This window comes from Arachis hypogaea, chromosome 6 (genome assembly GCF_003086295.3).
Source record: "Arachis hypogaea cultivar Tifrunner chromosome 6, arahy.Tifrunner.gnm2.J5K5, whole genome shotgun sequence".
Taxonomy (NCBI): domain Eukaryota; kingdom Viridiplantae; phylum Streptophyta; class Magnoliopsida; order Fabales; family Fabaceae; genus Arachis; species Arachis hypogaea.
The window spans coordinates 10,950,555-11,022,643 of record NC_092041.1 but is presented as its reverse complement, the minus strand read 5'-3'; the positions used below and the strand labels follow the sequence as shown (position 1 = coordinate 11,022,643).

At 33.5% G+C, this 72,089-nt stretch overlaps 7 protein-coding genes, 1 non-coding gene and 1 pseudogene across 9 annotated transcripts in view; 6 read left to right on the top strand and 3 right to left on the bottom strand.

Annotated features, from left to right (window-relative positions):
• Window positions 1-924, top strand: part of LOC112695988 (glucan endo-1,3-beta-glucosidase) — a 2,722-nt gene extending 1,798 nt beyond the window's left edge. The window contains exon 3 of one of the 2 annotated variants that reach the window (XM_025748540.3): window positions 212-924. In XM_025748540.3, the coding sequence (XP_025604325.1) occupies window positions 212-632 (421 nt within the window). In that variant the 3' untranslated portion in view covers window positions 633-924. Of the gene's footprint in view, window positions 1-157 lie in introns of both variants that reach the window. The other variant, XM_025748539.3, reaches the window with a different exon arrangement.
• Window positions 925-4,753: 3,829 nt separating this feature from the next.
• On the bottom strand, window positions 4,754-5,774 carry LOC140173593 (uncharacterized). Its single transcript, XM_072198079.1, has 3 exons — window positions 5,535-5,774; window positions 5,028-5,401; window positions 4,754-4,943 (listed from the first exon to the last, which is right to left on the bottom strand). Exons 1-3 carry the CDS (start codon window positions 5,772-5,774, stop codon window positions 4,754-4,756), a joined length of 804 nt encoding a protein of 267 aa, XP_072054180.1.
• A 22,168-nt stretch (window positions 5,775-27,942) lies between these two features.
• LOC112695987 (uncharacterized) lies at window positions 27,943-31,304 on the top strand. Its single transcript, XM_025748538.2, has 2 exons — window positions 27,943-28,375; window positions 30,060-31,304. The coding sequence occupies exons 1-2, from the start codon at window positions 28,282-28,284 to the stop codon at window positions 30,860-30,862; spliced, it is 897 nt and encodes a 298-aa protein (XP_025604323.1). The 5' UTR covers window positions 27,943-28,281; the 3' UTR covers window positions 30,863-31,304.
• Window positions 31,305-32,475: 1,171 nt separating this feature from the next.
• Window positions 32,476-33,978, top strand: LOC140173592 (serine/threonine-protein phosphatase 7 long form homolog). The gene is made up of 4 exons (XM_072198078.1): window positions 32,476-33,161; window positions 33,236-33,326; window positions 33,445-33,581; window positions 33,732-33,978. Exons 1-4 carry the CDS (start codon window positions 32,476-32,478, stop codon window positions 33,976-33,978), a joined length of 1,161 nt encoding a protein of 386 aa, XP_072054179.1.
• On the top strand, window positions 33,436-34,864 carry LOC112698091 (uncharacterized). The gene is made up of 2 exons (XM_025751498.3): window positions 33,436-34,396; window positions 34,556-34,864. The coding sequence occupies exons 1-2, from the start codon at window positions 34,024-34,026 to the stop codon at window positions 34,711-34,713; spliced, it is 531 nt and encodes a 176-aa protein (XP_025607283.1). The 5' UTR covers window positions 33,436-34,023; the 3' UTR covers window positions 34,714-34,864.
• Window positions 34,865-39,071: 4,207 nt separating this feature from the next.
• Window positions 39,072-42,213, top strand: LOC112695984 (U4/U6 small nuclear ribonucleoprotein PRP4-like protein). Its single transcript, XM_025748536.2, has 6 exons — window positions 39,072-39,324; window positions 39,444-40,407; window positions 40,500-40,953; window positions 41,034-41,231; window positions 41,343-41,424; window positions 41,913-42,213. Exons 2-6 carry the CDS (start codon window positions 39,476-39,478, stop codon window positions 42,002-42,004), a joined length of 1,758 nt encoding a protein of 585 aa, XP_025604321.1. The 5' UTR covers window positions 39,072-39,324; window positions 39,444-39,475; the 3' UTR covers window positions 42,005-42,213.
• A 361-nt stretch (window positions 42,214-42,574) lies between these two features.
• Window positions 42,575-47,673, bottom strand: LOC112695985 (glycosyltransferase-like At2g41451). The gene is made up of 11 exons (XM_025748537.3): window positions 47,087-47,673; window positions 46,667-46,816; window positions 46,440-46,492; window positions 45,536-45,644; window positions 45,300-45,434; window positions 45,156-45,200; window positions 44,755-44,942; window positions 44,185-44,326; window positions 43,593-43,639; window positions 43,424-43,511; window positions 42,575-43,302 (listed from the first exon to the last, which is right to left on the bottom strand). The coding sequence occupies exons 1-11, from the start codon at window positions 47,459-47,461 to the stop codon at window positions 43,015-43,017; spliced, it is 1,620 nt and encodes a 539-aa protein (XP_025604322.1). The 5' UTR covers window positions 47,462-47,673; the 3' UTR covers window positions 42,575-43,014.
• A 74-nt stretch (window positions 47,674-47,747) lies between these two features.
• Window positions 47,748-47,821, top strand: TRNAN-GUU (transfer RNA asparagine (anticodon GUU)). The gene has a single exon. It is a non-coding gene; the product is annotated as a tRNA-Asn (tRNA).
• A 19,981-nt stretch (window positions 47,822-67,802) lies between these two features.
• Window positions 67,803-70,272, bottom strand: LOC112695983 (geranylgeranyl diphosphate reductase, chloroplastic-like; annotated as a pseudogene).
• Between the last annotated feature and the right edge of the window lie 1,817 nt (window positions 70,273-72,089).

The following is a 72,089-nucleotide window of genomic DNA, read 5'->3' as shown; positions in this document are numbered from 1 at the left end:
TAGTTTAATTTTATATAAAATTGATAGTTGAGTTGATATTAAATAATAATTTGTCAAATTTATCAAATTATTTAATATTTTTTAGCTATCAATTTTACATAGAGTAAGTTAAAATTAAGTGAATTTCGTTTAATAATTTTTTGTTATTAACGATTAGGTTCTTGGTGAATAACCGATCACCGTTGCTTGTGAATGTGTACCCTTACTTTAGCTACTTCTTCAACCAAAGAGACATTCGTCTAGACTACGCACTTTTCACCGCTCCTTCTGCTTTGGTCACCGATGGCTCCCTACATTACCAGAACCTCTTCGATGCAATCGTCGACGCCACGTATTCCGCGTTGGAGAAAGCCGGCGGAGGCTCCCTGGAGATAGTTGTGGCGGAAACTGGATGGCCCTCCGACGGCGGTGTGGCCACTTCACTGGACAACGCAAGGACTTATAACACCAAGTTGGTTGAGCATGTGAAGCTTGGGACTCCAAAGAGGCCTGGCAGACCCATTGAGACCTATGTTTTTGCCATGTTTGATGAGAATAATAAGAACCAGTCACCGCCGCCATATACTTATGAGAAATTTTGGGGGCTCTTCCTTCCAAATAAACAGCCCAAGTACCCTATTAATCTCAATTAGTAGTCGAACTTATATATACATTTAGTAATAAATAAGATCCAGAATAATAATAGTTAATCGAAAGTCATTAGACGATAATTTAATCAAACTTATCAACTTCACTTTAAGTTAACACTTGAGCTTCTGTAATAAGATTCATGATTCCAGAAAAAGTAATATCATATACTCCATGATAATAAAAATGTTTTGCATCTAAGCATTGTTTGTTGTTAATGATAATAATTATAAATATGTATTTATGTTTGGCATGGAATAAGAGAAGTGTATGTTGTTGTCTTATGCAACACTTAAATGGAATGTTTTCTTATGCATAATTAGTAACTTTTTGTTATATTATATAGGGCAATTCACCTAAATAAATTATTTCATCTTCAAAATTACGTAAATACATTGTTTCCAAATATCTATGAAACGCGGATTACGTTGAGTTGTGGCAGCATGAAAACCGCTGTTGTCTGTCGCGGTTTCTGCATGATTATGATTGGTCATAAACCGCTACTACCAGTAACTGTTTATGTGCATTGAGACATGTGTGTAAACCGCTAGAGGCAGCAGCGATTTACGTTGAGTATGAAAACAAATAGTAAAACTAATCTTTATCTTAAAAATAATTACAAAATAAATAATTAATGGTATATACTATTTAAATAATATCATAAATAAAAAAATTTAATTTATCATTTCACAATATAATTTAAAAAATTATAAATATGCATGTAATAAATTTTTTATTTATATTTATTATTAAAAGTGAGACTAAATTACAAATAAAAAAATACAATACTCAAAGTATTAAATTATATAAATTAAGACTAATTTTTTTTATTCTCATCTCTTTTAAAATTTATAAATAATAAAATAATTTATTTTTAGCCAAAAGTTCACTAAATCATATAATTTTCTCTTTAAAAATCATTTCATTCTCTTTTATTTATATCAATCATAGAAAGGAGATTCGGAGAGTTTGGAGAGTTTGGAACATGAGTTGTGTTCTTTGCTTCTGAATTGCATTTAAGGTTCTAGCTAAATGATTTTTTTTTTATTTGTGCAACTTTGTTGTTTTATACCAAAAAATAAAAATTATTTGTATTTTATAGTTGATTGATTGGATAAATAATAGTGATAACATCATAATTTTGATGAATAAAATAAAAAATATAAATATGCATGTAATAATTTTTTATTTGTATTTATTATTAAAATAAGACTAAATAGCAAATCAAAGAGTGAGTATTGACAGAGTACTAAAATGTATAAACTAAGACTAATTTTTTTTATATTCATCCATTCTAAAACTCACGAATGATAAAATAATTTATTTTTAGTAAAAAATAAGGTGGAGCAATAGAAAGGTGCTACAAAGATCATGAATATTGTAGATACCAATCAACCCCTAGTCATTTTTGGCAAGGCCATCAATAATCAAAGGATTCTCCACCAATCCATTCCTCAGCATACTCAAACGACTTGTTTATAATTGCCAGCACACTTGAAGCATAATTTCGGAACAGCTTGCCATTTCTTTCTAACTAGATTGTCCAGACAATAGCAAAGAACCCAATGAACCACCTCTTTCTATCAACCTTCCTTGCTAATAAGTTCGTCCAGCTTTTAAAGTGCTCCTTTAGAGTACTTGGTAAGGACCACCTCCTTCCAAAGGCAAGTAGTCAAGCACACCACACCTGCCATGTGATCTCACAATCAAGAAACAGATGAAAGGCAGTTTCCTCAGACTTACAACATAGCACACACAAAGTGTCATTCTGATCAATAACATGTAGTCTGCCCAGTCGGTCCTTAGTATTCACCCTTTCGATCAACACAAACCAGGACAAGAGCTCAATCCTCGGGGGACGAATCTTTTCCATACAGCACTCGTGAAGCTATAGCTTGTGACTTCCTCCGGTAGAACTTCCGCATGCAGCGCCTGGACAAAGGGCTTAGTTGAATAAACACCTGTTTTATCAAATTTTTACACCACGCTATCCTCTCTCTCAGTTGTGGGCTTGACTGGCTGTAAGGTCTCATGAAGTTGGTTTACTAAATCCAACTCCTATTAGAACAACTCCCTCCTCCACTGAAGCTCCAAATCTAGTCATAAAGACACATATTAATATAATTAATTAAAGAGTTTAAATAAAATTACTAAATTTAAGTTTTTGGATATATTTATTATAAGAGAGTCTCTTCTGAAATAAAGATAATTGTAAAATAACAAAATAAGAGGTTAATCATTGTTAGAGTAAACTATTAAAATAATATTAAAAAAGTTTTTATTCGGACAAAAAAAATTTTAAAAATATGAAAGACAAATTAACTCTTAAAAAATTATTAAATTTGATAAAACTAATTGAATATTAACTAAAATCGTTTCCGTTAACTAAAAGCATTGAGTGTTAACTGACGAAATAGCTGTGATGTGGCATTAAGACCCGTTTGAAAAGTTTCAAAAGTTATTTTTTTTTAATTTTTAACTTATGAAAAGTAATAGTATTAATATCTAGTGCAATTTTTAAAATTAAATTGTAACTTTCTAAGAAGTTATTTAAGTGCTTATAGAGAAATTAAAAAAAATAACTTCTCACGTGATAAAAAGTTTTTTTTATCACATTTCTTTTGAAATAAATACTTTTAGAACTAAAAAACCAAATACAAAATAATTTATTTATAAGCTACTTTTAATATAAATATTTATTGTTTAAGCTATATATCTTTTAAAAAGAACTTAATTAAACTGTTTACCCAAACTAGATCTTAGTACTTAATTACACAACATTATTAATTATTTTGAAAAATAAAAAACCCTAATTCAAAATTTTGAAAATCCTAATTTGGATATCTTTAGTGTTTTACCACCACCTCCTCCCACCACACCCACTAATGCCACCATTAATCCTATCTCTAAATCACTATCAACTCATTTTTCTTCTCACCTTATAAGATTGAAACCATCACTTCCTCAATTTAGAGGAATTTGATTTATTTATTTATTTATTTTTTGAAGTGCAGAGAGCTCAACACCGCAAGGTGGAGCGTTGAAAAACAAAATAAAACAACTAACAACAAACACCTTAAAGTACCTAGCAACCCTAGTCATCTTCAGTATTGCCATCAACAATTAAAGGGTTCATCCCCAATCCATTCATCAGAAAAACTAAAGGACCTGTTTATAATTGCCACCACATCTGAGGCTTGATTTTTAAAGATTTTGGCATTCCTTTCTTGCCAAACTGTCCAAATAACAGCAAAGAGTCCAATAAACGACCACTTCCTCTTAGCCTTTCTCGCTGAAACATTCGTCCAACTTTCAAATTGTTGCTTTAGTGAACTTGGCATTATCGAAATCCTCCCAAGAGCAAACAGCCAAGCACACCACACCTGCCAAGTGATCTCACAACTAATAAATGAAAGAGACTCTACAAACTTATAACATAGAGCACGCGTATTATTATTCTGGTCAAGGACCCCTAATCTACACAGTCGATCCTTAGTATTCGCCCTGCCAACCAACACAAACCAAGAAAATAACTCAATTCTTGGTGGGACAAAACCTCTTCAAATAGCACTAGTAAAGCTATAGCTATAGATTTCCTCCAGAAGAATTTCCGCTTGCAACACCTGCACAAAAGAGTTAGTCAAGAAAATACTTGACCTATTAAATTTTCATACCACTCTATCCTCCCTCTCATTTGTTGGCCTAACTGATTGTCAACTCTCATGAAGTTGGTTTACTAGCTCCAACTCCCATTGGAATAACTCTCTCCTCCATTGGAAAGTCCAAATCCACTCTAACCCATTTCAAACCCACAATCCCCTATAACATATCCTTTAAGGTTTGAGACCAAAAAAAGTCTTGGGAACACATCTTTTAATGCTCCACTAGGTAACCATCTCTCCTCCTAGAATCGGATTGTTCTCCCATTCCCCAGATCCATAGACAAGCCTCTGATCATCTTTTCTCTCACATGTGGCTCCCTGATTTGTAAAAGGTAGATATCCTTCCATGGACCCCTTCTCGTTGGTATAGGCTGGGCACTCAACATCTCAAACAGATTCATGTGATTGCAGGAGCAAACCACTTTTTTCCATAAGGGACAGTCCTCTTTCAAAAATCTCCACCACTACTTAAACAATAGAGCTGTATTCTGAGCCACTACATCCCCAACCCTCAAACCACTTGTTTTTTTCGTAGCCATCACGAGATCCCATTTCACTAGCGGCATCTCGTTCCTCCCATCCTCTTTACTCCACAAGAACCGTCTTTGTAGAGAAATCAACTTCTCCGCCACTGCCTTAGGCATCTTGTATAAACTAAGATAGTAAATAGGAAGACTATTAGGAACAGACTTAATGAGAACCAGCGTACTCACTTTATTGAGTGTCTTTACTTTTCACAGACTAAGCTTTTCTTCCACCTTGTCAATCACAGGTTTCCATATCCTCACAAGCCTCAGATTTGCTCCCAGAGAAATGCCCAGGTACTTGACTGGTAGAGACGCTTCCTTACAGCCCAACAAATTACACATCTTCCGTGTCCAACATCGCTCACAGTTAACTGGAATAAAGCCCGATTTCTCAAAATTAATACTCAACCCATACATCATCTCAAAACATCTCAATAACCATTTGTAGTGTCTGATAGAGTCCTCCTCAGTAGGACAAAACAGGATAATGTCATCCGCAAACTGCAAGTGTGATAGCTCAATATCATATTGACCAACCAAAAGCGGAGAGGTACGTCCATTCCTCACCGCCTCTCGCCGATCATTCTATGAAGAACATCAATAACTAGCACAAATAGAAAGGGAGACAGAGGATCACCTTGTCGAAGATCCCTTTCCATTTTGAAAGGCTTAGAAGAGGAACCGTTTATAAGAACCGACATTGATGTAGAGCATGCACACTCCTTGATCTAGTCCCTTCACCTGATGCCAAATCCCATTTTGTGTAACAAAATATCCACAAACTCCACTTAACCCTATCATAGGCCTTCTGAAAATCCATTTTAATAATTGCTGAGCTCTTTTTCCTTGACTTCAGCCAATGCACAGTTTCACAGGCAATTAGGGCCCCATCATGTATTTTTTTGCCCTTCATAAAAGCACTCTGAGAATCCCCTACTAAACCTGGAGCCTTCCGCATCCTCCGAACTAACACCTTAGATATGACCTTCTACACACTGCCCACTATACTAATCGGCCGGAGATCTTTTATTTCTTTGGCTCCAACAAACTTCGGTGCTACCACCCAGGTGACATTCGAATCCTGAGGTAGTGTAGCTGACTGAAAAAATCCCATCACAGCTTCAGTGAACTCCCTTCCTACTTCTTCCTAACACTTTTTAATGAAATGCATATTGTACCATCGCTATCTGGTGCCTTTATTGACTCACAATCCCAAACTGCATCCTTTATTTCTTCAACAGAGGGCATCAACTCTAACTCTGTTGCCTCTTCCTCACTTAACTGCTTTACCAGCCCATCTCGGAATCCTATGTTAGTCGATGTCTCTTGATGATACAAGCCCTTATAGAAACCACGAATAGTAACTTTGATCCTGGCTTGATTCCTTACTAACCTTCCATCCGTGTTTCCAAAATTCTCCCTATGCCATCTGCCCAGCAAAACCGTCAAAGCCTTCAACTTGTCTATGAATTGTATATCGCCTATGCTCCTCCATTCCTCCTTCACCATCCTCAAGAATCCCTCATGAGTAAACCAGGAGTCCAGGCTCTAAAATGGTCTCGGTCCCCCCTCTCACCCTTGTGGCATCCATAATCAGTGGACAATGGTCTGACAAACCTTTAAGTGCTCTTTTTAGCCTTATTTCAGGAAACTCTTCTATCCACTCCAGGCTAACCAGCGCCCTATCAATGCAACTGCATGACTGGCCTCTGAACCATGTGAACATACGATCAGATAGTGCTAGGTCCACTAGCTCTATATCCTAAACCCAGATAAGAAGCTCAAGTCTTCCGATACAACAAGCTTTTATTCCATTGTGTGCGCACCATATACTAAACAGAAAGCACAACAGAAATCGTATTTTACCAGCACTCCATCCATACACAGGCATCTATCTCCTTTATAACAGTTGTTTATCTTAAACACCATTTTATCCCACATCAATAGTAGGCCACCTTACGCACCTTCCGCTCCGAAAAACTCCCATTTAACTGTATCATTTTCCCAAAGTTGCACTACATCAAATTTAGTCAAAGCCGCTTTCTTAGTCTCTATGATGCCTAGCATATTCAGATTAAATTTTCTCCTAAAGTTCTTCACCATACTCAACTTTCCTAATGTAACACCCTATCATGCAGAGTCTTATGCTTAAGTCATAAAAACAGAGATGGCAAGATATTACGACCTCTAAAGTAAAAAAAATTAGTACGTATAGTAGTGTGAATAACGATTATAACTAGGAGCCTTTGAAGAAAAAGAGGTAAAACAAAACCGTTAAATTGAAAAGTGCAACACTCCAATCGATAACATAATGTAACGGACAAGGACAAGCTAAAACGAGAATATATATACAATAGAGTGCCAAAAACACAAATATCAAAACTCAAGATCCGGTTGCGAAGATAACCGGTCAGAGCATAGAAGTATATACATGTATATATAAAGTAAGGAACCCAAAGGAAATCCAAAGATGAAATACAAAACATATTCTCCAGCATAAAAAGTATCTAAGTGAAAACATAAAACCAAAGTAAAGTCTCGAGAACCAAGGATCTTCACTAATCCAGAAGTCTCCAGCATGCCTCAGCGAGAAGCCTCACGACCTGCATCTGAAAACCACAAAATCCGCATGGGTGAGAACTGGAGGTTCTCAGTATGGTAACAGTACCCACATATCTAACATGTAATGTCCTGGGAAAGCCGAAGGCAATCCTAGAACTTCCAACAGATAATTCAAAGCTTATAAACAGATTAAACCATAAATGGCAACTGACTAAAGATCTTCAATCTAACTAACATTCCCCTTTTTAATTCATGCAGACCTCCCAACCGCCAGCAGTAATATAATATGACAAACACAATTATATCAGACAAGGAGATATACAAATAGGAAACAGATATGACATTTAGACAATTAACAGGTAATATGCAGTCAATTAGGCAATTCCAAACATTTCACATAATATGCATATGATGAATGCCTATCCTAATGGCTGATGAGTCTCATCTGTCGGTTATAAAGCCAACCCGACAAGTCCTGGTAGCTAACCGTTGGACTGTCCCTCTGTCGTGCATTCCCAACTCAAGTTATTCACAACATAAATCATAATTCATATCCAACACCCTCACTGGTGTATATACACGGGGGCGAGCTCATCCGGAACTTTCACAATGTCTGGCCACACTTACGACATAGGGTCAGCAGAGTATCGAGTCTCCACCTGGAGCACGTGGTGGCTAGCCACTGCTTTCTCCCAGAGAAACTCATATCTCAGATAGTGGAAGTGCAACATTAATGCACATTTCATTCAATAAGCATATATGCAATCATACTCAGCCATAATTCAATAATGGCTCAACCATAATTCGGCAATAACTCAACCATCCGGCTCATAATTCAATCCATAACCAGCCAATTTATTAACAATTACAGCCCTTCGGCTCATGGCATATAAAGCACTTCCACCACCAACCTCCGTATCTCATACAATCATTTTTTATCATCATAGATTGTTAATTCTCCCCTTTCTTCATTCACAAGCTACCACATTTCCTAGCTTCTTCCCATTGCTAGGCTTATCATAATGATTTAAGACATAAGGGGTAAGATCGGAGGCTTAGAAGTATGAAATTTGGCTTTGAAAACTCAAAAATCAACATTGGGGTGAAAATAAGGTCACGCGTGCGCGTCGTCCACGCGCATGCGTGGAAAGCCACAAGTCATAATGAAGCGTATGTGTTGCCCACACGCACGCGTGGATAGGAGAAAAGCCAAGTGACGCGTGTGCGTTGGCCACGCGTACGCATGGGTGCGTTTTGTGCCCCACGCACAAAACCAGCGCAAATCCCGAATCAACTCTCAGGAATTTGGCTGGGCAATTGAATAAGCACATCGACGCGTACGTGTCGACCAGGCGCACGCGTGGGTAGTGAACATTTGAAAATGACGTGTGCGCATCGGCCACGCTTACGCGTTGAAGTGCGTTCTGCCAAAAAAATTTACTAAGTTAAAAGCTGCAGAATTCACAGTTTCAAACCCCCAATCTTCTGACGGGCATAACTTCTCCGTTTTAAATCTTTTTTCACCTGTTCTTCAAACGGCATAAGCATCCTAGATCCAATTTCATTTCTAAATAAATTTGGCACAAATCGGGGATTCGGAGTCTAAGTTATGTTCCGTCAAAGTATGCCCAAAAACCTCATTTTCATACAAAACCACAAGGTGCCATTTTCAGAACAAACCAATTCCAACCCTTTTTAAAGTCAACCCAAACATACCAAAAATCAACCTCAAGCCTCCTCAACTCACACATTAACATTTTTATCAAATTCACAAACCACCATCCCACCATTTTAACCCATCTCAATCAAATAACTCAATTTCAAACACATGATCATGTCATATATTCTTCCTCATCCTAATTTCCAACAACACCATTTCCAATCAACCCTAATTACATCCAATCAATATCATCCTCACCATCACATGGTTTGACTCACAATTCAACCTCAACCGATCATCAAACATATATCAAAACGTGCATATCTCTCATGCATCATACCATCTAAACATCAATATTTATAATCACATATATGACCATACAATATATCTCATCCATTCAACAACATCAACAATTCAATTCCTATCTTAGAGCCTCTAGCCTAAGTTTTCACACTACATTACATTTTAGATACAGGAAACTGAGACCATACCTTAGCCGATTTTTTCCGCTCAACCCGGAGCACTTCCAAATCACTTTTTCACAAGCTCTCAAGGTCTCAACACCTCCAAGGATAGATTTTTAGCACACCAAAGCCCTTTTCCAGTCTTTCCAAAATTTCAATCAAGCTTCAATATTCACATACACACTACTTAAGCCACAATTATCATATCCAAACACAACAACTCAATACCCAAACATCATAAACCAACAAATTTCACTAGGTTTGCAAATCTTACCATACCCAAGAATCAAAGAGACAAGATTACTCTTCTCCTTCAAGCTAGTTGGATCTTTTAACATCAAAGAGCTCAAAATCTCAACACTTTTCACCCAAAAATTCGAATTTAAGGGCTGAGGAACTAAACTAAATCGTGGCTTACCTCAAGAAAAAATAGTGGGTTTTGTAGAGCTTCTTGCGGTGAACGCATGGCCGCAAACAGTGCGGCCATCGAAGCTCCGGATCAAAAGTTATGGTGGTTTAAAGATCAAATGAGAGTTAGAACTTTGGAAGAGTGTTCTTCCCCTTCCTTTCTCATTTTCAGCGTGTGTGAGGGTTTAGGGAGGAGAGAGAGTGCTATTTTTAGGGTTTTAGGTTTAGTTTGGTTGGGACAAAGGCCCAATATGGGTCCGATTGACCCGGTTTGGCCTGTTCGGTCCAATCTTGGACCAATTTCTATAAAATTGGTATCGAAATTCTTGTTTTAATCCCCTCTATCATATTAAGCCATAAAAATCACATTTTTAGCTTTCTAGAATAAATTCTAATTTATGGTTTAGTTAGTCATTAATTAACCGGGTTTTACACCTAATATTCCAAGAGCTAAAAATCATTTTAACGCATTTATACACACCTTTTTTCGATTTTTTGGACGACTTCTTCTAGCCTTCTCTTTCTGCTTAATTAGCTTTTTTTTTCTTCTGTGCTTGTACCTCATTCTGGGCTTGAAGTATTGCCATAATGTCATCGTCCTCATTATACTGCACTGCTCCAGACTCCACTGCAAGCTCCCAAGCCTCCCTATTTTCTTGTATTTCATTCGCCCATTTACTTTTTGAGGTTTCAATTCCAGCTTCACTTTCATCATCACAACAGTCATATCCCAAGGCCTCTATAGCCCTTCCAGCGTCATTGTTGCCTTGCTCCAATGCTGTCTCTAATACTTGAACCTCACCTGCACCTGGGACTTCATCTGTCGAACCCTTTATCGACTCTCCGTGTCCCTAGCTATTACTGTTACGACTTGCCTTGTCCCATTCCTTTGCACTTGGATCATCGAGAGTCCATTACAATGTTCTCCCACATTTCTCACAACCATGTCACTATCACAACCAAGTCATGAGCCCCAGTTCCTCCTCTAGACCGTTCCACTGCTAAGACTCCACCTGTCCCCAAAGTACTCGCCCCAGCCAACCCACCAAAGTCGTTTCCCTACTCCTCTCCACCATTCGATTTTTGCCTCGCCTCGACTCCCCCAGACCACACGCCAGCAACTAGGAACAGATTTGCCAGCGACACAGTTCTCCTATCATCGACCATCACGAACCGAACTAGGCTACCATCATCCACCGCTGCCTGGCTCGCCCCCCTCGATCACTGTTCGCCATCGCAGAGTTCTTCCTGATACAACCAACCGAGCTAGAAGGATCTGCACTGTTACTCACCTTAAAGCTTCCACCACATGACTGGTCCCGTCCCTCGACCGTAATGTCTGCACTGTCGTGGTTCTAGCTGCCATCATCGCAGCTCGGACTCCCACCCACACAAACCTCTGGATGCTCCATATAACCTATTAGCTCTTGGTTGCCTCCAACCCGCTTCAATACCGGTCCAGTAAGAGGAGCAGTTTGTCGGCCATTATGCTGCAAGCCCAACCGCACACCCTTAGGCTTTGGTAGCATAAAATGGCCCCAACACTAGTGAGAAGGTTATTGGGCTCCTTAGGACCCAAATCCCTCCTAGCTTTACTAGTAACATCATCCTCAGCCCCCACATATTGCCTAACGTAGTCCCAGGATAAAGTTCTTTTTGAATTAGCGTCCAAGCTGTTAGCCTGGGATCCCGGAACATCAGCGTTTTCCTCCATGGCATTAACTCCGTCACTTGCTGTACTTGACGTTTTAGAATTCAAAAATCCATTACCCCACTCATTCAAATCTTCAGGGAGAATTACAACTCTACCCTTCTGATGAACTTCCTCTCTAGCCGCCGGGACCAACAACTCCGCCTCTGCATCCCATCCCAGCCGCTGCATGTGGCATCAACAACCGCCAAAATTACTTAAATTATCCCTAGTTGCATAATTAGCTCCTATCATGAGACACCGACTTCCATCCAGAACCTCCTTCATCACACAATCCGCTAAGCCAGATGCATCGCTTCCTACCTCCGTAACAAACACGTCAAAACTTTCCCTTCCTACCAACACGCAAACTTTTTCATGAATGGTCTCAAACCTATACGTATCGATCAACACAGGTCCACTGCAAAACGGCATCCATGATTTTGTAACATCATCACAACTAACTACTTCACCCCACTGGCCACCAATCTTACTGAACGTGTCTTCTGACCATACCTGCAGCAGAACTCTGAAACATTCAAGCCACACTCTTCGCTTATCACATTGCACACGCTCATCCCATCGGCAAACGCTATAAAAGAATCGCAAGAGACCATCCATAATAGAAACCAGCGCTTCTTCTGCACTACGAACGCTATCAAAGGTCAACACAGCTTTGTACACTCCCATGTCACAGACTTTAACTACATAAGGCCAATCCATGCAAGTTGTCTCGTTTAACAAATGGAAATTAATAGGTTTTGTTGAACTCCCAATAATACTCCTCTGTAACCAGGCCACATTATCCTATGCCACTATAACTCCTACTTCCTTTGTCCTACTGTTTCCGTGGTTATCCTTCGCATTTTCTATAGGTATCCTTCCTTCCCAATGATCCCTGGTCTGAGCAGGACATTTCCCTCTATCACCCACCTCTTCACCTGCACGCCTCTTCTCTTCCAAGTGATCATTAGCTTTCCCACGATCAACTTCTCCAGCACCTGTATTCCTCCTTGGATCTTCGACATCTATCGCCTTCTTTCTCTTATAACTATCCCTTCTGTACTTGGCTTCCCCCACATAGATCTCCTTTCCTCTTAAGCGCACGTGATCCATATCTAAAGTTTCTTTCACAGCCCCTCATTTCGTCGTATACCGTATGAACGCAAACAGATAAACAACACAATTTCTCGTCTTTATTGAGAGGTATATGTCATTAAACCTCCCCATCCAAAAAAATAACTCAAATAATTCTTTTTTCGAGATATCACCTGGTAACCTGCCCCACAAATACGGTGAATAAATCCTCCAAACCCTTAGATTCTTATCTTATTCTTGTAACTGCCTAGTCCTACCCCTCCCAGTGTTTTTCTACCCTCCTCTCTCTCCTACATATTTATTGTACTAATCCATAAAAGCTATTAATTTGATTCATTTATTATATAACAAATATTTGTTATTAAACGTATTATAATTTTTAATTATATTTATATTTTAGATAATTATTTATATTATCAATATAAAAAATAATAATTTTTATTAATGTGATATTTTATAATTAGATACACAAATAAAAATATATCAAGAGTTTAATAGCATGCATAATGCAATTTGTCATTTTCTACGTTTTGAAAGAGATAGCGAGTGACAATGCGTCCTAAAATTTAGACTGAATAGCAAAACTTAACTTAATCTATTGTTGTGCATTTTTTTTTTGGAAAAAATATAATTTAATTCCTAATTTTTTGGTTTGCGAATATTTAAGTAATTTAAAATTATATTTAAGTTTATAATTTTTTTAAAATATGAACACATCAATTTTTAAATTTAATTTGTTCTATTTTAAAACACTTTTTATGTGTGCATCCGTATCAATTAGACTAGTATAACAAAAATTACGTTTGATTATTTATTAGATTTGACATATCCAAATGAACATGAGAAATTAATAGATCCAAATTTTAAAAAAAAAATCAAAATTTAATATATTTTTAAATTTTCAAAAAATTTAAATATTCACGAATCAAAAGATTAATAAACTATTTATCTTTTTTTATTATATTCTCAAATTTAACAAGATAAATACTAGTTTATTATAAATGTGAGTTTTATTTAAATATTTATCACCAATTAATATACATAAAATAAAATTTAAATTTTAATACTTATTTAAAGCAATGAACAAATTAACCATTAAACCAATATAAATTAATCTATTGTTTTCACTTTGCAACTTTTAAGATACGAATATTAAATTTTGTAGCTGTTGTGATAAGTACAAAGGATGTGGATGCCCATTAATATTATAGGTGACTCAGTTTTTCTATAAAAGAATATTCATATTTCCAAAAAAGAATTTACATTTAATAATGGTTGAAAATATAAACCATATTCATGTATTAATAGGAGGTATGGTACGAAACAATACACAGCAATAACAATCAATAACAATATTTCCTTTCTCTCTTTACATACGATACTACTTACTTTAGTAACATATATATATATATATATATATATATATATATATATATATATATATATATATATATATATATATATATATATATATATATAAATCACTTCTATTATATCAAGATAATTATATTGGTGATCAAATTTTTAAGAAGACTCAAGCAATAAATTTTCATTATGTCGAAATTCTCTCATCTTGAATTCAATACTCTTGATATATCTGGAAACAATTATTTATCATGGATATTAGATGGTGAAATCTATCTTGATTCAATGAATTTTGAAGATACCATTAAGGCTGAAAATAATACATCCCAAAAGGATAAAGTCAAAGCCATGATTTTTCTTTGTCGTCATCTTGACGAAGGATTGAAAAATAAATATCTCACATTAAAATATCATGCAGATCTTTGGAAAGACCTTGAAGAAAGGTATAATCATCAAAAGACGGTGATACTTCCTCAAACTCGATATGAATGGACGCACTTGCGTCTACAGGATTTTAAATCCATAAATGAATATAATTCGGCAATGTTTCAAATCACCTCACGAATGAAATTATGTGGGAAAAAGATATCTGATAATGATATTTTAGAGAAAACTTTCTCGACCTTTCATGTCTCGAATGTGCTCCTGCAACAGCAGTATCGAGAAAAATGATTTAAAAAAATATTTTGAATTAATTTCTTACCTTCTTGTTGCTGAACGCAACAATAAATTACTTTTAAGGAATCATGAAGCGCATCCAGCTGGCGCAACCCTATTTCCTGAAGTAAATACGGCAAATCATTACCCCAGAAGAGGTAAATGGCAAGATTTTGGGAACAAGAAAAATTATGGAAGGAAAAGGAATTATGTTCAAAGGAGAGGATCTCACCAAAAGTAGGATAAAGAAAGAAATATTTGGCAAAATAAATCAACAGAAGGTACGTGTTTCTGTTGTGGTGGAAATGGCCATTGGTCGTGTACTTGTTGTACACCAAGGCGCCACAAGCATATTTGGAAAAGGACGACAAAGGAAAGGAAACGAATTTTGTTTCAAATGATGCTGAAAATTCCACCACTCATTATTATGTATCTGATTTCTTTGAAGATTCTGAAGGAAATATTGGTCATTTAATCAATGATGGAATAGTTTAATATGTGGGATCGTTAAGTATCCATGTAAATAAATAATGTAAAGAATTTATTGTTAAATTTTATTTTCTATGTATTTAAGTTTCAAGTATGATGTATATAAATAATAAAATATTAATGTTTATATCATTAAATGTGTCAAGATTTAAAATAAAATTTTACTATAAGACATTATTTTTATTTACAGTGTTTCTTAGAAAAATAATTCCGATCAAGTATTCAATTTAACTGTGCATACTACTCATTTTATTATTATTATTATTATTATTATTATTATTATTATTATTATTATTATTTGTCTTTGAAGAAAACGGCAAGGATATATAATGAAGATGTATGCCTTGTGGATAGTGCAAGTTCGCACACCATTCTCAAAAGTGATATATATTTTACTCATCATGTGCCAAAAGAAGAATATGTTAATACTATTATTGGCTCAGACAATGTGATTGAAGGCTTTAAGAAACTTGTTGAGCTTTAAAGATATTCGCCGAAATGAATATCATATTGAGACTATGAATGAGAAAAATCATGAGTACTTATGTATCATAGCTCATGATTCAAATAAAAAGGTTATATTAGAAAAGTTGTCCTCACTTTTATCTGGGTTATATTATACCAGGATTAGTGTAATTGAATCACATGCCACTGTAAACCAGAAGTTTACTAGCCCAAATGAATTCATAACTTGGCACGACCAATTTGGTCATTCGGAAACAACCATGATGCGAAGAATTATTGAAAACTCCAATGGACATTCACTAAAGAACCAGAAGATTCTTAAATCTAGTGAATTTTGTTGTGCTGCATGTTCTCAAGGGAGGTTAATTCTAAGGCCATCATCAGTAAAGATTGGATTTGAGTCCCCTGAATTCCTATAAAGGATTCAAGGTGATATATATGTGGACCTATTCATCCACCATATAAATCTTTTAGATAATTTATGGTCCTGATAGACGCATCTTCGAGATAGTCACATGTGTGCTTATTGTCTTCTCACAACCTGGCATTTGCGAGATTACTGGCTCAAATTATTCGATTAAAAGCACAATTTTCAAAAAATCCAATCAAAGCAATTTGTCTTGATAATGCTGGTGAATTTACTTTCCAAGCTTTTGATGCTTATTGTATGGCTAATGGAATAAGTGTTGAACATCCAGTAGCTCATGTTCACACATAAATTGCTAGACCCTTACTTATGAGAAAAAATCTTCCAACATCATTTGGGGGCATGCTATTTTACATGCCGCAGCACTTATTCGTTTGAGGCCAACGAGTTACCATCAATTCTCTCCTATGCAATTAGCTTTTGGCCAGCAACCAAATGTTTCCCATTTAAGAATTTTTAGGTGTGCGATATATGTTCCCATTGCACCACCTAATCGCACCAAAATGGGACCCCAAAGAAAATTGGGGATATATGTTGGATATGATTCTTCCTCTATAGTAAGGTATCTTGAGATACAAACTGGATATGTATTTAAAGCCCGATTTGTGGATTGTCATTTCGATGAATCAAAATTTCTAATATTAGGGGGGAGAGAATAAGGTTCCTAAAAAGGAACTTAATTGGAATGCATTATCGTTGATACATTTAGATCTTCGATCAGGGCAATGTGAACTAGAAGTTCAAAAGATTATACATTTGCAAAGAATAGCAAATGAATTGCCTGATACATTTTTTGATACAAAAAGGATAACCAAATCTTATATACCAGCGAAAAATGCCCCAATTCGAATTGATGTCCTAGTTGGACAAATTGTCACCGAAGCAAGTACACGCCAGAAGCGTGGCAGGCCTGTCAGTTCCAAAGAAAAAAAATTCTCGAAAGCAAAAAGAGGTAAATAATATTCCTGTTGAAAAAGACATAGTAAAGACGTCTATAGTTGTCCAAAATTCTGATATAGTTTTAACGCCAGAAAACGTTCAGGTACCTGAAAATTATGAAAATGACGAGATCTCGATAAATTATGTCTTTACAGGAGAGAAATGAGACCAAAATAAGACAATTATCAATGAAATATTTGCATATAATGTGGTATTAAATATCATGCATGAAAGTAAGGATCTTGAGCCAAGATCAGTCGAAGAATGTCGACAAAGGAATGATTGGCCAAAATAGAAAGAAGCTATGAAGGTTGAGTTAGACTCACTTGCAAAACGTGAAGTCTTTGGACCTGTAGTCCGTACACTAGAAGATGTAAAATCTGTTGGATACCGATGGATATTTGTGAGAAAACAAAATGAGAAAAATTGAAGTTGTACGCTACAAAGCTCGACTTGTAGCACAAGGTTTTTCACAAAGGCCTGATATAGATTATAAAGAAACATATTCCCCTGTAGTGGATGCAATAACATTGCGTTATTTAGTCAGTTTATCCGCATATCATAAATTATATATGCATTTAATGGATGTGGTAACAGCCTACTTATACGGCTCATTAGATCGTGATATCTATATGAAAGTCCCTGAAGGACTAAAGATATCTAAACCATCCAATGAATATTCATAGGGGTTATACTCAGTTAAATTGTAAAGATCTTTATACGGTCTAAAGCAATCTAGACAAATGTGGTATAATCGTCTTACTGAGTATCTGGCCAAAAATGGATTCAAGAATGATGATATCTGTCCATGTGTTTTCATAAAGAAATCTGCATATGGATTCATTATAATTGCTGTGTACGTTGATGATTTAAATATCATTCGGGCTCCTTAAGAGATTCCAACAATTATAAAAACTCTAAAAGAAGAGTTTGAGATATGAAAGATCTTGGAAAGACTAAATTTTATCTCGGCTTGCAGATCGAGCATACAAAAAATGGGATCTTTATTCATCAAACAACATACACAGAAAATATCTTGAAGAGATTTTACATGGATAAGTCACATCCATTAAGTACCCCAATGATTGTAAGATCTTTAGATGTGGAAAATGATCAATTCCGTCCTAAAGAAGAAAATGAAGATATCCTGGGTCCTGAAGTACCATATCTTAGTGCCATTGGAGCACTAATGTATCTTGTTAATAATACACGACCCGATATATCATTTGCTGTGAATTTATTAGCAAGGTATAATTCCTCTCCAACCAGAAGACATTGGAGTGGAATCAAACAAATCTTTTGATATCTTCATGGAATGGTTGATATGAGATTGTTTTATCCCTATGGATCCAAGTCACAATTAGTTGGCTATGTAGATGCTGGATACTTGTCTGATCCACATAAATGGAGATCTCAAATAGGATACCTATTCACATATGGTGATACAGCTATATCATGGAGGTCCACGAAACAGACAATTGCAACAACATCCTCTAATCATGCTGAAATACTAGCGATTTATGAAGCAAGTCGCGAGTGTTTTTGGCTCAGGAGTTTGATCCAATATATTCTGTCATCGTGTGGACTAATTGATCATAAGATAGCTCCAACTGTTCTGTTTGAAGATAATACATCATGCATTGCTCAACTTAAAGGCGGATACATCAAAGGTGATACAACAAAGCATATTTCTCCCAAATTCTTCTTCACTCATGATCTTCAAAATCAAGGGACAATTGATGTCCAACAAATCCGCTCAAGTGACAATCTGACAGATTTATTCACAAAGTCACTCCCAAAATCCACCTTTGAAAGATTGGTACATGAGATTGGGATGCGCCGATTTCAAGACATTAAATGATGTCAACAAGAGGAGGAAACTGTACTCTTTTTTCCTTGATCAAGTTTTTTTCCTATTGGTTTTTTTTTTACAAGATTTTTAATGAGACAGTCTTCATTACAAAAGATTTTGTACTCTTTTTTCTTCACTAAAGTTTTTTCTATTGAATTTTTCTTTTGTAAGATTTTAACGAGGTATAATCCTAAATGGTCATCCAAGGGGAATGTTGTGATAAGCACGAAGGATGTGGATGACCATTAATATCATGGGTGAATCCGTTTTTCCATGAAAAAATATTCATGTTACCAAAAAAGAATTTTCATTTAATAAATGTTGAAAATATGAATCCTATTCATGTATAAATAAAAAGTATAGTACGAGATAATACACAATAATAACAATCAATAATAATTTTTTCTCCTTTTTTTTATACTCTTCTCTCTTTATATATGATACTAATTATATTAATATATATATATATATATATATATATATATATATATATATATATATATATATAAATCACTTCTATTATAACAAGATAATTATATTAGTGAATATTAATGTTAAAATTTTATATTTTATATTTTATATTTATATCTTTCTTATTTGTTTATTTTTCAACAATAGAAACAATAATATGCATCGTTGTCGCGCAGGCGCACACCTTAGACTTAGACCTCACCCTGCTGCATCCTACAATTGGCCTTTGAAAGTGGTTGAATGCGACAAAAAATGCTTGCTACTCGGGCCCACTTTACAATACATTACTAACGTGTTTCATTTTCAGTTTTTGAATTGCTAATTACAGATGTGGCTCTTTGATCACTGAGATTAAGAATCAAAGAAATAAAGTGTTTTATCATCTAAATACTTCTATCCAACTGAAAATGAAACGCTAGCAGCTTTGATGTGAAATAATTCAGAGTTAAAATAGTTTAATAATTAAGTTGAAATAGTTGACCACACACCTTAATAATTAAGTCTTGAGTTTTGTTAATGAATACTTCTTAAATTAACAATTAAAAAAATATAATACAAAATATTTTACATAATCGTTTTATTTTTTTATAATTATTCACACAATCAATATAAAAAATAATTATTTTATGCTAAAATACGATTAGTAATCAGATGTACGAACAAAATTAATAATATATTAAAATTAAATTTATATAATCATATTATTATACTTATATTAAAATAAAAAATTTAAACAGTTTTGCTAACAATAATCTTTACAAAATACGCCTGAACTAATAATTCCTTTAATTGAACTTGCATTCGTACATTTGAATCTTATTTCTATAATTTGATTAAAAGGTAAATAAATTATATGTAGAGGTGATGAGACATAACTTGTGTGTTAATTTGGCATGGGATGTGCATGTGCCACTAAATCTATATCTGAATCCAAACCTGAGAGCGATGTGATGAGAGAACAATAATTGCGTTAAAAACGTGGAACCTTAACAGGGATATGAGAGAAGGTTTCTACATATATTTTCTTTTTTAAAATGTTATTTATTATATATAATTTATAAAATGTTAGAGTATTAGCTGAGTTAGTGAATTAATTTTCTATTCTATTATGATTAATTAAAAGATAAATTAATTTTTTTACTCTAATTAAGGATGGCTTGTGTATATGCTATATATAATAATTTTATTCTTTGGAAAAATAGATTTTCTGATATTCATTCTCTAATATTCAATCTATCAAATTTACTTTCTTCTTTCATTCTTTAATATTCATATGCACATTTTTCAATCTTATTACTCAAGATTCTAATATGGTATTAAGAGTTTAGGTTCTTGAATTTTTTTTCGTTTCACCATGAAAAATCGAACTCAACGACTCTACCACCAAAAAATCCCTCACTTTTATAGCTGACAAATTGAATGAAGACAATAATTCAACCTGGAGGTATCTTGCGTTACTCACCATCCAGAGTCTCGATTTGGAAGATCACTTAAACCCAGTGAAGATTCCTCCTCAATTTGTTACAAATGAAGCAAAGAAAACCGCTACCGAATCGGCAGACTTCAAGAAATGGCGTCTCTGAGACCTAACCCTCACTACTTGAATCGTGGCATCCATGACCACTAACTTCAAAAGCAAGGTCATATATCTCGCCAAATTTTATCTGGTTTGGAAAAAGATTGATGATTACTTCACCGCCACATCCTCAGCTCGCGTTCAGAGCCTCAAATCGCAGTTCAAGTCCGTGAAGAAGATGGGCACCGTACCTGATTATCTTGCTCAAATTCGAAAACTAGTAGATTCTCTATTTGCAATTGGCTATCAAGTTCATGAGGATGACCACATTCAAGTTATTCTTGATGGTCTCCCAGATGAGTACACTGTCTACAGCACTTCGGTAATGTCAAGATTGGGCTCCTTCAAGGTTGTAGAGGCTGAATCTTTTCTTTTGGCATTTAACAATATGTTTGAGAAACACAAGAATCCTGAAATAGCTATGTCGATGGCCAACTTCACTCAACCCTTCAACTTCAACAGAGGAGGAGGAGCAAGAAGAGGTAGAAGTGGACGAGGCTTTCGAGGAGGTGGGAGATTTGGATTCACGAATCAAAGACCCCAATGTCAACTATATGGTCGTTCTGGTCATGTGGTTTGGAACTGTTATCATCGATTTGATACATCTTTTCAATTAAATGTGGCTAATTCCTCTAATCAACTTCAGATACCGTATGAAAATTTTCAGCCACCACTTCCATCTTCCGCCTTTCATCAACCAAGAGCTTATATTTCTACACCATCATCCGTTAGTGAAGCTTCTTGGTTCCCGGATTCAGGAGCAAGTCACCACATTACCCCAGACTCCAACAATTTACTCACTGCCTCTTCCACGAATTTTGATTCAGACCAGTTTTATGTAGGTAATGGGGTAGGTATATCGAGCTCTTCTTCAGGTTCCTCTATTCTTTTTGAACCCTTTCACTAACATTGCTTATTGTCTGAATGATCTTCTTCATGTTCCTCAAATTACACAGAATCTATTAAGTGTTTCAAAATTTGCCTTTGATAACCATATTTATTTTGAATTTTGGCTTGATTTTTGCTTAATTTGTGACCAGGATACCAAGAACCTACTCCTACAAGACAATGCTAGGAATGAAATTTATACCTTAGATAACCTTAAGATCCCAAGAACTTTGACTACTAGTTCTGAAATTATTTGTAATAATGCTACTTTTCAACAACCTCAAACTAAATTCATTGTAATCAACACTGTGCCTATTTCTGATTTTAGTAGTTCACATGTATTAGACTCATGTTTGGATCCGGCCTTTAATTCTCCAGAAAATAAAAATAAAGATGTACAATTATGGCACAAGAGGTTAGGCCATAGTGCTATTCAAACTATTCTTATTGTTCTTAATCAAACTTATAATTTTTCTGTTTCTGCTACTAAATTTCAACATGTATGTAAAATATGTTCTATGGCAAAGATGCATTGCTTACATTTTTCTGTCTCTGAAACTTGCTATACACAGCCCTTACAACTTGTTTTTGTAGACATTTGGGGACCAGCCCCCATGAACTCTAGAAATGGATTTCGATACTATATAGGTTTTGTTGATGCATATACAAAATATACTTGTCTTTATTTGCTAACTAACAAATCACAAGCATTCGTTGCATTTTAAAGTGGTCACAAAAACAAAGCAATACAATCGGATAAAGGTATGAAATTTCTTTCAAAAGATTTTACTTTATTCTTGGCATCAGAAGGCATTTTACACAGACAGTCTTGTGGTTACACACATCATCAACAAGGAAGTGTGAAAAGAAAACATAGGCACATCACAGAAATGGACCTCTCTTTACTAGCCACAGCTTTCTTGCCCATGAATTTCTGAAAAGATGCCTTTATTAGTGCAACTTATATCATCAATAGACTCCCTACGAAGGTATTACAAGATATAAATCCTTTTGAGATGCTGTTTAATAAAAAACTAGACTATAATTTCTTTAAAATTTTTTGTTGTGCATGTTACCCTTTCTTAAGACCATATAATAAAGTAAAGTTTGGATATAAATCAGAACAATGTTTATTTTTAGGATATGATGCTAATCACAAAGACTATAGGAATATGGCAAAAAATGACAAAATATATCTAGCAAGATATGTTAATTTTAATGAATCTCTGTTTTTCTATAGTATTATGTTTTCTAAGTTTGATTCCTCTTCTAATAAGTCTGAATCTGTAGCATTGGCTGAGAGTCCTATTTTTTATATCACTCCACCAACTAATACAGCCTCCTTCCCTCTTTCCTCTTCAACTAGTACATCGTCCCATCAATCTCTTAGTCAACCCCCTCGTTTAAAACAACCTAACACTTGTCTATCCACTCCTACATCTATATCAAACACTTTATATGTATTTTAACTCCACATTCACCTTCTAGTACATCAGATTCATCTATACCAATTGGCGACATTGACATTGTCTTACCCCCTATCTCTCCAACTCCATCCCCACCCAATAACACCCATACCATGGTAAATCGTTCAAAATCTGGAATTACTAAACCTAGAGATTTAGCTACCACAACTACTTCCAAACCTACAACCACTGATTTGATACACAACATCCCTAAGATTGTAGCTCAACCTCTAGCCTCTCCACACTGGAGACGAACCATGGACATTGAATTTCAAACACTTATGAAGTGTCAAACATGGACTCTCAAAGAACCACCCCTAAATACTACCATCATAGAAAGCAAATGGATTTTTGCCATTAAAAAGGATCAATTTGAAAACATTTTAAGATACAAAGTTAGGCTAGTTGGCAAGGGCTTTCATCAAACAGAGAAAATAGATTATGAGCAGGTTTATAGCCCAGTTGTGAATTCTAGTACAGTTCAAGTTATTTTTAGTATTGCTATCTCTTTAGGTTGACCATTACGACAATTTGACTTTAATAATGTGTTTCTCAATGATAAATTAGAAGAAACTGTCTATATGGCCCAACCACCAGGTTATTCTCATTCAAATTCATCCTTAGTTTGCTGTCTAAACAAGGCTCTTTATGGTTTGAAGCAAGCTCCACGAGCTTAGTTCAATACCTTGGCCAAAACCTTAGCCAAATTTAGATTTAAGAATGCTAAATCTGATATTTCTTTGTTTATTAAATATACTTCCTTTTCTGTTGTTTACTTAATTGTGTATGTTGATGATATTATCATAACTGGTAATAATATGAATGAAATTAATACTCTCAATCTAATCTCAATAAAAAATTTTCTTTGAAAGATTTGGGACAATTCAGCTTTTTCTTGGGTTTGAAAGTAAATTATTTGCCACAAGAAAATTTGTTAATTACTCAATCTAAATATGCATCAGAGTTATTAAAAAGATCAGCTATGGAGGACTTAAGTCCCATGCCTACTCCTATGATATCTAGTCTTAAGTTGTCTGCTAATGACTCAGAATTCTTTGATAATCCAAAACTTTATAGGTCAATTGTAGGTGGCTTACAATATTTAACTCTTATTAGGCCAGATTTATCATACTCGGTTAATAAAGTATCTCAATATATGCACCAACCTACACTACACCATTGGAAGTGTGTGAAAAGAATTTTGAGATATTTGAGAAAAACTTTGAATCATGGCTTATTCTTCACAAAATCTACTAATTTTTGCTTACTTTCCTTTGCAGATTCTGATTGGGGTGGTGACTTAGATGATAGAAAATCTATTACAGACTTTTGTGTGTATCTTGGCAACAATTTAGTCTCCTAAAAAACTAATAAACAAACCAAACTCAGCAGAAGTAGTACTGAAGCAGAATACAGATCTATTCAACAGATCAGATAACAGATACTCTAATTAAACCTCTCTCCTTGTTAGCATTTCAGAAGTTTAGAACCAAATTGAAAGTACATGACAGATCACGTACCTCAGTTTGAGGAGGGTGTTAGAGTATTAGCTGAGTTAGTGAATTGATTTTCTATTTTATTATGATTAGTTAGAGGGTGAATTAGTCTTTCTACTCTAATTAGAGATGACTTGTGTGTATGCTATATATAATAACTTTACTCTTTGAAAAAACATAATTTCTTGATATTCATTTTCTAATATTCAATCCATCAAATTTATTTTCTTCTCTCATTCTCTAATATTTATCTGTACGTTCTTTAATCTTATTACTCAAAATTTTAATATAAAAAAATATTTATTAAACAGTTAAATCTATAATATGTTATTATTATTATTATTATTAGACAATTGAATTAACTTTATGGCTATAAAAGAATTATCTATCGATTATGAAGAAAAATAATAGAGTTCACAAAAAATATGATTTATACTAAAGTATATAAAAAATTATCATGTATATCTATTTTAAATTTATTTTATTTTATTTTTTAAAAATCCTCATACAACAATAATCTATCCTATATCATAATTCAAAATAAAAATAATTATGATAACAAATCCGTGCTATGCACGAACTTATTAAACCCTTGTATCTTACATTCTTATTATATTATTGTCTCATGATAATATGATATCATGTGCAATATTATATTGGATGAATATATATAAAATACGTAGCATGACAATTTGAAAATAGCCACAATGAAAGCAAATTTAAATGTGGAAGATATCCTATGATAAATAGCGTTAACAATAATAATTCTCCATATGGCATAAGTGAGAAGTTTTTTCATTAGAGAATTATTATTGTTAAACACTATTTATCATATATACGATATTATTTATTTTTAAATTTGCTAATATGTATTATGCATGTTTGACTTGTGTTTTTCATTTAATTTTTTACAAAATAAAAAATTACTCTATTTATTATTTTTACAAAAAATTAAATTACTTTTAAAAAAATTAGAAATATTAAAAAACTAATACTTAATAAAAAAGTTAGTTAATATTAATTTAAACACAAAATAAAAATATTCATAATTATTCATATATCATATACTGTTTACGTATATATAAAACTATAAAAGTACGGCTTTTATTAGTCAATTATGTATTTAGATTTTCTTTAATTAACTTAACAAAAAGAGTATGTGTTAATTATGGCAAAAATATTTCTGTCAAAACAGTATCGACTATAATTGGCATAAGTATAACTATATTGTATTAACATATATGAAAAGATAACTACTCATATAAAAATATATTTATATAGAGATAATAATAAAAAATTATTAAATAATTTATATATTTTACTAAATTAGTTAATTTAATTCATACTAACATTTTATTTATCATTTTCGTATGACACTTATTTAAAGGAAAAGATTAAAAATATTTTTTTAAAAAAATATTTGTTTAACCATATTTTAAAAGTATAATTTATACAAAAAATAAAATTTTTAAAAATAATATTTTTAAATAAAAATAATTTTTATAACATATTAAAATTAAATTTTACAATTTATTGTTCGATAATAAAAAATAACTTTATATACAAATAATTATAAAATTTTCGTCCCAGTATTTTTTCTAGAGTTGGGTATATAGGTTATAGTATGTGCATCAACTCAGTTAACTCGTAATACTTAAATCCGTAATTTAAAAAAAAATTAATTTGTACCATTTAATTCAGGGACTAAATGTCTAAATGGGTTGAATCTGCAATTTATATGCTTTAAATATATATAATATTAGATAAAAACTCATGTGCAGTCGACTTTAGACTAATTTTTTTGGTTATGGAAGAGAGGTGTGTGTTGCGCAGGGTTATGGGATAAGAAAGAGCTAGACCAATCAGTGGGACAGGTTTTTTGATCAAAGTTGGTGAGAAGAAATCGGACCCAATAATTTGCTTTTTCAGATTTCTTTGAGCAAATCGGAGGGTCCGATTTGCATGGAGAGGAGAGACGAAGATAACATTAAGGAAATCGAACCCTGCGAGTTGTACATAATCAATTTTTTTATATTATTTTAAGGTAATCGCATGGTCCGATTTCATTGTTTATGAATTTTTTTATTTAGGTTGAGCAACTCGTTGAATCCGAGTTGTGGAGGAGTAAATATTTTTTCAGAGTAAAATTCAACACATCCAATATTTTTGCGAGAGATTAGATTCACAATCCAAATTAATGTTAAATCAAAGAATAACATCTAAGAGAAAAAATGGTAACCGAGAAATTACTAGGTGACGAGTAGAGTTGTGATCAAGATCCCCAACTTAGAGTAACATGTCAACTAGATCAGAGTATCAGACCTAATAAATTTGTTTTAGCATATAACTGATTTTATTTTTCCTACGTTTTAATCCATATTTTTTATTTACTAAATAATAACAAAAAAAATATAAATTACTTAAGTAAATATTTTATTCATCCAATAAATAATTTAGAAATCAAGTATGTATAAAGAATGATATTTTAAGTTTTTAGTGGTTAGGGAAGAAAATGGCATGAAACTCGATGGGTGGGTGAGTAAGGAAGGGGAAAGTGAGGATAGGAAGGGACCTGTGGAGTTAAAAGGGGCACCGTCCTAAGAGCTATGGGCGTGCGACGCGTGAAGCACTCTTTCACAACTCAAACAGTCCGCGTTGTTACCACTTCTCGTACGATCCGATTTGGTGACAAGTTCCTCAGTCCGATTTCTATTTTCACGACACCATAGGAATGTAAAGCTCTCCTCCTCTCCATAACGCGGTGCAGCACATACTGTGGCTCCATAATAAAATTAATTTGCGTCGACTTTACGTGAAGTTGATATCTGAGAGCTGTTAGATGATTTGACTGATTTAACTAAATTTTTATCTAACGGCTCTCAGATATCAACTTTACGTGAAGTTGACTGCACCTGAATTTTCACCATAATATTAACAAAAATGTATTTATATAGGCTAAAAACTAACAACTCATTGAATCTATTATGATCTGGGCTAAACGGATTCTAATTCCCTTCTTGGTATTCACATGTAAAAATGAAACCGCTAAATTTGACTTTGGGACTTTGAGAGGCATAGGAGTAATATTTTTACATTAACGACAATAAAAGTGAGTTAAGTAAAAAGGGGAAAGCATGTGCTATAAATAAGAAGCTTGGGCTGCAATTAAACACTCACTGTGCTTCAAACAAATCAAAACAACGCAACACAAGAAAGAGTTACAAGAAACCTCGTAGTAGCGTTTCCTTTCTGTGGGGTCACTCTTTTGTGTTGTATTGTGTTGTTCATCTTCACGCCTTCTTTTCCATTTACAATTTCATTCTCTCTCTTTCTCTCTCTACACACACACCGTTTTCTTCTTTCTTGTTTGTGTGTAGGATTTTCCGCGATTCCTGTGTTGTCATCGTCATCATCTTCTTCTACCCTTTTGCCCAAAGATTGAAAATTTATTTGTTATTCTTCCCTTGGTCTTTCTCAATTTCGGTCCTTGCCATGGCTAATTGGAGAAAACAGCATGGTGAGACTCATCATCAAGTGGGTCGCTGGCGATCCTCAAATTTTAACTCCAAAAGAAAGCCATCCTTCGGTTAGTTACCGATTTTTATTTTTTAAAATTTTGATCATTATTACTATTCTCTTGGTTTCTTGAAGGGATCTTTCTTCATTATTATTGTTGTTATATATTTAATTTTTTTAATTCTTTGGTTGTTGCATGGATTATCTATTAGATTGGTTTCAAGAAGTGGCTGAGGTGATAGAATTGTGAACCACAACATGATTACATCACCGACCTTTGATGAAAAGTCTTCAATTTGGCTTTTGGTTTTCAGAGAATAGGATTCCCTTGTTAACTATTAATGCCTGTTCTTGAATGATTGATTGATTTTTGATGGTTATAGGTTTCTTGGAACTGACTTCAATTACATATATGGTTGAGTTTGTTTGTCCACCATGTGTTTGAGTTGTGGTTTAGATGGTGTGTTCCATAGTGTAACCCTGCCATTTTTTGTCTGTGCTATAAGGCTCAGGATCTTGGTTATTAAAGGCTTTAAGCTACCTGAGTGACTCGAGTATTATGGGCGGGATGAGTTTATGAATGTGATTGATTTGTAGGTTGCTAGGTTGCAATTTCATGTCATTGAATTGTTGAAACCGACAGGCTTATAGATTTGTTAAGCTTTCTTTTGAAGATGAGGTTCTGCGAATTCGGGATGTGGTGAAACTCAGACTGTGTGTGCTTGCGCAATTCCAAGTGGATACCTATGAATTGAATCTTTTAGTGACAATTTGAAAACAAAACCCTAACTCATTTAATTGGATACCTATGAATTGAATCTTTTAGTGACAATTTGAAAACAAAACCCTAACTCATTTAATTGGCGAAGCTTATACTAAACTATGTTTTTGTTTTTAGGGTATCTTTCGTTCAAATAGAAATTTTTTACTTCTTTGGTGTTTTGAACACAAAGACTCTTGTTTTTGCCTTTTTGGGCAAAATTTAGGTTGTTGCAATATTGCAGGAATTACTAAATTTCCTGTTTGATCTACCTTTGAAACATAGTCTGTCGTTTTTCGAACAGAAGCTGTCTAGGTATCTACTAATCAAATCTTTTAGAGGCGCCTTTTTGAGATGATTCCCTGCGCCATTCAATGATTGATACTTAATGGTTCATCTGTTATACTTGTATTCTATGAAAAATGTTGTTGGTTGGCTTTTGTACCGAAGCTTGGTAGGTCTTGCTAATTGGAATAGTTTTTTGTTGAATCAAACAATCATATGAAGTAATGCAGCCTTGGTATATCTTGGAAGTACTTAAGCATTTCTTAGTTTCTGCTTCAAGTTTTGCAAGTTTTCCGTTCTTTTCACACATCTGTTTGAAGTATCTCTGCTTATAGAATGATTGATTTTGAGAAGGCATCTTGTATGAGCGATGCAAACTGATACAACGGAAAATACTTTGAAAGATGCTAATGTTATAACTGAATCAATTTTTAGTGGACCACCGTTATTGCTTCTGATCTATTTAGGGCTTATGATCCATTTAGGGTATGCTATGTATTCATATTCATCTTTCATGTTGATCTCTTGTGAATGTGTTTTGTATCCATTTGTTCTTCCAAGGCATTGTCCTTGCTCCTGAATCTTCACATTATTTCCTGTGTTTTCAAATTTGTTTGGACTGTAAGACATTTTTTCATTTTTCTTTTATTGCGAATTGACAGTAATATGTCCTTACAAGCTAATTGCCTCGTCCTTTCTTATTTCTCAGATAATTGGCATTCAACGGTGCCAGCCTGGGAAAAGAAGTTTTGCACTACGGTTGGTTCAGTGCCGTGGGGAAAACTAATAGAATGCAAAAAGTATATGGATCTACACAGCAATGTGGTAAACTGGGACGACTCTGCTGGCAAAGAGGCATTCGACAATGCGAAAAGTAGGTTTTGGGCTGAGATCAAAGGCCTCCCTTGTGACATATCTTTGCCCGATCCCAACATGTACATTGACAATGTCGATTGGAACTCAAGCGTGGACCCTGAACTTCTTCTGGACTTGGAGAAAGCCAGGTTCGAGGATGACGCTCGAGACGAAGTTAGCAGTGGTAACCAATCTCAGGTCCAGGATCTGCCTATTTGCCCTACCGGATGGGATGTCGACGTAGAAGAAAAGCCTTCTGATCCGCTTTCCACTGTTGTGGCCCAAGGTTGGGGCTATGACCTCCAAGAGAACAAGGGAGTAGACTCTTGGGAACAGAATTATTTTCCTCCAGCTGAACCTGCGAAAGAATATGAATGGCAATATTCTGGGAATGATGCTTGGGGTTGGAACCAGGAGCAGTCCTACGGCATGGACTTCCACAACATGGGAAAAGGAAGAACTGGCGGGAATACGAATTGGGGTGCATGGGATGGGTCCAATAGAAGGAGAGAGAACATGTCATGGTCTAAAACCAATGGACATCATCATGGTAATCATATGAGTAGAGGAAGAGGAAACAACAGAGGAAGAAGAAGAGGAAGTTTTGCTCATGTGGATAAGGTACCTACTGCTACTGCATGGCAAGTGAAGACATAAGAGAAGCTAAGGATCAAATATTCAAAGGCATATTAATGAAACTGCTAGTTTTGTGAAGGTAGCTTGGAGATACATAAGTTTTGTTCTCTAGAAAACATTGTAAAATACATAATAATAAAACAACAGGTTTTTATGGTAAAAGTAGATTGATATGAGAGGAAGGATGAGACAGCATTTGTTTCAAACTTTCAATACAATTTATTAGATAGCTTTTATGTTGGATCCATGGTTGTAGTTATAGATTTATCCCTTACCCTATTTAGAGGTTTATGTATATAGATAAAAGTGGAGCTATAATATGTTCATTCTTGTGATCTTGATGGTATATTATGGCCCCTCTATTTGTTTGTCTCTGCTGCTCATAGTTTGTTCTGTGTGATCAATTCACATTGGCACTCAGAAATGAACTTGAATAAATGTCACTCAGAAATGTTAATTTTCATCCTTTGATTCATGTGACTGATTCTAGTCAGCTGAAGAAAGCTTTATTATGCTTTTTAATTTGAATATGGAATCAAAGATGGTGTTGGACTCGCATATGGGGAGTAGAGCTGCTTCACCTTGTTGTGGGATCAGAACTCGGACCCTATGAGTTGTGTCCCACTAAATGGATGGTCCGAGTTGCATTTGGCAAAACGCACGGTCCGTGTTGTGACAGGGAGGACACGTGTCGCGCAGAAATGCAATTTAAAAATATAATTATTATGATTATTGTTAGAAATGCAATTTAGGAATATAAATAGAATGATTATTAGTATTTTTCAACATTTATAAGTTTTTTTTGAATTTTTTTTACTAATTTTTAACTATAATTATTATTGTTAGTAAATTAATTATTATTATTCTTGTTAGTTGTTGAATTTTAAATTGTAAACAGAATGATAGGGATTTTTTATAAAGAACATAATTTTTTAATTTTTTAATATTTTTATTATAATTATTATTGAAAACAACGTTAATTTTTTTAAAATCCTTTTAAAATTATTAACTATAATTGTTATGAATGAAGTTAAATGTTATTGTTGTTGTGAGAAATTGTTAATACTGAATGATTAGTAGTATTATTTTTAAAGCACGTTAGTTTATTTTGAGAATATTTTAATTTTTTTAATTATAATTATCATTGTTAGCAAGTTAATTGTTATCATTCTTGTTAGAAAATGAATTTAGGCATATAATGAGACTGATTATTATTATTTTTTATAATTGAGGAAAATATGTTTAAATAATAGTAAATAATTAATTAATATTAGATATTATTCTAGATGTTGTAATATTATTGAGAATTTTGATTAGGAATTTATTTATTAGTTATTGTTATTATTAGTAGTTAGTTATGAATAATTTTAAGGATTAATAATTAATTTTAGAAGTTAGAATTATTTGTTTTATAAGGATTTAGTAAAATAATTTATGATAATTGTGTGGTTTCAAGTAATTTGTTTCTTGTTGAGTTAGTTGTGCAAATTTTGTAACAATGATAGTTATTTAATTTTGGTAGGAGTTTATTGTTTTAGTTGCTGTGGTTAAAAAATTATTATCTTTTAGTAGTAAGTTAGTAATTGTTAATGAGTTGACTAATAATTTATTATGTTTTTTTGTAGAAATTAAGAATGTTGACATGTGACCACCCAATTCCTCTGGATCGGTACAACGATAGAGTGGAGGAGCATTTACGATTTACTGGTTTTTATCATGCATCTCAGATTGGGGCAGTCGAATCTCAGAAAGCACTGGTGAATGCTCTAATCGAACGGTGGCACCCAAACACACATACATTTTACCTTCCCATTGGTGAATGTGCCGTGACTTTTGAAGATGTGGCTCTAATTCTTGGTCTTCTGACGGACAGTCTTCTAGTCACAGGGATGACAATGAGTAGTTTCGAAGTCTTGGAGGCGGAGTGTTTGCATAAGTCGGACTGTGCAAGAAGCTGCATAAAATTGACGTGGCTGCGGGATCTAAAAGAAAATTTACATTTGACTGATGAAAACAATATACAGAGGTATGTGAAGTGCCACATTATGTTGCTGATCGGGACGATCTTGTTTGGGGATAAATCTAGGGCAGGTGTGCACTGGAAGTTTCTACCCTTGCTTCGTGATTTTGGTAGTATTAGACAGTACAGTTGGGGATCGGCATGCCTAGCACACCTCTATAAGGCGTTATGCAGGGCATCTCGTTTTGACTGTAAGGAAATCGATGGTCCACTAACACTTCTGCTCAGTTGGGCTTGGATCCGACTGCCATATCTATCACCGCTTCCTAAGGAATCCTGCAGTTTTCCGCTAGCAAACAGGTAATATTATGTTACAATGTACCCGTATCTTGATATTTAGAATTCAGTTGAGCTAATTAAATATATCATATTAGGTGGCGTAACTGGGAGCGTAGTGACCGACAATATAGATATTTGACGCTAGCTCACTTTAGGAAGGCCTTTGATGAACTTCAGGAAGGTCAGGTGTGTTTTCATTAAAGAAGTATTAGTTTCGGGTTTAGGGTCTGGGTAAATCTTATGAAGCATTGTTATTGTTACTGCTATGTGGGTTGTAATCTTGAGTTTCCTTTAGTTTTCTCAGTTTGTGTGGGTTGCTTATACTGTGAATCGCGTGGATCCGAATATAATTTCTGCCGAAATCTACATGCAGTCGGTTGTCTGGAGCGCTACAGTACCGTTTGTGTCATTTGAATGTATCGAGTGGCATGCTACCGATAGGTATAGGCGACAGTTCGGTTTTGTTCAGAGAGTACCTCATCAGGAACGGAATCTGGATAAAGCGCATGGAGAAGTCCTGACTGGTCCTAAGAATCTTAACTGGGCCACGGCACCAAGTCATTCATTTTGGGTGATGCATTAGACAAACAGGTATAACCACATTCTTACTGAGCTTCCCATGCCTTCACATCATCCATTGGATACTTATATGTACTGGTACCGAACAAAATTTGGGGACCGCTTGAACTTGTCGAATCTTGTGGTTCAAGAGAATGATGAGGGTAATCAGGATATGGATGATGACAATGAAGAGCAGGAGCCACAGTCGCCGCCACCATCACCTCCAAATCCGCTTCCACAAGATCAACCTCAGTCCTCAAGCCAGTATGTACCTTAGACACAGTTCACCCTGTCATTATCAATACATCAACAATATTGGGATATGTCACAGTTTGAACCAGGAGAAGGAGGTTCTTTTAGCCAGTTGCTTGGGTTCATGGCTGCAGATGCAGGACAATCACAATATGGCCATCAGCCTGAGTTCATGGCAGGTAGGTATTCATTGGACGCGAGGCATCTGTGCCATACCTCATCGGTTGCTTCTGGAGGGTTCGTATCTGTTGACTCCAATAGGAGTGACAGTGGACGCGAAATTCTTAATAGTCAAAATCCTAACCGTGTTTTCATGGGACTCATTGAACAAAATGCTAACACAGTCGAGCAAGAGACCGATGAGTATCTAGTAGATGACTCGGATGACGAGGACGAGGAGGATGAAATAGAGGAGTTCGATGAGGATGAGGCCCACAATGATGGTATTATGTTGTGTATTTTGCTTTACATGTTTGATTAGTTACTTATTTTATGTTCATAAATGGTATCTCTATTTGGTTTGACTAAATGATATGTGGTATCTCTGTTGGTTTGATTACCTTATATACTATATTTAATTGTTTTAATTAAATTGTATACAGGTCAGGCACGCACTTCGGATGACACAGTCAAATGTTACAATCTGAGGGTAGATCCGTCACGTCATAGCGCTAATCGGTACACTCCATCTGTGTTCAAAAAGGCCGCCAAAAAATGCAAGAAATTTGTGAAGGATGTAAAGTGGGCAATAAAAAAGTAGTTATTGTGCAATGAACATTATTTATGTATTAATGATCTGGACTATGTTTAGATTACTTTGTATGTCTTGGACAATATGTATTAATGATGTGGACTATGTATTAATGTTTCATAAATCTTAATATATTGCTACAAATATCATATCATATGACCTCATTTGGACAATTGATGTCATATTATATAATGCTATAGATATCTTATTATACTAGATTGTCATAAGTTATAATGCTACATATATCAGGTCATATTAACTCAATATGACAATTCATGTCATATTATATAATGCTACATATATCATATCTTGTTAACTTAATTAGACAATTCATGTCATACTATATAATGCTACATATATCATATCATCTTAGATTGTGAATCTACTAAACATCTCTGTCGGCATTTGCACCAGTTGACTGATGACATCTACTACGACTGTGTCCTTTAGCCCAACATAGCCTACATCGCCTAGGACGACGTAACATTCGCGTGTCCATTTCATTCAAGAAGCGCGTCATCCTGGAGAGACCTTTGGTGACGCGTTTCAAGTACGGATTCGGTACGAACCGAGGTTCGTTGTAAGCAGGCCATGTAGTACGATTACTCAGTGGCCTAAACCTAGCTCGGTACACCCGTCGAACTTGGTCCATCTTATACATATCATGCACATACACTTGCCAATCCAGTCGTTGGTTGGCACAACATGCGAACACATGTCAACAAGGGATCCGATCTACTTGGAACTCACCACAGTCACATCGAAGGCAATGTAGGTCGACTGCAAACTCCAGTCCACTTGGCATCTCGCGCACTTCAAAGACCTCATTCTGCCGGTCAAAGCAACTAAACTGAATGTTTCCTGATACAAGTTGGTTTGTATGTAACTTTGATGGAGGTGACCAAGCTCCGTTACTGCGTTCCACAGCTGCATTGATGAATTTGTGTCGGTCGGATATTAGTCCCACACCATCCCGAGTGACAACATGTTGACGTAGGTTATTAAAGAAAAGGTGCCATGCATCAGAAGTCTCTCCCTCCATAATAGCAAACTCAATTGGGACGATATTGTTGTTGCCATCCTGTGAAACTGGCACTAGTAGACAATCCTTATACTTTCCACACAAGTGAGTCCTATCCACCTGGACAACTGGCTTACAATGTCTGAATGCCCTAATGCATGGGTAATAACTCCAAAATACTCAATGTAGTATCCGAATATCACCCACCAAGTCATCGCCTTGATATGCAGGCATAGTCTCAAAATGGACAACAGCTGATGGCTCCTTATGACACATGGCCTTAAACCATATAGGCAACGCTTCGTACGATGCTTCCCAACCTCCAAATATTTTTTCTACTGCCCTTTGCTTAGCCAACCATGCTTTCCGATAACTAACGGTGTAGTTGAACTTCGATTGCACTTCTGCTATAACTGATTTTACCTTTAAGGAGGGGTCAACCTCAACCAACGACTTTATTGCTTCTACAATTGTGATAGAATCCAGCTTCGAATGATCCTGTGAAATGGTGGCTCTGATACAAGTGTGACTACCATTATACCTCCTTATAACCCAACAGTACTTCTTGCTGATCATGCTAACCCTGATAAGCCAATCACACCCTGACCCATACTGTGTACACTTGGCATAAAATGTCAATGGCTCAGACTCATACACCCGGTAGTCTACGCTTCGTCATATGGTATACTCTTTTATCGCTTTAATAACAACTTCCCTGGAACTGAATTCCATACCAACGGCAAATTCACCATCTGCACAATAGGAACTTCTGCCGGGACAGCCACCATACAAAAAAGAATTTTAATACACAGATATTTAAACACCGAAAATAAAGGTAAATCAATATTTACTGCATCAAGTATGATATAAATCCAAACCTTACATCATGTTATTATATCACTCTAAACAAAATAAGAACATCAGCCTCATATGTAAAAATCGGATCGGACCGACCGGATCGACCGTCAAACTCAGTGAACCGAATCCTAACCGGTTCGGTCTGGTAAATGAACCGTACAAGGCATTGAACTAGTGCGAATAATAATTACAAACTCACTTATTTTTTAATAATCATATCATATCTATTAATATTATTTTCTAATAAATACTTGTAGTATATAACAGTATAAAAGATATAAACTAATTAATAAATTATTAAAATTTAAAAATAACAGTTATTTTAATATAAAAAGAAAATAAAAACATTCATGATAGAGTAAAAATAATAAAATATTTATTGTTCATGTTCCATATTGGTTTAAAATAACTTGATATTTTAAAAATATTAGTAAACATATGTATTTTGAATTTTAATTTTAAACTTTTGACTTTTTTATTTCTTATTTACATAGGATCGGGTCAACTGGTTCAACCACTAACCCAGCAGTTGAACCAGTGACCCAGTGACCTAAACCCTTCGATCACCGGTTCGGTTCTGACAACTATGACATCAACGCATGATTAAAAAATGGTTAATAAATGCTAATTTATTCTTAACTAAATCAATAACTAACTAAAAAAATTACTATCTTAAACTTAAATAAATAAACATATACACAAAAACAAATACCAATTGAGTATATTTTCACACTTCACTTAACTATTTGTTCCATCTATCAAGATAAATTAACATAAAATTCTAATCTTTTTTATAAATATGACGAATTACGTACCTGCACTCATATATTCCGGAAACTCCACTATATGCATGGCTTCCAAATCCAAAACTTGCATGAATGAAGGCTCCTCAAACGGCCCTTCGTTTGCGAGTGCATTTGCCACCTCTGTCACATCTGGAGCCATAGTTCCGTCACATTGATCTTCATTTCTGTCTGGACCAATAACTTCGTAGTTGCTTTCGAACTCTTCTTCACTGTTACTATTGTAATCTTCCCGTAAAATATTCCGATCGGCCTTAGATTGTTCAAACTCAACATATAACTCGATGAACGAGATCTGACCCCGGTTTTCAATATACATCGAAAACATCTCTTGCATGCTCGCTTCGTCCGTCACATATTTGGTTTGAAATTGGAAGAATCCACCAAACACCATTATGGGATATCTGTACAGAATACAAGATATTTTTCTTGCCCTCTTAGAGTCAATCTTTTCACAGATCACGCCTTTGAGCTCTTCAAATGAGATTGTGAAAGGAATAACAACATCTAATGGATTTTCACAAACAAATTTCACTCCTTCATATGTTTGTAATAAAATCTGACCAAAATAATACATTTTTAATAGAACTCTGTCACTCATTTCTCTCAGTCACTTAAAAAAAACATGAACTTGACTAATAAATTTCTTGGTTTCATGAAACACAGCAAGAAAAAACCAGGAAAAGAAGCCATTGAAGAAGGAGAAGAATACACGACTAGATCTCTTCCCCCAGTTACACACTTTTATATATGTCCTTAAAACAAAATCGGACCCTTCAATTAGATTAACCGGATTCAAAAAAATATAAAAAAAACTAAATCATACCGTTCGATTTGATCCTCTATAACGTAAAAAAATTACCAATAACAAGCAAAACAGAAGGTTCGAATTCCACGTTTCAGATTTCAAATTTTTCCAACTACAAATCAGACCATGCGATTTGTGAAGCAAAATTTTATAACCAAAAAATTCGCATGGTCCAAATTCTTCTACATTGGACTCAGAAAAAGCTGTCCCACATCTTTGTCTTATACGTTATAAATCCATATTTGGGCAAATCACACCCAAGTCTTCCATATCCATAAAATTGAGCCGCTTTATTATCATTGTGGCAAACTAGAGAGGGATTACTTAAATTTTCTTGAAGTTGAAGGTCTAGAAATATTTTTATATTAATCTTTCTTCTTCATTTATGTTTCTGGCCGGCTAAGTCATAAACATCTCAAAATGAATCATTAACATAAGTGTTAGTAATACTATGCGAATTGTATTTTTCATTATGCAAAAGAAAATTAATAAAATAAAAATATTATGTATAATATATATTATTTTTACAAATTTAATTATAATTTTAATTTTCATTCAATTTTATTTATGCACCGAATATTAATGCAACAAAACCCAATATCTCATTTTGTTATATATAAATTCATAATGTTTATTTAGCCTTGAAATAAACATTTTTAAATCAAATAAACATATGAATATGCGATACCAAGAATGTTTAGTGCATGTTATGGTGGAGAGAAAACATAGGAATAAGAATAAAAATTTTCTTTGATAATTAGTTAGATGCCTATTTAAAAAAATGTGTCATTTTATGTTTATTAATTTTTTAAAATAAATTATACATTTTTATTCATTTTTTCCATACAAAAGCCTCTTTAGCCTAGTGTCATTTTATACTTTTACTTTAATGAATATTTATGTTAGGATATTTATTTTTATTATTTTTCTCTTTACTTTATTTTCGAATAAAAATAGAAAATTTAATATAAAAAGAATTAAAACCGAAATAAAAAGAAATTATATAAAATTAAAGATTTTGGGTTTAACATCCAAAAGTAGTAGAGAATCTGGCAGCCAGAACGAAAGGGCACCATCGCCGGCAATCACACCACCTCTCTCGCAGTCGCAGCTCCCACCCTCGCTTGCAGGTGCTTCTCTCTCTCTCTCTCTCTCTCTCTCTCTCTCTCTTAATTTCTGATAGCTAGATTGTGTATAAGTAGCTACTGCTGCAAGAATTAATAATAGCTTAAAGTGATGAATTTTTCAGGGTTTTGTGTTTTTGTGAGCTAATTATTTATCATGGAAGTGGATGAAGAAAATGTTCCATCAAATACTGCTTCTGAATCCGCCATAGGACCTTCCTCTGATGTTTCCGTCAATGCTGCAACTCCACCACACCCAATTCAACCCATTATTCCACCACCCGTTATTCCCCTTTCTGCGCCTGTGCCACCTATGGCTCCAATTCCCACCATTCCTCCCCCTTCTATTGTGCCTCCCATAGCCCCAATTCCGGCCCCTCCTGTGGTGCGTCCATTGGCGCCCCTCCCTCCTCGCCCGCCGCCTATTAGACCACCTGTGGCGCAAAATGGCGGGGTTGGTTCGGAAGATTCTGATTCGGACAACGATGATGCCGGTGGGAGGGTTAACCAGGGTGCCGGGGAGTATGAGATATCGGAGGAGAGTAGGCTGGTGAGGGAGAGGCAGGAGAAAGCAATGCAGGAGCTCATGATGAAGAGGCGTGCTGCCGCTTTGGCTGTTCCGACCAATGACATGGCTGTGCGCGCTCGCCTTCGCCGGCTTGGTGAGCCCATAACTTTGTTTGGTGAGAGGGAGATGGAGAGGAGGGACAGGTTGAGGATGATTATGGCGAAGCTGGATGCCGATGGCCAGCTGGAGAAGCTGATGAAGGCTCATGAGGATGAAGAGACTGTGGCTACTGCCGGGAAGGATGGGGACGAGGAAGAGATACAGTATCCCTTTTACACCGAAGGGCCAAAGTCTCTCCGTGATGCTAGGATTGATATTGCTAAGTATTCTTTGGTTAGGGCAGCATTGCGTCTTCAACGTGCCCGGAGAAGAAAAGATGATCCGGATGAAGATGTGGATGCGGAGATGGATTGGGCATTAAAGCAGGCTGCTAATTTGAGTCTTGAATTCAGTGAAATCGGAGATGATCGACCGCTTTCTGGTTGCTCCTTCTCACGAGACGGAAAGTCGCTTGCTACTTGGTGTGTCTTTGTTACAAATTGTGTAACTTTACTCCCCATTCCCCATGATTGCCTTGTGAAATTATATAACTGATAATGTTTTGGTTTTTCAGTTCTCTAACCGGAGCTGCCAAGTTGTGGAGCATGCCTAAAGTCATCAAATCTTGTACCTTAAAGGGACACACAGAGCGTGCAACTGATGTTGCTTATTCTCCTGTGCACAACCATTTAGCAACTGCATCTGCTGATCGGACCGCAAAATATTGGAATGACCAGGGATCTTTATTGAAGACATTCGAGGGTCATATTGACCGTCTTGCACGAATTGCTTTCCATCCATCAGGAAAGTACCTAGGCACTGCTAGCTTTGACAAGACATGGAGATTATGGGACGTAGAAACAGGTGAGGAGTTGCTTCTTCAAGAAGGCCACAGTAGGAGTGTATATGGTTTAGCTTTTCATCAAGATGGATCGTTAGCTGCATCTTGTGGACTGGATGCTTTGGCTCGTGTTTGGGATCTCCGAACTGGGCGAAGCATTCTTGCACTTGAAGGTCATGTCAAGCCGGTGAGACATTATAAGATTATACAGTCTTTTAATGCTCTCGAATTGCAAAAGATTGACTATGATTATGTTTCTGTACTCAGGTTCTTGGCATTTGCTTTTCACCTAATGGATATCATTTAGCCACAGGCGGTGAAGACAACACTTGTCGCATTTGGGATTTGAGAAAGAAGAAATCCATGTACACCATCCCTGCTCACTCCAACTTGATATCACAAGTTAAGTTTGAGCCGCAGGAAGGTTACTTTTTGGTAACTGCCTCATATGACATGACAGCTAAGGTATGCACTCGTGTGAAACAGCAACGATCTGTCGAAGAGAGAATTTCAATATTTTTTAGCAGTCCATTTTCTTCTGGTTCTAATTATTTATATTTTATATTTTGACATCAGGTGTGGTCAGCCCGTGATTTCAAGCCTGTGAAGACACTATCTGGGCATGAAGCAAAAGTTACTTCTGTGGATGTTCTTGGTGGTATGATTTCTACTTAGAAAGGAATAATTGCATCCATAATATATGGCTCTGATTTTCACACTCATGTTGCTTATTTGTTATTCTATGAGTATATCCATGCACCATGCTTTACTGCTCTTATCTGTTGATCATAGAATCCCAAATGATTAATCAAATAAAGTGATCTCATTTTGAAGTGCCACTGAATTTAGCCAATAGTTTGCAGCGGAAAAAAATGTTACAATGAGTTCTGTAATTTTGTTGGGGAATGCAAACCAAGACACAGAAAATGCAATGGAACCCTGAAAATGCTCATTTTAAGATTATAAGATCACCCAGGCATAGGAAGTAGAAACTATGATGCTCATTTTATCTTTTATTTTGCATACGGATATTCTTGTATAGAAATTTACAAGATACACCATAACCTTTTTGTTTGTCAATATACATCTCACAGAATCTTATTTTCCCCTACACTGACTCTGTCTTGTCCTGTTTGTTGGTTGCAGATGGCAGTTATATTGCTACTGTCTCACATGATCGTACCATAAAATTGTGGTCCACCAATATGAGTAGTGAACAAACTATGGATGTTGATTAGGCTATTTGATGGGATACACTTTCTGTATTGGTGATGAGAATCACAACTATAGCTGCCGTTATAAACAAAAGTGTAACTTGCTTCTATAGGATGGTTTTTTGGTGAGATATATAAATTGAAGATATCATTTTTCTTGTTGTATCATGTAACAAAGTTCCCTGCCTAATGGACAAATTGAATGACTAGACTTATATCATAATCGTTCTTGATTTCCTTGTTTTCTTGGTTGCTTGAATCAGTAGAGATTATGACTCTGATGCATACCACAAGATAATATTGTCTGTGTCCTAAACGTTAGATTCACAATGACAACCTTGTTGCTACCTATGAATCCAAGGCATTGTTTTGTAGGTGATTTTCTATGTACTTTGGGTGAATGTAACTATCAATCTTTCCAGAAACACTGATGATTATCTTAATCTCCATTCTCCAATATGTTATAATCCTTGCATGTAAAGAAACCAAATTAGAATTGCCATGTAAAGAAACCTATATTGTTTTCCACGTAGGTAAAACTATCACCTTCCTTTACATCAACATTAACAATAAAATCAATTCTTCAACAACATATTGAACTATAAATGATTGGCAATACCACCATTCACAATTTTTCTCACTTTCATCAATCATTTCAGTCTCCAACTGGGAGAAGAAAATATTGATCAGTATAATATTGTTTTCCAATGTGTGGAAGAGTTTCAACAAGCCACTATTTTCCATCAAGACCACAGCCAATATGGCTCAATTCAAGTCTCTAAAAAATAAAAGGGAAAAAGGAAGAAAAGAATCATGAAGATATTGCTAACAAAATTTGTGTGTGATTCCTATACTATGCCTAAAAATCTAAACCTGAAATTTACACTAGCGCTTGGATAAATGATCGGAAAAAATTTCCAAGAATCCAAAAAAACTGAATGGCTCACCTTAATAGCCACAATTCAAGTATAAATCCTCCTTAAAAGTTCTGACAATGGTAAGGAGTCAGGAAATTTTTTTTTTTTTGAAAAAAACTATGAAGATGTAATGGGGTTAGAGTGATCAAGTCTGGGTGGAGATAATGGCGGTACTGCCGAAGGGGTTAAGCCATCATCTATGACTTCCAAAATTCTTCTTGCAGTTGATTGGGATACTCCATTTGCATCGAATTTTCTAGAAAAAATGTTTTCTGATCTGCCATTCCTAGTTGAGTTGTTACTATCAACAGATTTTAAAAAGTTGTCCTTTGATAGTGTTGTTTCGGCTGCTTTCGCGATCACAGAACGAAAAACTCCGGATTCCCTCAAACTCTGAATGATAACCTGAGAAGATAATTATTTTGGGAGAAAGTTCAGACTGTTTACTCAGATACTATGCAGATGATGAATATATAAAATTGGTTGGAGAGAAACCACAACATGGATGTCAGGCAAGTGACCATACCATGGGAGAGTAAATGCGAGTCAGGATGCCCTTCCTCAAAAGCTTCAGGTTTAGTGTTTTGTCTGTCCACACAACGCGTTCGCGATACCTATATCAAATGAAAATCCCTTTTTAAAATGCAAATAAATTGGGAATTTGAAGCAAAGTTGAATCTGCTCGGGAAACTTACCACTGAAGCATCTCCTCTTCGGTTGCAGTTGAAGCAATTATGAATGCCTACATCAGACATTAAATGCATTCATCAAAACAAAATAAGTACCCATGCACGTGAAGAAAATCCAGAACTTCACCTATCCAACCAAGAAGGAATAAAAGAAAACTAGAGACACCATTCACATCATGTCATGGAGTTTAGTCATCAAAGGAGGGAAAAAGAAAAGATGTGCTGTTGTACCGATTTCATAGAATAACTATTAAAATAGACGACTATATGATTTGACGGGGGGAAAAATGACAGTGTGTCACCCAACCATGCACATAATTAAAGCAAACTAAAAGAAAAGACAACTTTTGTTACGATTTAACCAGGAAACCTGTGTGCAAGACATAAATACTATACTATGTCATTACGCCAATAGATGTACAAAATCTTGCAATATAAGAATGCAGCGATCACCCTGATCAACAGGAAAATGGGGAAAAAAAAAGAATGTAGTAATTAAAGATAATCTGGTACTCATAACTCACTCCAAAGTTCGGATAAAAACTAGTAATACTTCAAACCAGAACCAGAAGCTAAGCAAGCATGAAAAAGAACTCACAGCTCTGTCAAAATCCAACATGAAGCATCTTTTAACATCTTCTTTAGTTGGCTTGCAGCCACACCGATCACGTCTTGAGGTCAAATCGGAAAATTTGGGGTATGTGTAATGCAGAACAGCTGCTTCATCCAACTTGATCTCACTGTGAACATATATGACATCTGGATCAGTGCAAATTATGTTCAGAAAGTTCGAAACCGCTATTAGAATATTAGAATTTGGGGGTAATCTTTTATCGCTATGTCAATTTAATCAGAAAAAGTCAATGCTGACTAATAACCGAGGCTCACCAAAGTAGCATAAAATACTGTAAGATTGTCAAGACCAGCCAATATGAGACCAACAGTTTGCACTAAGCTTGAAGAAGCAAATGTGACTTGTTCAATATGAGATCAGCAAACACATGATTTTTTATTTTTTTATTTTTAATCTTCGAACAAGACAACTTGGCATATAATTAAACTCCAAACTACAAACTACAAACATGCAACTATATGTCCCCTTGACTATAAAAGAATGTTGCAAATTTTCATAGAAATGCATTCAATGAAATAAGCAGAATCAACATACTTAGGTGTCTTCATATAGTTGTGCCATCTGTGAGCACCATTTGGACGGAGATGATCCTGAACCCTAGCAGCAGCTTTCCCGTTTCCATAAGTAAGAAAATAGTTTGGATTGCCACGAGTTGCTTCTTTGTAATTTCCAAAATATACATCCTTTGGAAGGTGGTCATAGTTCTTCTTGAACATTGAAACCTATGAAAACATTATAAGTTAAATATGTCAAATATTACTTGTTTCCATTTGGGACAGAGTAAGTTGGAACAAAATGAACCAGCAACAGAAGGGCTACAAAGTAAAATCTGGATTGGATTTATATTTACATGTTAAATATGTGCCAAGTGCCTGGATTCAGAAACAGATTCAATTATATGTTCAAAACCTTACAAAAGCTATCTATGTATATACCTCGCTAAAAGGCTCCTTGATATCATCTCGCTCAACACTGCTCTCCTGAATGAAACATTATTCCAGCAAACGAACACAGTGTGATCATCTAATTAAGTCGAATGATAGTAATTTCAGAATCTTAAATAAAACACATGCACTCACATAATTTGGAAAAATAACCATATCAACATTTCCAGGAACATCAGATAGCAACTGTCTTAAAGAGTACTCCTGTATTCCTGCTGGATATACTAGCTCATCAGTGTCCAGATGAATGATCCAATCCATTCCAGACTCCTGAATATAACAGCATCATAAAAAGGTAAGACCTTCAAGGAATTAATATCATATATACTTATATAGAGATAATAATTCAGCACAAGGAAAACAAACCATACCCTTGCCATGACAATAGCCATTTCCATGTTCAAAGATTGCTTCACAAACAACTCATAGTTGCATGGTTTGTAGAAGAAGCTAGCCAACCAAGTCTCATTCCATATTCGACTGGTAGGTAACAAAATACTTATTAACACAGGGATTACAAAAGATTTGGCACATTATTTAAAAAGCAGAATCCTGTGTGCATAAACATTAAGAACATCGGAATCTAAAGAATCCACACTAAGGAAGAAACTGATAACATCATCTTAAATGGGCAGTTTATATCACAATTTAGCATTCCATAATAAAGAGAGTAGTCTGGCGGTTGTATTTGGCTTCCTTTGTTGTGGGGCGACAATAGATTGGAACATTTTGCATTTAGGACAAGTAACCACTAGCTCACAATAACAATCCAGTAATATTACTATTACTTTTAGGGTTTGGCTCACAAATATTACTATTTGGCTTATGGCACTTGTTAACATTACCTATGATTGAAGCTTTTAAATTTTTTAATGCATTGAAAGCTTCAATCTTTCAATTTTCCAGTAGAAACTACCAAACCTTTACATTTATCATGACTAGATAAAACATACTAGAATATTTGCAAACTAAAATGTCTCTGCCACAAATCTGTGGGGACAAATCTACAGAGAATAAGAATAATAAGCCAAGCCAGATCCACAAAACATGTTAAACGTTAAACCCAGTAAAAAAAACGCTAGCATTAAGTCTACATGGCCAATTGGTCAATAATGCTCAAAACTTCTTGTTCTTTACGTTTTGTTTCAATCATGATGATTGTTAAACAGTCAGTGGCTCCACCAAAGGGGAAAAGGCCATTTAATAAGAAAGAAAGAAAATTGATTACACCAAAAATTAAAAAAAAAAAAAGTTTCCAAAGTAGAACACGCATACCTTTTAGTTTGCTGTTCTTCTAACTCTCTAGTTCTATATATAACTTTAACCCCCTGAAACAAGAAAAAGACGTTTCATTTGAGCATCAAAAAGGTTCAAAGCATAAATTAAAATAGCCATAACTAAAATCATAAAAACAAATTGATTACTGATACAACAGTACTAATTGAATTAAAAAAGTTAATAATAACAATTTAAAATGCAAGATAGAGATTGCTTGAACGCACAGGAATGCTTTCGAGGACTCTAGATACATTAGGTGATGCAGCCTTCCCTTCCACGAAAAGGAGGAAAGAGGAAACTCCAATGACCTTGTGATAGAAGATCCATGGCAGAGTCTGTTCCAAACCAGCTGAAGTACTCGTTGTTATGCATATCTGCCACACCAAGGGAAAAAAAAAAGAGCTTTTCTTTAACGAAAAAATTTAAACTTCACTGATGAATCAATCAAGCAGATTAAAAAAATATAATAATAAAATCATAAATTGATGAGACGGAAATTTCAAAATTCAATCTTCCAAAAGGGGTTTATGCAGATAGATCCAAAGCAAGGGTCAACCGAAAGCAACGATCACAATTGAGACTAAAACGCAGAAGAGAGCAAAGCAAAACGACGATGGAATTGGATCTCGAATTGAGAACAAAACCTTGGGCCTGAGATCGGAGGAGTAATCGAGCTTCCAGTCGCGGAAGTACGGAAAGGAAGGGTGGTTATTGGAGGAGTGGCCAAGGAGGATGGTGGCGCAGTCGGAGCTGGCGCTTTGGAGGTGGGAGGTTCCGGCGGGATGGGAGTTGGCTCCTCCGTCGGCGTCGGACGACATACCGGGGAAGTCAGGCTGATCGGGGGACCAGCGGGAGAGAGGGTCGGTGACTCCGCCGCGCCATTGGAGAACGAAGGCGAAGGAAGCTAACGTGAGTGGCAGCACCGTGAGCAAGAGGAGAAGCCTCGAAGACGAAGATGAAGAAGCCGAAGACGAAGAAGAATAGGTGGGTCTGTGCGAAGAAGAGTAGAGACCCGCCATGAAGAAGAAGAAGAAGAAGGTGTTGTTGTTGGGTGCATGTAATGTGAAATGTGGTGGTTGTTGTTTGGTGTAAGGTTATGTATATATATTATGAATAGAATTGAGCTTCTTGTGTTGAGAGAGAAAGCGAAGGAAGAAGGAAACTGAAAGAGAGAAGAGAATGAGACTGTGGGAGCCGTTTTGTCGTTGGTTTTTCAGTTCATCCATTATTCAATTTACTACTTCTTCATTCTCTTTATTTATTTATTACATTATAAATATTTTCTTTGAAATATATCTTCATCAAGCTGGAATAGCTCAGTTGGTTAGAGCGTGTGGCTGTTAACCACAAGGTCGGAGGTTCAAGCCCTCCTTCTAGCGTAAATAAAAGATTTTTGGTCAAGTGGCAATGGATTTTTATTCGCATATAGACTATACAATTTGAATAAACTTTAATTTCCTATATAGATGCCGCCTACATTTGCATTGCTAAGTACTAAATTTGGTGATTAATTCAAAAATGAGAGCGCATCCAATTTCTAAAATAAAAATACTATTTTTATATTAAAATTAGTTATATTTTAAAATTTATTTTTAATATATATTTTATATTTTAATATATATTTTATATCGATAATTAATTTTAATAGTTAATTTTAATATATACTTAACATAATTAATTTTGAAATCATGAATACAATTTAAGGGGTAACAATTAATTAGTTTAGAGCTATATAATGAAATTCAAAGGTGTGCAATGATATATGGGTTAGAATTGTATGCAAAACTTTGGGTGTTCACGTACAAAACATTTAAAAAATTGTCATATTTCTAATGTATTGAAGCATAACTTGCAAAACAAATTGAGGGTTGTTCAATTTAAATCGCCTTTTAAGGAGCTTTATATAAGAAGATTATTAGTGTTCCAGAGATAAGAAATAATTAACGAGAAAATCATGTAAAATTGGTGATATTCTATTATTCTATAAAGTTCTAAAACAGTTGATAATAACAATTTTTGAAAGAACCCTTCTCCTTGTTCGAATGAGTTACACATCAACATATATAACTCAACAAATTAAGATTAAAATATAAAAAGATGGCAGACAATCAAGCTAAGCTAGAGTTAAAGGGTCATTATCACAATACTTATCTTCATCCCTTCCCTTTAATTAATATCTAAATCAGCATGCCCTTCTAACTAAATTAGGATTAAAATAACGAGATTATAAGTCAATAATAAATGTTAATAGATTCAAATCTTAAAACAGCACAAAGTAAATATTCTTATGTATATATGTGATGAAGGGTAAAAAAATAATTTGCATACCTAATATTTTTTTATTTCCTTTTTATATTAGATATTATTAACATCTCATATTATGTATGGGATATATATTATCATTTACTATTAAATAAATTTGGGATTCCAACCAATTGAATTATATATATATAATTATATTTATCATGATTTTTCGTAAATATTACGTAAAAATAATGTTTTTTATTTTTAAAAAAAATGAAAAACAATTTTGAAAAAGGTTAAACAACTCATATTCAAAAGGAATAATTTATGGCCTTGTCGTCATTAAGATATAAACCAAATTAAGCCACGGTACCAAGACCCTTTTGTTGAGCCCTTTTTTTCACTAAAAGGTGGGAAAACACGTTAACAAATAAAATCACGTATACAATTAAATTAATGACAATGATAAAAAGAGGAACTAACACACACTATAATTCAACACATAACAATGACTTTTAACTGAATTTTCTAGAACAAATTAAAGTGATGGCGGATCAAGAAATGATGTGTTGAAAATCTAAATGCTAAAACACACTTTTTGCAAAAGGGTGATAATGGAGAAAAAGTAAAACTAAAATTTCTTGTTACTTGCCTAAAAGGTTATTACCAGAATTATTGCAAAGAAAGTATGGGATTTTTTTTTTTTTGACTAGAAAGTATGGGATTTAATTAGCTCCAAAACAATTTACACTTATGGTAAAGATATATAATTACTACAGTATTTTTCCCTCCAAAAGAACATATTACAAAATTAGTTAACCTACATATTAATTTTTATATGATATATAATCACTTCAATTATAATAAATAAATAAATATTAACGACATATATTACATATTTAAAAATAATTTTTTACTACTAACATATTTTTATGTATTACCAAAAATAATTTATTATTTTTCTCAATATTTATATATATTTTACAACTACTTCAAAGAATGAATAGTATTATTCTATCTTAATTGTAAATACTAAAGCAAGAAAAAAATTGACCAATCATTAACCCAATCAGAATAAGAATTGAACATTTTAACAAGTTATTATATATATATTAGCAGAATTATTCCTTTCATGAAATATTATTTTTAGTATTTTTAATTAGTGTCTTCTAGAAGCATTTTTCATAAAACCAATTCGAGATCATATTCTTGAAATCATCTTTAAAAAAAAAAGAAGGGGTTCAGCCTGCAATTGAACACTAATTGCCAAAGATAAATAAATTAAATAATTACAATTCAAAGAAGAAGCCAAAAGCTTTTGTTGTCACAAATGTTTTGTCCTCAAAGGCATAGGCATCATATATCATCATCACATGAAGCATGCATTATGCGATTTTTTATTACTAATAATTTTAAATTTTATGGGGCAAAGTACTATTATTGCTCTTTATCATACACATGTCACCTATGTAGAATGGTCACTGAACCATATGACTAAGAAATTGAATTGAATAATACCCATCAAAGGATGTAAAGTTAGCATATATATATATATATATATATATATATATATATATATATATATATATATATATTGATTGGGACAAAAATTCCTTTATAGGGAATTGAATCTAGATTTGCAAGATTTCAACACATACTGAATTTACTAGTTCAAAATTTAATGCACATCTTACCATATAGCTGTGGAAAAATACTCTTTAAATTGTAATGCGTAGCATATGAAGAAAATATAAAAATGATTAGCCTACGACTTTTCGCCACATTTAACATCGTGTGGACCACATCAGGTAATAGTAGAAGTATTTTACTTTTTCTATTTTATTTTTTGTTTTTGGTTGGTGACAAAAATGTATAATATCATACCTTTTTTTTATTATTTTATCATACCTTTATTTTATTATTATTATTCACATTCTTTATAATCAGTTATTTTTTATACTTTTTCATACATAAATCAAAACTTGAAGTTTTACGCTTGTGTTTAAATAAATTATTGAACTGATTTTTCGACCAATTCAAAAATTAAATATTTTATTACTAGTCTAAATTATAGTATATATAATTAATTAGTTTTTACATAGAATAATAACGAATTATCAAGTGCTTGTAAGTTATAGGATTCAGTTGATATTGTTCGGGTGAAATTATATATATATATATATATATATATATATATATGAGTAATTTACATTGATAAAATGATTAGAAAACATTTTTATTTATTTGTCCCAATTAAACTTTTTTTTTATTATTGGTGTCCTAGTAAATCGTTGTATTTTGATGGATTTTCTGTTTGCGAATAATATCTAAGGAAGTCTCATGGGACTTTCGTATATAGATATGAAAAAAAAAAAACCCATGAAAATATTTATGTCACTTATATTAAAGATTTTTTTATTTTTTCTTCATAAAAACTACTTTTTTGCATGTTATGCGGAGTATGGACCTCCTGAGAATGAAGTATCAAATCTCAATCACAATTTTCAGAGACAATAACTCTGACTGAGATGTCAGCTCTCATTTAAAAAAAATGCTAAAAAATTTTGGTATGAAAATAAAATGAGTGATATATTTTAATATGGTAATTTTTATGTTTTTTAAAATTGTAGGAGTACACAAATTGGACTATTCAATCTGTGTTTAAAAAATTGAAAAAAATTCAGAATACACAAATCAGATCCTCCAATTTGTGTTTAAAAAGTTGAAAAAATTCAGCGTACACAAATCGGACCCTCCGATTTGTGTTTAAAAGATTTAAAAAATTCAAGATACACAAATCGAACCCTCTAATTACTGTAATCGGACTGTCCGATTACTCTCCCACCCATCGAACCGTCCGATTTGCTTGACGCAGTCATCACAGCCTGGTAAAACACCCTATATCCCCATAACTATGCCATACATCATTACTTACTCCATATCAAAATAAAAAAGACAAAAAAAGGTGCAGCTGAAAATGGCCATCATTTTCAATGTAACATTATTAGAATATGTAATAGGAAATTAGGGATACACATCTTTTCCCTTTATTATTGAGTTAATACTCAAAATGGTCTTTAAAATTTTGAGACAAACTCAATTTGATCCCCAAAATTTCAATGAACTCAATTTGAACCCCCGACTTTGAATAAGTGACTCACGTTAGCCCTTCTGTTAATTTCCATTAATGGCACGCTTACCTAAAACGTTAAGTGACAAGTGGGCTTACAGGTGACCTTACTAAATGACGTTGTTTTCTCCTTGGCGCGTAATCTCTCTTCAAACGATAGCGTTTTCCATTATGAGGTTAAAATTTAACAACACCAATGATCAAACCACTCAAAACAAGGAAACTCTTCTTCTTCTTCGTCTTGTCACAGGCGTTCTCGTTTGCTAGCACGAGAAAGAAGAAGCTGCGCACCACTATTTCTCCAAAAAAGGTTAGTAACGCAAGCATTCTATGTTTGGGTTCAATGTTATGTTTTGTGTCTTCTCTTGGTTGGGGTTTACAGGCCATTAATTTGTGCTCTATTTGATGCTCAAATGGATTGGGTCCATTGTGAAAGAAGATAGTTTAGTTATTGATAAAATTGTTAAAGAATAGGAAAAGCAAAAAAAGAATTTTTATTGATTGTTGATTGATTGAATTGTACTTAAGTGTGTTGTAAACTATGAGGGTAAAACTAAATATATATAGAGCATTGTCTTATGAAAGATAAAAGCAAATAAAGATAAGATAAAAACAACTAAAGATAAGATAAAAATAAGATAATAAAGACTAAAATTGTAATTGAATTTATGTATTCTGTTGGGCCACGAGACTTCTTTATTGTTGTCATGAGCTAAGGTGGAAGAGTAATTTAATAGTTATTGATCCTCTTCTGTTAGGATTTTTTTTAAAAGACTAATTATGATTAACGTTAACTGTGTTACAGAAAAGAAAGTACATGTAAATTAGTGAAGTCTACCACTTCTTTATGTACCAATTTCTGTTTATAGATGATTTCAATAGCTAAAATTTTTTTTTTGAAAATATAAAATAAAAAATTTATAAATGAGTAAATAGATTATGCTTGTTCATGTGATAATGTGGAGCTGTTAATTATGGATGACAAAAAATTGTGTAGCTGTTGTTACACGGATAAATTTTATGTATGAATTTTTTTTATTTTCTGTTCTGAAAAAATATTGATCGGCATGTTAATGTAGAATCATCTGAAACATGATATGAAAGGCCTTGGATGTTGACGTTAATTTGTTAATTGTTTGAATTATATTTGTAGATGGGTAATTTGATAACCATTGTCTATCATCACGGAGGCAGCTTTGTTACAAAGAATGATAGTAGTGTAGTTTACGAAACGGACAATACGGATGAATTAACTGGACTAGATGAAGATAAATTGGATATATTTTCACTGAGAAATTACTACAAGGAGCTCGGTTATGCTGACATTGTTGAATGTTGGTGGCTTATTCCTAGGAGACCTTTAAAGAATATACTGAGAGCACTTTCACATGATAAGAAATTGTTAGAGATGTGCTATCTTGCAAGAATGAACTAAGGAAGAGCCACTTATATTTTGAGCATGGAGTTTTTCAACCTTATGATAATGAAGTACCTGAGTTAATAAAGTTTACTCCCATTACTCCTGAAGAAGACAAGGATGCACCTATCACCATACCAAATCTAACAGGAAGCTCAAATGATGTCTCAACTACAAAGTCCAATGAAGAACCAGCAGTCCAGACCCAACCTGAAATACTAGTCCAGGACCAAGAAGATCCACCAGCCCAGGCCAATCCGAGTCACCAACCCAGGCCCAACTCAAACCCAACCTAATCCACCAGCCAAACACAACTTATCTAAATCCAAGTCCACCTCAACCAAATCCACCACCACCAACATCAAATCCAAACCCAAATCCAAACTCATTACATCCAACACTGCCAAGACCAACCATACATCACCTAAATCTGCAAGCAAATCCAAACCCAAGAACAAACCCTCATCATCTAAAATCATAATCACTAAGCCTACAAACAAGCCTCAACCCAAATCCACTTCAGTAAATTCTACCAAGACCAAACCTATTACCAGATCATCTGCTATATCAGCAAGTAAAATAGTGGAAAGTCAGGATGGTGGAGACCGAACCAACAGTAGTAGTGACTCATATGATTCTGTAGAAGACATCCTATATAGGCCTGATTCATTTGAAAGCTCAAGTGACTCTGATATTGATGGTGAAATTTCTAAAGTAAGGAAAAGGGATTTGAAGTTCAAGCATGCACTGGGGTCTGCCTGAAAAACGGGAAAAGAAAAAGTGTTAGTGGAAGATGATGGAATTGTAGTAGAGAATTCTGATGAGGAAGTGGACTGGTTACAAGTGTTAGGGAAGAACCATGGTTTACATTATGATGCTTATGATCCAATGCATGATGACTCTGATGAAAAAGACTCTTGGCAATCGGAATTTGAATCTGTAGGCATGTCATATGTTTATGCATGTGCAGCAATTTCAAGGATAAATAAAAATCTTGAAGAGTTTTGTCATCATTGGTTGTCTATGGAGGCATATAGGGCTATATACATGCATTCCCTAAATCCAATACCGGGTGAGAAACTGTGGAAAAAATATAAATACAAAAGACCTCAAGCACCTAAAACTAGGAGAAGGCTAGGAAACTTTAAGAAGAAAAGGAGAAAGGACGCTGATGAGGAGCCTTCGAGCAGTAAGAAGTCTAAAACTGCCACAAAGTTAAAGAGAATCTACAAAGAATTTACTTGTACCTGCTACGGTATTAAAGGACACACTAAAAGAAGTTGTGCTCATAGAAAAGCTGATGATATTGCATGTGCTCTTACTGCAGCAGCAACAGCTGTTGTAGCTAAATCCAAATCCCAAAATGGAGCTAATGCAAATGCACCCGATGATGCTGCGACAACTGCTAGTATACAAATTGTGGATGCTCCACAGGCTTCGGAGATTGACATCACCCAACCCACTATTTCACAGCCACAAATTATAGAGCAGGTACTGTTATATAACACATTAATCAATTACGTTTATGAAAATATCATGTGTTTATTCATCATCTATCAAATATTTCTAATTACATATAGGTGCCTCCACCTCCACCTCCACTCACAAGGCTGGATAAGCTGCTGCATAAAAGAAGAACAACTCCCGATGTGAAACCAATGCAAGGAGCTAGTTTTGGGACAGCGTCAAAGTTTATAGAATTTATGAAATTTGTCCCCACTCCGGGCTTAAAAGCACCAAGAAAAAAATTGAGATTAAATTATGTTGTCTTTTATGGATGAATTGATAAATGTAATCCAAAGTTGTTTGTTTTAAAGTTATTTTGTAGCTGTTTTGTGGCTAAAATTTGTGTCAGTGATTATTTATGTCTTTTATTATGTCTTTTATAGAGCTTTGTTTTGGAACCTTTTAAATAGCCCTTTTATTTTGTGACTGTAATGATGACATTCTAGACATCACTCTTGATTTATCATGTGTTACAATGGTTATTGTCATGACTATAGCTGACCTATGAAATCAGATTCAAGGTTTATTATTATAACTTATTTTGTAATTTAGAGATTTGGTAGATAAATTACAAGTTAGTTTATTATTGATATTTGTAGGGATGTAATCAGTCTCTTGTTTATTCTTACCATTTTATTTTTACAAGTTTAGTCACAATTTTTAATTTACAGAATCATACCTATTTGTAATATCTTCACTGAATTTGTAGGTTTAGTCAAAACTTACAATTTACAAAACAGATTTGTATTGAAAAAAATATAATTGTAGTGACATTAATTCAATTTTATTCATCACTTTCTTAACCCAGGCATAGCCAATGGCTATAACTATAAAACAAGAAAAAAAACTCAAGATACTATTCCATATTTTTAAATCCTAATTTCACCTTCTATTGCACTAATCTTCCAACCTACGTTCATCTTCCAATACTCAATGCTATTTTCAGTTTCATGTCTGCTAGTTATGTCTTTTTCTTCTACGCCATTTGCCCACACAAAAAGTCCACACCATTTATTTTCAGAGGCCTATCACAACAAGAACCAAAATAAATCATACATGTATTACAAAAAGAAGATGTAAATTCAAAAAGAAAGCAATTCAAGAACTCACATTATAGTTTGGACATCCGAAAAATTATCTCTCTGGATTTACTTTTGTTTCAGACCAACAAAAAACGGGACACATTCCACAACCACACACCAGTGTGGAACCTTTCCAGATCTAGCTCGATTTGGATTTCTATCCAAACTTCCATGTGAATGAGATCTGTTGCAGCTTCCGGAACTTTGGCTGGTGCTCCTCATCATCTTCTCCAACACCCAAACAACGATATTAATTTGAGAATTTGGCACTTGTTAGGGTTTTATATTCATTAAAAGAGGGGTTAAATTGAGTCTAAAATTTTTTTTTCTATGTCAACAAGGTTTAATAAGGCCACGTGTCAAGCCCACGTGTCACTTAATGTTCCAGGTAAGCGTGTTGTTAATGGAGATTAACAGAAGGGCTAACGTGAATCACTTATTTAAATTTAGGGGTTCAAATTGAGTCAATTAAAATTTCAGAAGTCAAATTGAGTCTGTCTCAAAATTTCAGGGACCATTTTGAGTATTAACTCTCTTATTATTTCTTCTATTATAAAACAAATTATATTAATTTTTTTTACCAAATATTTTCGAAGAAAAACAATAATCAAAATTTATCTTATTTAACATTTATTAATTATTACAATAATTAATAAATACTAAATAATATAAATTTTAGCTATTTTTAATTAATTCTTTTTAGTTATCAAATATTTTTACTTTTTATTGATTATTCCTTAATTTGATTTAGCTTTATATAAAAATCTTTCATTATATATGTTCATAATGGCTAATAAATTCTTATAGTTATAATGTATGTTTCGTAATTATGATTAAACACCAATATATACTATTTTACTATAATAAAAATAATAACAATAATAGAGATGTAACTGAAAAGTGAAAAGTGTTTTAAAGATATTGATTGAGAGGATAAAAGTAGAAAATTTTGATTTTTTTTAATGTATAAAAACTTAAAATTTCATATTTAACTTATATTTTTTATGTAAACCTTTTCGACCATGTTATTGTAAAAATTATATTTTAATAAATAGCGTGGATTATTTTTTTTCTATAAAAAAACAAATAATATAAAAGATTTATTTGGATGAATTTTTAAAAAAAATATTTTTAAAATTATTTTTTTAAAAATATTTTTTAGAAAAATAAAAATAATTTTATATATAAATATCTCATGTAAATTTTTTTTATCTATTAATTATGTTTGAATATAATAATATAAAAATATTTTGTTTATTTATTTACTATGTGAAAATAATTATTTTAAGTAATGAATATTTTTTAAAAAAATATGTAAATTATAATTTCTAAAACGATTTATTTATTTTTCTATTATTTTATTTTTATTATTAAAAATTTATCTAATAAATTAAAAAATAAATTGAATGACACTCAAAACAAGTTTAAAGACATTATGTGCATTGCTAATTTCTCTACAAATTTTAGTTATACTTTTTATTTTATTTTTTTGTGTAATTTCATTCTTTATTAAAGAATCCACATATTTTAATTGTAATATTAACATCATTAGAACCTTTATTAATAAGACTTTAATAATAATAATAATAATAATAATAATAATAATAATAATAATAATAATAATAATAATAATAATAATAATATTTAAACACTGAAAAAAAAACTTTGTAGAAAGGGATGAGAAAAGACAACAAAAAGGACATACTTTGGTTCAGTATTTGTATTTTATTTGAGTTGATATCTCCTTGATTGAATCTTAAGTAGATATATGTTTGGTTTCATGGTGATAAAGAAGTTATTATTCTATCCTACAACGTTACGTGTCACTAAACCAAATAATATAAAAGAGCTGCCAAACTTTTGGGTCATTTTCCTACAACTTGTATTGGTGGCTAATCTATTCTATTCAACTACCCAAGTTATTTTGTGAAGATAAATCATATTTAGAACAATTTTTTATATATTTCTTTACATCCTTTTATGGTATAAAAGATATTTTTATTTTTTATTACTTTTGAGCAATTTTTTTACAGTGATATTTATATGATTAAATTATTTTAATAATTAAATTCAATTAAATTGATATAATAATTTAAAAATTAATAATAAAAAATTTTAGTTGAAAAATAAAATAAAAGAGAGATATAAAAAAGAAAAAAATTTAATTAAATTTAATTATAAAAATAAATTGTTTATTTAGTATTTTTTATTTTTAATATTAAAAAGAAAAGACGTCCAAAATTGGTATAACTAATATAACATTGTTTTTTATTTTTATAAAATCTCATTATTCACCATTTATTTATTTATTTATTTGGACGTGAATTTCCATTTTTTTTCTAAAGCAATCCCTTTGCTTGCAATAGGCTTAAAGTCATCGTAAATGGGCCAATGTTTAATGCCTTCACAGTAAAGAGACTCACAGGTAATTAAATTGAGTTGATTTAGTAATTAATTTATTAGTCTATTTAAATAAATATTAAAAATTTAAATTTTATCTTGTATATATATTATACAGTAATTTATTGATCAATAATAAATTTTTAAATAAAGTTTTGATTCAAGACGAATTAATTTTTAGACTGCTAAATTAAAAAATACTAAAAAAAAAGGAGACTTACAAATTCTTGTGAATGATTTATCTAAAAAAATAAGCTCTTGTGAATGAGACAAATCAACATAAAACTATATAGTGTATAATAATTTCACTTCGACTAAATAAAAAAAACAAACAATTGGAGTCTTAAAATGGAGTGAAGCTACCAGTTTGGAATTGTCGGAGTTTGAAGAGACTCCAGACAACAATTTAAAAGAGATTTATAAATCTCACTCTCTCGAGATTGTTTTTTCTCTGTAAAATTAAAAACCAACCTCGACAAGTAGAAGCAAAGCTTAAATCTTGCAGTTTCAAAGATTGGTTTATTATGGATTCATCGGGAGTTGCCGGTGACCTTGTTTTGGCATGGAAAGAGAGATGCAATGTTCAGATTATTAGTTATGACAACTTTTACATTGTGGCCTCAATGGTGGAAGTGGGCACTAATATTTCTTGGGATATTATTGGAGTTCATTTGACCTCTCATGATCAAGGTAGGCGGGTACAGTATGAGGCTCTTCAACCTATTATTCAAACATTTCAAGAACGAGTGATAATTATGGGTGATTTTAATGCTATTTCTAACCAGAACAAAAAGGTGGGCGGGGGAGTGAAATCATCAGCTTCTATCGAAGCCTTTAATTTGTTTATTGATGACAGCTCTCTAATGGATATTGGAATGGTAGGCAGACCATTCACATGGTCAAATCGGAGGTCTGGTCCAGATTTAATTCAGAAACGGCTTGACCGTGTGATGGTTGGTTCTGAGTAGAAGCAACTATTTTCTAGTACTATTATTTCTCAGCTTTCTGAATCAGGTTCTGATCATGCTACTCTTCTCACTGATTGAGAACAAAGAGAACTAAACGGTGATTCAAATTTTAAGAACGATGGTGTTCTAGTGATGAGGTAAGACAGATTGTGAATGAGTTATGGAAGGAGAGAATAGAAGGCAGCCCCATAATTATTTTATTTCAAAAATTGAAGAAGTGTCAACACAGTCTTATCTTATAGCAGCAGTCTAATAGAACGAACTCTAAAGAAAAAATCAATTCTCTTCAATCTCAATTAGAGGAGCTTCGGGCAGCAGAGGTCCATAGAGGTAATATCATCTCAGATTTAGAAAGCAAACTAGAAAAGGTTCTCCATAATAAAGAATTATATTGGAATGAGAAGTCTAGGGTCAAATGGCTTTAGGCGGGAGATCAAATGCTAGTTACTTTCACCAGAAATTTTGTAACCACATTCGTCGGAATAAAATCTAGCACTTGACCGGAAACTATGGCGAATTACTTTCTTTAAATGCTGATACAGCGGCAATGGCAGAATCTTATTTTAGAGATATTTTTTCCTCCTCTTGTTGCAATGATCCAAACCCGCTATTCATTGACTTTGAGCCTAAGGTTACAACTTTCTTAAACCGAAGGTTTAGACGTCTGATTACTATAGACGAAGTCAAACGGGCTACTTTCAGTGTTCACTCTTAGAGTGCCCCAGGAGATGATGGGATAACAGCTAAATTCTTTCAACATTACCGGGACATCGTCAGTGGTGATGTGTTTCGGCAGTTAACGGGTTCTTTACGGGAGGTCGCATATTAAAAAGCTTCAACCACACACAAATTTGTCTGATCCCAAAAGTCCCAAATACTAAAGATATGTCCTAAGTGAGACCAATTAGCCTTTCTTTTGTTGTTTATAAAATTATTTCTAAAGTCATAGTTCACAGATTTCAAGGAATGATGCATAAACTTATCAGTCCTTCTTAGAGTGCTTTTATTAAAGGTTGACTGATCTCTGATAATATCTTAATTGCCCATAAATGTATGCATTACCTCAAGAATAAAAAACAAAGTCTGGAACATGAGATAGCCCTCAAATTGGATATGAGTAAGGCTTACAACAGAGTAGAGTGGAACTTTTTGTGGTTTATGTTGGAGAAAATAGGATTTGATCCCTTTGGATTATTTGGATTCGTGAACTAGTGACGACTGTTTCTTATTTCGTGATTGTGGAAGGACAACCCTATGGTTTTTTCAAACCACAAAGAGGTCTCCGCCAAGGAGATCATCTTTCTCCCTATCTTTTCTTATTTTGTGTAGAAGGTTTCTCTTTCTTGCTATACAAAGTAGAACAAAACAGTCTCATTGAGGGCATTCAGATTAACAGGCGTTGTCCTAAGGTCAATTATCTTCTATTTGCAGATGACTCTATTCTTTTTTGTAAGGCTAATTCAACTGATTGTGGAAATATCCTTGATTTATTAACTACGTACGAATGCTTTAGCGGTTAGAAAGTTAATCTTGGCAAGTCTGCATTTTTTTTTTCAGTCATAACACTCCTCTTGACTCTCGTGCTCGTCTGGCTGCCTCCTTAAACATTTCACACATAGGAGCTCAAGATAAATATCTTGGGCTACCATCTGTTGTTAATAGATCAAAGAGAGCCACTTTTAACATGGTTAAGGAAGGTACAAAAAAGAATTCAAAGTTAAAAGCGTAACCTATTGTCTGTAGGGGGAAGATTAGTTTTATTAAAGGCAATTGAAGAGGCCATCCCGATTTACACTCTCTCCTGCTTCAGATTACCTGACAGTGTAATTTTCTATATTCACTCCTTATTGACTTAGTTCTTGTGGGGTCAAAAGAAAAATGAAAGGCGATTGGCCTGGATTAGATGGGACACTATGACCCGCCCAAGAAGGAAGGAGATCTTGGTTTTAAAGACCTTAAGGCTCAAAACCTTGCTCTGTTAGGCAAATAGTATTGGAGAATAGCAACATGTTCTAATTCTCTATTGGCCAGAATTTACAGAAGTAAATATTTCAGAAATAGAAATATTCTAAATGCAAAACCTGTACCACTCCCTTCTTGGGGATGGAGAAGTATTTTGCAAGGTAGAAATGTGGTGGAGAAGGGACTTACCTGGAGAATAGGTAACAATATAAACATTCGTACGTTTGATAACCCATGATTTCTTCTCCCAAATCCATTCACTGCGCCAATAAATGTTCAACACTCGGCCATTATTGTTCTCAAGAGTAAAAGACCTGATTATTGAAGAAAGAATTTGGAATCAGCTGTTAATTACAGAGATCTTTCCAAGTAATATTTCAACTAGAATTCTATCTTTGAAAATTGAAGGTGGAGATGACACATTCCAATGGAAACTGAACAAACAAAAGAAGTATGATACCATATTAGGTTATAGAGTGACGTACCTATTCTTACACTCCCTGCTTGAACTCTGTCTAACCCATATGCAGCAAAAAGCCCCCTGGATCAACCTTTGGAAGATGAAGCTCTCTCACAAAATTAAACTGTTTATTTAGAAGTGCCTTCATGGTTGGCTTCTGGTTCTAGCCCAGATTCACCGGAAATTTTCTGCAACACCGGCACTGTGTCCGCGTTGCCAAGAAGAGGACGAAACAATCCCTCACTGTCTTATGCAATGTCCAGCTATAAGAGATGCTTGGTCCAATAGTTCTCTGAGTATATGCCTCCCCACCCATCCAATTACTGAATTTTGGTCTTGGTGGAACACCACGACGGAGCAGATTCATTCAATAGGTAGTGATAATCGGAACTAACAACTACTTGCTATTCTATGTTGGAACGGTTGGAAAGCTAGGAATTTCTTTGTTTTTGAAGGAACCAATACTGTTCCAACTTCTATTCTTGATGTTTCTAATAAACTCCTTTCAGAGATTCAACGCCTCCATGTAGCTTCTCATTAAGTTAGTTCACAAATCTTATTCTCTGAAAAAAAATATACTTTCACTTTTTACAATTTTTTTTATTTTTTACTATTATATTTCTTTTTAAGTGTGGTTTATTTGAGAGATCCCCATCATTCATTGTTTTTGTCCTGACATGGACTCTGTATTTCATTTACCAAATTTAATGAAATATATTTTTATTTTTAGAAAAAAATATTAAAGTCTTAAATTAAGTAATGAAAATACTACTCATCTTTTAAATATTATCTTTTATTCAATTTTAAAATTTAATATTATATTATTTTAATTTTTAATTAATTATATCTCCTAAATTTTAAAATTTATTATTATTTAATTAATTTAAATATCTATTTTATAGTTTAAATTATTTAAAAATTAAAAAAATTATTTTTTTTATTTTTTCTCTCCTCTAATAACCTCACACCACACTGTGTCTCTCAATTCTCAATCTCTTTCTCTTTTCAACTTTTCTGTGCATCACTTTAGCGTTCCTTTAAATTTTTTTGTTTGAGAAATTTTTCACATACAATCATTTTTTTATACAAGTCTTTACAAGTCATTATATTAATGCGCTTGAACCGTTACTGCACGTTCTTCTTCCTCTTCCTCTTCTTCTTTTTTTCTTTCGTTTCTTGCCTTCTCTTTCTCCTTCTTCAACCATTACTGCACAATTTCACTGCACCTTCTTCTTCTTGCTGCACCTTCTTCTTCCTCTTTCTCTTCTTCTTCTTCTTCTTTCTTTTTTTTTTTTCATTTTTTGCCTTCTCTTTCTCCTTCTTCATTTACATGCTTTTCTCTCTATTTTCTTTCCTCGATTTCGATTATTTTTTGACATCAAACTCTAAAATCATTTTTGAAGAAGAGGAAGCAGCAGAAGATGAGGAGGAGAAAGAGAAAGAGTTCTGAATTATGCATAAGGTGTACTTCAACGAATTTTGGGTGTATTTCTTAAATCCTTTGGGTGTATTTCTGTAATCCTTTGGGTGTATTTCTATAATCGTTTGGGTGAATTCCTATAACCGTTTGAGTGTATTTTTGTAATCGTTTGGGTGTATTTCTGTAATTGTTTGGGTGTATTTCTGAAATTTCATTATCTTCAAAACGATTTCAAAGCTTGATTTCAGAAACCACGAAAATAAAAAAACGAAGCAAGAATACCAGTAATAAACGCAAGTAAAACAACTAATGAAAAGGCTAAGAGAATAACGAAGAAATACATGGAGGAAGAGGAAGAAGAAGAAGAAGAAGAGGAAGAGGAAGAGGAAGAGGAAGAGGAAGAAGAAGAAGGAAGAAGAAGAAGAAGAGTCGTTCATAATACATGGTGAGTGTAGCGCTTTGGAAACTGAATAACGCATTAAAAGGCCCGTATGTGTAGCAACTTGTAAGACTTGTAAGTCAAAAAAAACTTGTATGTGTAGCAGCCCTCGTTTTGAGGTAAATTATCCAAACTTCAAGCATCTTTTAATTGTATAAGAAAAAATATAAGAAAATAACTCCTTTATAAGCTAACATAAGCAATTCTATTATAATTTAAATTTTATAAATAAATAAAAATTTAAAATAAAAAAGATTCTTTCTACATTTATCTTAATCACATTTATAATACACAATAAAAACAATCCATAAAAAACTTAATTTCTTTCCATTTATTTAAAAACAGTAAAAAATCTCGCTCCACAAGCCCACCATATCCACACATTTTTTATTCCACCGCCCATCGACCACCGTCGCATCTTTCGTCGTGCTGCGCAGCCTCTTTCACGCGTCCCATCGCTGTCCTTCTCTGGTTGACGCTGTCGCCCACCGTCCCGACGCATCTGCACTGCCGCAGCCCCCATCCGTTGCGACGCAGCCACCGCTGGTCCCCTATTCGCAACACGTGATCAACTACTCCGATCTATAGCTACTCCTCCACTCGCGATGCGCGACCTCCGTGGCTTCCTCCTCGCAATGCGCCACCACGAGTTTCCCACCATCCATGCAACACTGTCCAAGATGTCGTCGCCGGTCACCCTACGACTCTTCTTCTTCTCCTTTCCTATTTGGTTTGAATGATTCTTTTAACTTGTTTTTTATGTTTCTTTTTCCTAAATTTTGGATGATTCTTTTTATTAGTTTTGGATGATTCTTTTTCCTATGTTTTGTATGTTTTTTTCGTAAGATTTGGATGATTCTTTTTCCTATGTTTTGTATGCTTTTTTTTCTTAGAATTTAGATGATTCTTTATCTTATGTTTTAGTGTTTTTTTTGGAGTTTGGACGTTTTTTTCTTAAAAGAGAAATTAGACTTTGCGTAATAAATAGTAAAAGATGAATTAGAATAAAAAAGGTAATCAATAATCATTAATTTTATATTTTTAAAAAAAATAAAATTTAAATAATTAATAACAATTAATTAGTACAGAGTGTAGTTTAAATATGCTTGTTGGCTTATTGTTGATTATACCCCTCTTAATTCTCTAGCGGAGTTAATTATATAAATATTTCTCTGCAAAAAACTAAAACTTACATAATTAAAAATGACACATCAAAAACTTAAACACATCTAATATTAACATGAATATATTTACAATTAGATCATTAGACATCTAAAACTACACTAATATTTTAAATCGAAAATCAACAAAATAGTAAAAATTATATATTTAATGACACATCTAAAATAACAAGCATAATACATTTGAAACAAATACTAAAACTCACTGTTTGATCTCACAAACCTTGTACGTAATTATATAGATACACAAACACATCTACAATTAATTAGATAACATAAACACATATAAAATTAGGATTTAGCACATCCAAATTACATTCAAATTACAAAAAAATCCCAATCATATATAATTATGCAAGCAGATTTATTAGAGACGGTAAAGGAGTGTGACAAAGGAAGAAGACCCGAGACGAAAGAGGCGCGCATAAACAGAGGAGGTGTAGATCGCCCATAGAGAAATAGCACATAATCTTATCATGTATCGTTAAGACATATATTAACTACACTCTTTATATTTATTTGTACCTCATAAAATAGTACGCATGATTTTTTTTTTTTCACGAGAATTTTGTCATTAGCTGACAGAATTTCGGAAAAAAGAAATTGTTGTATGTGTTAGAGTAATAATTAAACTAAATTAATTAATAAAATAAACCCTGAGTTGGTCTCTAAGTGTTCCTATCAAGTAGTCCATGAATGTGTCATCATTGTAAGTCCATGAATCACTGTAAACAGGCATCAAGTAATTGTTGATAAAATCGTTGCTCCCTAATGCAACAACATATCGAGCTTCCTGTAAACAGCTCAATTTGTTTGTACAGAGAAAACCTCTGGATCTGCAAACATGCACAATTATCTTATAAATGTGCATTCTAAATGGCTAAAATATATAACATACAGTATAGCAATAAGAATGCAACTTAACATTGGAACTCACAAAATACTGCCCAGTTTCATTCAAAATGCCACCACCACTATAAGCATAGTTCGCTCCATTTTCTAGAATAATTTCTGGGGTTGAAGATGGGTCTAGGAATGCAGGAGGCCTAGGGAGGCCAGTATTGTCACCTAAAAGTATATAATTCGGTCAGCAAATATTTTTCTAATCAATTTATTATCGAAATTTTAAAGTGACAGATATTTTGAATAACAAAACAAAAAATGAAATTATTAAAAATATTATCATTTATATGCTTTCTCCTATCAACATAAATTTTTGGAAGAAATAATATCAATATCAGAAATAATTACCAATAATATTGGCAACAGTCCGGCCATTAGTAAATCGTCCATTGGATAATCCGTTACCAAAATCAATACCATACCAAGGGAGGCTTGCCTGAGCAAGGCTTCTATTAAGGCTTTTGTTGTTTCCAACATCAGAGAGGGAGTCACCAAATATGAACTGCACAGTCTTGCATTCACACCCTCTAATTATTCCATTTCCCAAAATGATCCTTGCTAGAACAACAACTAGTGCCAGATTATTCAACTTCATGTTTAATTTGTGTACCAAGTTATACTCACCTCTATGATTGGTTTTATAATATGGTGAGAATGCTATGTTATAAGTCAAACCTAATGCAACTACCTTATATTTTGTTGCAATGCTGTAAGTATAAGATCACAAATGTGAATGTTTGATTAAGTCCAAAGAATTTGGTCACGTGGTTGCTAATTGATATTCCGTTTGAATTGGAGGAATGCAGAGACGTGACCCTTTGATTCGAATTCTCAACAGACCACGTATCCATGGAGTGTGTTATTCACTTACTCTTGTAAGATTGTCGAACTGGAAAATTCTGTCATTCTAAATTCTCCCAAATCTGAAAACCCATAAATTTATTATTTTATGTTATCATTCTAGAATTTTTTTTGGTAAACTATATTTATTATTTTAGTCATACTTTTAACCAAAGGAACGGTATAGACTAGAAAAAGAAACAAGTAATAACTCATAAAGAGTAAATATTTAAATGGTAAATTCTAGCCTACCCTTCCTATAATAACATGTAATTTACCCTCTGTGACATGTCATCTTTTAATTGGTTGCTATGTTAACTATGATTAAACTATTGGTAATTAAATTATAGTCCAAATGGGTGATTATGTAATTTACTAAAATATTAAAAATTCAGAAAAACCTCAGGAGGGCAGTTCCAGAACTGTTTTGCTAGAAAAGGGGAGTTGAGGGAATGGCGAAAGCAAGTCGGCTGCTTGAGGGTGAGAACGACGGCGAGCCGTACAGTTTCTTCGACGGTGAGAACAAAGGTTGGGGACTGGGGGCACTAGTGAGTAAAGCCCGTCTTCTTGGTGTTATCATCGTTCTGCTTTCTTGTAGCCGTTGAAGCTCAAGCTCTGAACTCTGAATGGAGATGATTGATAAAAATATAACTTTACTTTTTAATGTTTATAGAAATTATATATTTATCCCTCTTATAAAAATATTTAATTACAAAATTATTCTACTTTAGTTAACATATTAACTCTTATTGAGTTAAATTAACTCAAACTAAAATTAAGCATCCAATTAAAACATACCACGTCACGAGGGGTAATTTACATGTTGAAATAGAGGGGGTTAGGTAGAACTCACCTATTTAAATTGGTTGTCAAGTACGTATTTAAATTTGGAATAAAAAATGTTATACATATATCAAAATTAATTATTAAATTAATTAATATATATTTATGTATAAATATATGTAGTGTTTAGTTTATTTTTATTATATATTTTATATTCTAATATGTATTTTATAGATGTAAGTAATTTAATGGTTAATTTTTTTGAGTACATGTAGTCTGCAACAAATTTTTTTATTATTTTGAAGTAAACTAATTTGTCTTATTTTAGCATTGAATTTCTTTATAATAAAATTTGTTATGAAATTATTTATTCAATGCACATATATAGAAGAGTTGGTTTATAACATAATTAACTCCTGTACTTTTCCATTTATACATGAACATTGCATAGATACTCATGATTAGTCTCATCTACAGTTTTACATCATCTTAATGTCATTTTTTTTCAAATGAATTAAGTGTTTACATTTTTGCAAAATATAAAAGTATCATGTAAAATATCCTTACTTAAACTTCAAGAAATAGTAGTATCACTTTTAAGTTTTAATGATAATATCACTAAATCTCAGAGAAATAAGTTACCATTCCATTGTTGTAAGGGGTAAACCTCGTGGCCAAGAGCCGATAATTGGATTGCGGTAAACTTTAAAGCTATTGCTTATAGTTATAATCACTTGTATATATCAAGACGACATGATATACAGGGCATAGATAACATGAGTATATTGTGATTGATCACTGATCATACATTAAGTTTGTCCATCTCCCTCCTAATAGCATTTGCTCTGACCAAGCTCCCAATGGTGTTAATGGCCAACTTGAGATCCTCCAATGGATTCCCAGGCACCACTGTCTTATACAAGTAGCTATCAAATGTCATCTTCTGAACATACTCATCAGCACACATCTCCACAAACGCCTCCCGTGCCGGATTCGACCTATAAAACACCTTCTGAAGCACATCCAACACCTTGTATGTCGGCCAATATGTCTTGTCCCACTTCTCCAAATACATCCTCAAATCCCCTTCATTCACCATCCTCTTCCCATTCTCCGACCCTTCCACGATAGCCTCCGCGCACATTCTCCCACTCTTTGCCGCGAAATAGATCCCTTCGCCAGAGCATTTCGTCACATACCCGGCTGCATCCCCAACAAGGGCCACCCTCCCTGATAATCTTCGGGGTCGGGGGTGTTCGGGGATGGGATGCGCCTCCACTCGGATGATCTTGCCTCCGTTGATCTTATCTTCTGCTCTTTTCCTTGTTGCCAGCTGGAATTTCTTTGTCTGCCTTGTGTGTCACTGTGCCGGTTCCAACAGCAACATGGTCGCATTTCGGAAACACCCAACCATAGAAATCTGGGGATACATCATCTCCAACGTACATCTCCGCAAGATTTTCATAATACACCATTTTATCGTCCGGGATCTTTATCCTCTCCTAATAAAACAATTCGAACCACAAAAAAATCAGAATTTTATAATTCTCAAAAGCAATTCACATTGGAACTAGATCAAATTAAACCCTTCTAAGTCCAAGTAATGCAGAGATTTAATTTCTATTAAATATAAGTATTTAATCCATAGAGTATACTATCCAATCGCATTTTTATTGATTATAATAAATCGTATTACCTAGATCATTTTCTATTAGCAACATAAATTAGCCATTTAATTTATGATTGTAATTAATTTTTTAGTAGGAGTATATAAGGAATACATAAAGTGTAATCACTAACAAATTTTTTTAGATTCTCATTTTGAATTAGGTAACAAACCAAATGAGACCAAATTCATAAATAACATACAGGGACGAAATTCATGAAATAAAATGAAAGTGTTCGGAGTTGTTCGCCTGAATTTCTAAGAAATATATATATTTTTTTAAAGATCTCTTAAAAAATAAAAGTAATTTTATATTTAGATATTTCATAAAAAAAATTTATCTATTAATTATGTTTAAGTATAATAATATAAAAATATTTTTTTATTCATATATTATGTAAACTTTTTTTTTTAAATTTAAAAAAAAATAAATTATAGCTTCATAAGAAGTGAATATTTTCTAAGTACTTTTATTTTTATTACTAGAAATTTATTAAATATACTAAAAAAAACAATTTTTTTCTATCAACTTATTGACAACCAAATAAGTACATTTTGCCTAATCACTCCATTCAAACATTATAAAGTTACAAAAGAGAAATTTGCAAGACCAAATAAAATTAAAATGGAGAAATTCAAAAGGAAAAAAAATTTAAGATGATACAAGGATAATACCTGAAATGCAATGGCATATTCATAATCACCAGCATCAATGGCCTTAGCAACTCTAGAATTAGCCCCATCCGCACCAATGACAGCATCAACTTCCAGCGTTCTCTTCTCACCAACCCCACCAGTTTTGCCATCATACCCAGAATAATGCAGTACGTAAGGTGAGTTCTTATCTTTAGGCATATCCATTTTCAAGAACAACCCATTAATAATGGTGGCACCGTTCTCTTTTGCTCTATCTCTAAGGTACGCGTCCAAAACCTCACGCCTCACCATTCCAATGTACTCGTGCGACTTCAAGGTCCTTCCAATGTCTACCGCCACGTTTGACGGTGATATCATCTTCATCTTCGTCACGCGTCGGTCGATTATGTCTAATGGCAGGTCAAACTCTCCCACCATGCACAGCGGAATGGCGCCCCCGCACAGCTTGCAGTTATCCATTTTTCGTTCGATTAGGAACGTCTCGATGCCTCCCTTTGCTAGGGTCTCAGCGGCAGATCCCCCGGCTGGACCTCCTCCAACTATAGCGACACGCAGGTTGCGGCCTTGGAGCTTGGGACTGGTTTTTCCGGCAATGACCTTGAGCTTTTGGGGGAAGCTGATGGCGGCATGCTTCTGGTGGACAGCAAAATGGGAAGTTTCTGGTGAGGATTTGCGGAGTCCGAGGAAGGATTTGAGAACCATGGAGTTCATGGTGCTAGTGAGTGTGAGTGTTGTTTTTCTAAAGTTTTGATATTTTGTCTATTTTAGTGTGAATGTCAGCTTTGTTGGTGATTGTGGATATGACACGAGATTTTGGGGCATTTGTGGCCGTTGGATAGGGAAATTGAGGCCGGAGATTTTATGTGGATAATGTTTGCCAGATATTGCGACTTTGGAGCTTGGAAGTGCATGTAGTATTTTATGTGGTTGATATGTTGCCACGTTGTGCAACTTCTGCTTGTATGTGTTAAATTCCTAACTCACTTTCCAGTTTCCATGTTCAATTGAAACTGAGCAAGTTCTTTTTTAAACACCTATCACATATGATTACAGACGTTATTTGATTAATCTAAATATTAAAATTAGTGTTTTTATTTTCAATTAATTAACAGAGTAATAACAATAGAAAAAATCGCATTAACACAGAAGTTGTGAATAAATTATCTCCAATACTTGAAAAAAAAAATTTATTATCAAGTATAGTGATAAATCTATAAACAATTTTTTTTTTGTCTCCAATACAAGTATTTGTTGAAACCGAAGTAGAAGTATGAATTATAATTTTATAAGGATATACTTAATCTTAAGTTACAAAATACATGACATTATAAATTATTATATATTAATATTAAGTTTTGATGATTAATAAATTTAAATATAATTTAATAATTTTTATTAATTATTATATAATATTTTTTTAAAAGTGTGTAATCTAATAAAAAGAATTTTATTAAATAATTAAATAAATTAGATTATGTCTAAAGTTGAAACAGAATGAAATAACCTATAAAATTAAGATTTAGGTTAGATAAAAAAATTTAATTAAACTCTTTTGAAATAAAATTTTAAAATAGTTTATAAATAAATTATTTTACATTTAATTTTTTAGTTATAAAAATATTTATTTTAAAATAAAATGATAAAAAAATTTTATATTATAAAAGAAATAATTTTTTTAATTTTTTCTTAAGTATTTTAAATAATTTTTTAAAAGGTTACAAATTAATTTTAAAAATTATATCAAATATTAATGCTATAATTTTTTATAAAATAAAAAACATTTATAAATTTATTTAAACTTACTTTAAACTTAAGTAGATTTTGTCCATTATACTAATTATACTAATTTTTATAAGACTACGTAAGAAGTACTCTATAATGATTAACGATATTAATTACATCATTCTATAACACAATTATAGTAACTGTCCACTTCAAAAAGCAAATTTTAAAAGATAGAATAAGATGTTCTTAAAAAGATTTAGAATTTGTTTTGGGTGAGCTTTTTTTAATTATATTTTAAAAAAAATCTTTTAAAAAAATAAAATAATTCTATATTTAAATATTTTATATAAAAAAATATTTTTATTTATTAATTATGTTTGAGTACAATCAAATAAAAGTATTTATTTATTTATTTATTATGTAAAAAATATTATTTTAAAAAATATTTTAAAATTTTATAAATCAAATAAATACTTAATCAGATAAAATATTACCAATTTTTTTTATGGTTAAAAAAGTGTTCCAAGTTTTTGTAAAGATAAAAATATTTTCAATTAATTTAAAAATGTTATAAAGGTATACATTTGTAAAAAAAAAAGTGCTTGCATTGATAGATGTTAGAAAAGATTGACATGACAATCAAGATATGCAAAAAAAAAAACAGCTATATGTGACCTAAACTTAGTGAAATTCCAAATAAAAAAAAAAAAAGTCTAATTTCCCTACTAATTAAGGCAATAAAGCCCATCTCTAAAATATCCCTTTTTCATGAACAACGCTGTTCCAATTAACAAATTAAGAGATCAATACAATTGAACTAAAACTCCGTTAACTTCAAATCCATAACTTTGTTCCACATACTTT

Bases quoted from the DNA above. Each gene is read 5' to 3' on its own strand.
- LOC140173593 (XM_072198079.1), bottom strand. From the start codon at position 5,774: ATGCGGAAGGCTCCAGGTTTAGTAGGGGATTCTCAGAGTGCTTTTATG. The intron at 5,402-5,534 runs GTGCATGCTCTA...TGTTCTTCATAG, and splicing joins AAGGGACTAGATCAAGGAGT to AATGATCGGCGAGAGGCGGT. The intron at 4,944-5,027 runs GTGAAAAGTAAA...TTACTATCTTAG, and splicing joins GTGGAAGAAAAGCTTAGTCT to TTTATACAAGATGCCTAAGG.
- LOC112695987 (XM_025748538.2), top strand. From the start codon at position 28,282: ATGGCTAATTGGAGAAAACAGCATGGTGAGACTCATCATCAAGTGGGT. The intron at 28,376-30,059 runs GTTAGTTACCGA...CTTATTTCTCAG, and splicing joins CAAAAGAAAGCCATCCTTCG to ATAATTGGCATTCAACGGTG.
- LOC140173592 (XM_072198078.1), top strand. From the start codon at position 32,476: ATGTTGACATGTGACCACCCAATTCCTCTGGATCGGTACAACGATAGA. The intron at 33,162-33,235 runs GTAATATTATGT...ATATCATATTAG, and splicing joins AGTTTTCCGCTAGCAAACAG to GTGGCGTAACTGGGAGCGTA. The intron at 33,327-33,444 runs GTGTGTTTTCAT...TAGTTTTCTCAG, and splicing joins ATGAACTTCAGGAAGGTCAG to TTTGTGTGGGTTGCTTATAC.
- LOC112698091 (XM_025751498.3), top strand. From the start codon at position 34,024: ATGTCACAGTTTGAACCAGGAGAAGGAGGTTCTTTTAGCCAGTTGCTT. The intron at 34,397-34,555 runs GTATTATGTTGT...AATTGTATACAG, and splicing joins GGATGAGGCCCACAATGATG to GTCAGGCACGCACTTCGGAT.
- LOC112695984 (XM_025748536.2), top strand. From the start codon at position 39,476: ATGGAAGTGGATGAAGAAAATGTTCCATCAAATACTGCTTCTGAATCC. The intron at 41,232-41,342 runs GTATGCACTCGT...TTTTGACATCAG, and splicing joins CATATGACATGACAGCTAAG to GTGTGGTCAGCCCGTGATTT. The intron at 41,425-41,912 runs GTATGATTTCTA...TGTTGGTTGCAG, and splicing joins TTCTGTGGATGTTCTTGGTG to ATGGCAGTTATATTGCTACT.
- LOC112695985 (XM_025748537.3), bottom strand. From the start codon at position 47,461: ATGGCGGGTCTCTACTCTTCTTCGCACAGACCCACCTATTCTTCTTCG. The intron at 46,493-46,666 runs GTGCGTTCAAGC...TTCTTGTTTCAG, and splicing joins GAGTCCTCGAAAGCATTCCT to GGGGTTAAAGTTATATATAG. The intron at 43,512-43,592 runs GTAAGTTTCCCG...CATTTGATATAG, and splicing joins GAAGAGGAGATGCTTCAGTG to GTATCGCGAACGCGTTGTGT.